This window comes from Arachis hypogaea, chromosome 7 (assembly GCF_003086295.3).
Source record: "Arachis hypogaea cultivar Tifrunner chromosome 7, arahy.Tifrunner.gnm2.J5K5, whole genome shotgun sequence".
NCBI classification, from domain to species: domain Eukaryota; kingdom Viridiplantae; phylum Streptophyta; class Magnoliopsida; order Fabales; family Fabaceae; genus Arachis; species Arachis hypogaea.
The window spans coordinates 80,507,965-80,559,037 of record NC_092042.1 but is presented as its reverse complement, the minus strand read 5'-3'; the positions used below and the strand labels follow the sequence as shown (position 1 = coordinate 80,559,037).

The 51,073-nt window shown below is 33.7% G+C and overlaps 8 protein-coding genes, 1 non-coding gene and 1 pseudogene across 12 annotated transcripts; 2 read left to right on the top strand and 8 right to left on the bottom strand.

Annotated features, from left to right (window-relative positions):
* Positions 1–2,145: 2,145 nt before the first annotated feature.
* Positions 2,146–4,790, bottom strand: LOC112701686 (uncharacterized). The gene is made up of 3 exons (XM_025752415.1): positions 4,136–4,790; positions 3,042–4,021; positions 2,146–2,172 (listed from the first exon to the last, which is right to left on the bottom strand). Exons 1-3 carry the CDS (start codon positions 4,788–4,790, stop codon positions 2,146–2,148), a joined length of 1,662 nt encoding a protein of 553 aa, XP_025608200.1.
* A 1,265-nt stretch (positions 4,791–6,055) lies between these two features.
* LOC112703663 (uncharacterized) lies at positions 6,056–8,928 on the top strand. Its single transcript, XM_072198887.1, has 4 exons — positions 6,056–6,129; positions 7,678–7,857; positions 8,336–8,472; positions 8,584–8,928. Exons 1-4 carry the CDS (start codon positions 6,056–6,058, stop codon positions 8,730–8,732), a joined length of 540 nt encoding a protein of 179 aa, XP_072054988.1. The 3' UTR covers positions 8,733–8,928.
* A 952-nt stretch (positions 8,929–9,880) lies between these two features.
* LOC112703662 (transcription factor bHLH133) lies at positions 9,881–11,381 on the bottom strand. 3 transcript variants are annotated; one of them, XM_025755215.3, is made up of 4 exons: positions 10,983–11,381; positions 10,753–10,899; positions 10,485–10,601; positions 9,881–10,260 (listed from the first exon to the last, which is right to left on the bottom strand). In XM_025755215.3, the coding sequence occupies exons 1-4, from the start codon at positions 11,154–11,156 to the stop codon at positions 10,114–10,116; spliced, it is 585 nt and encodes a 194-aa protein (XP_025611000.1). In that variant the 5' UTR covers positions 11,157–11,381; the 3' UTR covers positions 9,881–10,113. The 3 variants fall into 3 exon arrangements, with proteins under 3 accessions (XP_025611000.1, XP_025610999.1, XP_072056089.1); XM_025755214.3 differs by having other exon boundaries at positions 9,881–10,275; positions 10,983–11,304; XM_072199988.1 differs by having other exon boundaries at positions 9,881–10,268; positions 10,983–11,303.
* Positions 11,382–13,208: 1,827 nt separating this feature from the next.
* Positions 13,209–16,530, bottom strand: LOC112703661 (peroxisome biogenesis protein 2). Its single transcript, XM_025755213.3, has 8 exons — positions 15,784–16,530; positions 15,569–15,682; positions 15,299–15,452; positions 15,045–15,181; positions 14,831–14,931; positions 14,622–14,739; positions 13,735–13,901; positions 13,209–13,578 (listed from the first exon to the last, which is right to left on the bottom strand). The coding sequence occupies exons 1-8, from the start codon at positions 15,934–15,936 to the stop codon at positions 13,464–13,466; spliced, it is 1,059 nt and encodes a 352-aa protein (XP_025610998.1). The 5' UTR covers positions 15,937–16,530; the 3' UTR covers positions 13,209–13,463.
* On the bottom strand, positions 16,239–16,320 carry TRNAS-CGA (transfer RNA serine (anticodon CGA)). The gene has a single exon. It is a non-coding gene; the product is annotated as a tRNA-Ser (tRNA).
* Positions 16,531–27,858: 11,328 nt separating the features above from the next.
* Positions 27,859–30,330, top strand: LOC112703660 (auxin-responsive protein IAA17). Its single transcript, XM_025755211.3, has 5 exons — positions 27,859–28,773; positions 29,120–29,349; positions 29,443–29,584; positions 29,829–29,890; positions 29,976–30,330. Exons 1-5 carry the CDS (start codon positions 28,253–28,255, stop codon positions 30,011–30,013), a joined length of 993 nt encoding a protein of 330 aa, XP_025610996.1. The 5' UTR covers positions 27,859–28,252; the 3' UTR covers positions 30,014–30,330.
* Positions 30,331–31,791: 1,461 nt separating this feature from the next.
* LOC112703659 (uncharacterized) lies at positions 31,792–34,324 on the bottom strand. The gene is made up of 4 exons (XM_025755210.2): positions 33,855–34,324; positions 32,899–33,343; positions 32,681–32,796; positions 31,792–32,322 (listed from the first exon to the last, which is right to left on the bottom strand). Exons 1-4 carry the CDS (start codon positions 34,294–34,296, stop codon positions 31,910–31,912), a joined length of 1,416 nt encoding a protein of 471 aa, XP_025610995.1. The 5' UTR covers positions 34,297–34,324; the 3' UTR covers positions 31,792–31,909.
* Positions 34,325–35,505: 1,181 nt separating this feature from the next.
* LOC112703658 (protein JINGUBANG) lies at positions 35,506–37,303 on the bottom strand. Its single transcript, XM_025755209.3, has 2 exons — positions 36,628–37,303; positions 35,506–36,363 (listed from the first exon to the last, which is right to left on the bottom strand). The coding sequence occupies exons 1-2, from the start codon at positions 37,210–37,212 to the stop codon at positions 35,623–35,625; spliced, it is 1,326 nt and encodes a 441-aa protein (XP_025610994.2). The 5' UTR covers positions 37,213–37,303; the 3' UTR covers positions 35,506–35,622.
* A 1,194-nt stretch (positions 37,304–38,497) lies between these two features.
* Positions 38,498–40,535, bottom strand: LOC112704163 (ALA-interacting subunit 3). 2 transcript variants are annotated; one of them, XM_072199809.1, is made up of 7 exons: positions 40,433–40,535; positions 40,270–40,329; positions 40,132–40,190; positions 39,972–40,046; positions 39,172–39,660; positions 38,773–39,062; positions 38,498–38,691 (listed from the first exon to the last, which is right to left on the bottom strand). In XM_072199809.1, exons 2-7 carry the CDS (start codon positions 40,322–40,324, stop codon positions 38,634–38,636), a joined length of 1,026 nt encoding a protein of 341 aa, XP_072055910.1. In that variant the 5' UTR covers positions 40,325–40,329; positions 40,433–40,535; the 3' UTR covers positions 38,498–38,633. The 2 variants fall into 2 exon arrangements, with proteins under 2 accessions (XP_072055910.1, XP_072055911.1); XM_072199810.1 differs by lacking the exon at positions 39,972–40,046 and having other exon boundaries at positions 40,433–40,511.
* Positions 40,536–41,965: 1,430 nt separating this feature from the next.
* LOC112703657 (ABC transporter G family member 40-like) lies at positions 41,966–46,985 on the bottom strand (annotated as a pseudogene).
* Between the last annotated feature and the right edge of the window lie 4,088 nt (positions 46,986–51,073).

Here is a 51,073-nt window from a genome sequence, read left to right as displayed (position 1 = left end):
ACTGATGATAATAGTTCAGATATGATGATTAAGAATTTACTTGCAATAAAATTTGATTCCTGTAAAGAGAAGGCAGGCTTAGTAGAACAACCTATCCCCACTTGAATTGATGATAGGGAGATTTGTTGGTGGGTCCCCAACTAAGTGGGACCCACATATTAAAAAAAGAAATAAATAAAGAAAAAAAGTGGCTTTAAGCCACGGAGAGAGAAAGAGAGTTAAGCTTCTTTCATTTTGAAAGAAAGAAAGAAAAATGAAGCAGCGCCGTTCGTCGAAGGAGAAAAAGAAACTTGGGGGAAAAGAGCAAGCCATTTTTTATCCGATTGAACCGGTAAACTTGCTTCATTTTTTATGAAATTTTAGTATGTTATTCCTGGTATAGAGATGAACGTTAGGATATAACTTGCTAGTTGTATTGATTTCTCTTTTGCCTGATTTGAGATACTCACTTTGTGAAGGGTTTATGTTGATTCCATCAGTTTTGATGATGTATTTTGTTGATTGTTGAGATGTCCTAGTATCACTAAGAATACTATTTGTGTACCCATTATTCTGATAGTGGAAGATTTTACTGGACTAGGTCCCGTAGGATTTTTGTCTCTCTTTTGGGAGTTTTTTCACGTTAAAATTTTGGTGTGTGATTATTTAATTTCTGCCATTATATTTGCTGCTTGGAGTATCTTTGGTATTGCCTATTTAATCGCACAGGTTGTGAAAAAATTATTTTTAGTGCTTCCGCTGTTAGACAGGTTATTGTTTGAACCTGTGTTGAGTTTTTCCAACAGGAACAGGGGAATTTGTTAGAACTTACCAAATCATGAAGCAGCTTCTGATTGCGCAAAGGAAATTGATGTCGAGACTCGAAGCAAGAAGGCGACGAGCCCCAAAACTTGCTGCTTCTGCCACCGGCGACGAAGAGCGCAACAAAGGTGTACGACTGTTTGCAAGACAATGACAAGATAGAGAGCAACGATGATAACCAGTCTCGGAGATGAGAAGAGGGACGACGACCTTGATTACGAGATCAGAGACGAGAGAGAGTTTGAGTGTGACGCCACAATGAGACAGATGAGAGAGATCGAGTTTGAGAAAATGAAGAACGATGAAAGAACAATTTTGATTTTTTTTTTTGTTTCTTAGATATGTTTTTGTTTTGTTGGTTAAATTATTTGAAAATATAAACTTAGGGTTAGTTGAATTTTAAAATTAGATTAATTTAAAATAGTATTTTTGTCTAATCAAATAAAGTAAAGATGTTTAAGATTTTTTATAAAATTAAATAAAAATAATTTTTATTTTTATTTAATTAAAAAGGTATTTTAATAAAAATGGTGATATAATATATATTTTTTTATTTAAAAATCACAAAAATAGTTAGAATTTACACACGCTATCGTTATAATTCTTGCATTGACTGCATGCATGTTTGCTTTGTTTACAGGTTTTTCTTGCGGTTTGCTTGCTTTTTTATTGAAGCATAACAAGATAACATATATATGATGTGGCCTCTCTACAACTACTACTACAAGTCTACAACCATGCATATGTCCAAAGAAAACGATATTTTATTTGCAGCAACTGATTGCATTGCTCGTGGGAGTTATAAGATTTCTCATGTAAATGGGCTTCTTTTTATATTTATCCGCTATCTCGAATTGTGGGTTAAATTATTTAGGTCCATGGAGACATTTTTATAATATTTCTATTTTTTTTCTTTTCTTTCATATCTAAGTATCCGTTTTTTACTGTATGGTTTTTTACTATTGAGACCTGAGAAACCAATTTTCGAGTTATGCTGTATTAGCTATCAAATGAGTTTGTCTTTTACTGTATGGCTTTACTTGAATACTTAAATATTACACTCTTAATGCATCCAAAATTATCGTGTCATTGTCTTTTTCGACTTATGGCCCTTCACAAACCATCAAACTTTAAAGCCAAATAAATTTATTGTAGCTATATAAACCATGAATTGTAATAATTACGGTCACTTTTAAATTTTAATTGATAACTAAATAATAATATCGGTTGTATTATCAACGCAAGTTAGCACAGATGGATGAGGATCTGTGTCCCTTAACCATCTCTCTTGGATTTGATACTCACTGGAAGATGGGAATGAAATTTGTTTGCAGTAGGAATTAGTCATTGGACTTCCAGTCTTATGGATACCTAGTGCAAACAAAAAAAAATAATGTCAGTTCCATTTATGTTTTAAATACATGCATTTTAATTGGCAAATAAATGACAACCTCTTAGGAATTATTAACTTACTGTGTCATATTCATTTTTTTTCCTTTGGATCATAGGATTATTCAGTTTTTAGAAACATATTTTGGGTGAAAAATTATTAGTGTCTCATGTAAAAGACAATGAGAATTAGACCAAGAATTATTTCCACCATAATCCTCGCACCATTCACCAATGTATTCTTCTATGCAACAATCTCATCACAAAAGGATTAAGAGATTGATAAAAATAAGTTATTCTTATTATTGAAGATAATAAAAACTCTCTTTAAAAATATCTGTTTAGTTATTACACTTTATATATTATGTATTATTTATGTATTTCTATTAAAAAAATTATAATAAATAAATCTACATCTACTATCGATAAAAAATTAATCTACCTAACACTTCGTGTTATCGGAAGATGATTGTGGAGGTTAGAGATTGGCCGGGACGGATCCAGAAATGTTATCATGGGAGGCCAATAATATATATAATATAAAAAAATATATGCAAATAAATTATAATGTAAGATATATTATAAAAATATACAGATAGAGAATATATATTTAAAGTATAAAAAATGTGTACTTTTTACTAACGAAGTGGTACACGTCGATTCTTCATATCATAAAATTCATCGATAATAGAATCTGTGTCAAATTTTTCAGCAATCTTCTTCTCAATGTAAATCAAAAGACAATTAGCAAGCAATTCATCTTCCATTTTGTTTCTGAGTCTATTCTTCACAATATTCATAGCTGAAAAAGATCTCTCAGTTGTAGCAGTTGAAACAGGGAGAGTTAATACCAAGCGAATCAAACGATCAATCAAAGGATATGTTAAAGACTTTCCTGTCTTCGTTAATCCTTGACATAACTCCGAAATTGTACACAAGTTAGTTAATTCAACATGATTAGGAACATCAAGTTCATAATGTTGAGCTTGCATTCTAATGTGAAATTTTTCTTGGTCACTGAAGTCACCTGGATAAAACCGTTCTACTAATTCACATACTTTGTTGACACTGAAGAACTTATAATTATCTCTGGGATCTAAAGTTGAACTTAAAGTAAGCAATTCCACCATATTATCATTGAATCTTCCATTAAACTCTTGCAATTGTGTATCAATTACAGTCAGAAATAAATTAACACGGTAATGATGCTCCACTGAAATTTGATCAACAATTTTGCGAGTTCGGCCTCTTCTAGGAATATGCAATGCATTCATATCAGGAACTTCAACTTCATGTTTCTCACAAAATAATATAACTTCTTTTATGAAAGCCTCCCAACTTGATTCTCTCATTCTTTGGATTAAAGTCTTGGTAGTATAAACTAGAGTTAAAGCATTCAATATGTCTTGATTTTTTCGTTGCAAAACTTGACAAAGATCATGACTAACTTCCAAAATATTTCTCATCAAATGCAAAACAAAGACAAACTCAAAGGATGTAATAGCATCATAAGCAGCACTAGCATCACCACGAGTAGGGAAATTACCTTCTTTGGTGCTTTTTTCAAGAACTTCACAAGTAGCATCAAACATGCATAACAAGCTACGTACAGAATTCAAATGAGACCCCCATCTAGTATCTCCAGCTCTTTGCAAAGTACCAATTTGATTAAGTCCACTACCTGTCACAATTTGATCATTGGCAATTAAGTTTGCAACATTATTTGCTTGAGCAACCCTTAACTGATCATGACGTTTAGGAGAAACCGTCACAACATTCACAATTAGTGTAAGTTTTGAAAAGAATTGATGAACATAACAAACTTCTTTGGCTGCAGAAACAAGTGCTAATTATAATCGATGAGCAAGACAATGAATGTAATAAGCAAAAGGACAATCTTTCAGAAATAGAGCTTGCAATCCATTCCATTCACCGCGCATATTACTAGCTCCATCGTACCCTTGTCCCCTAAGATTTTGGACATCAAGATTATGACGAGAAAGAACTGATGAAATTTCTGTTTTCAATGTTAAAGAACATGTATCAGAAACATGTATATGATCAAAAAATCTTTCTTGAACACAACTGTGCTTGTCTACAAATCTCAAAACCACAGACATTTGTTCTCGCTCTGACTCATCTCTTGTTTCATCAATAATTATACAAAATTTAGAATCACCAATTTCTTCTCGAATTGTTGCACGCACTTCTCTAGTAAAGATATGTAATATATCTTTCTGAACACCGGGAGATATATATTGAGCATTTTCAGGAGCATTTTCAAGAACAACATTATTAACATTCTGATTACAGGAAGCTAAAAGCTTAATTAACTCAATAAAATTTCCCCTATTCAAAGATCCAGGACTTTCATCAACGCCTCTAAATGCACATGCTTGAAATGCAAGCCATCGAATAGCATTAATAGATGTCTTCAACCTTAAACGGTTATTTGCAATAGTTTCATCACTATGCCTATCAAGAACTTTGTCTATATGCTTAGATTGAGCCATTAAATCATCACAAGATTTCACAGATAAATTATGGGGAGAATTAGGAATAGAACCCTCGTGACATACAAATGCACAATTTACCCCCATTGTTTACTTTCTTCCAATTACTAAATTCTAACTTTGAAAATGCATTTTTTCCATCATTACAAGCACCATAATGTTTACCAAACAAGTAGCAAGGCAAACAATAAGCAGCATCTTTTTCTGGTGAATATTCTAACCAACTTGGAAATTTCTTAAACCAAGAAGATTAAAAATATCGACGGTGATTGTTATTACCAGAAGCTGGATAACTAATATTTGTTGGTTGGTATGGCCCAGCTATTATGTATGTTCTACGAATCTTATCACATTCATTGACATTATATTGCCAAATTGGACGTCGCTTTCCTGGATCCCTTTCTAGTAAAGAGATATCAACATCTCTTTCTAAGCTTGGTACTTTGGTTTCATGTTGATGTGTATTTTGAGTAAGATTAGAGAGCTCACTTACTTGAACTTCTTGTGAAATAAGATTAGAGGGTTGACTTGTTTGAACTCCAACATTATCAGTAGCTTTTCTCTTAAAAATTGCATCAATTTTACTTTGTTTTTTCATCATAAAATGTTCTAATTTCTTTTTACCTGAAAAAAATAAAAACTAAAAAAATTATATACTTACATAAATAAATAAAATCTAAGTATTTTTTATTAATTAAATATCAATAATAATATTTTTTTTACTAAATTACTATTAATTTTATTAAAAAATAAAATAACAGAAAATAAGAGAAAATAAATCTCAAAAATAAAATAAGTACCTTGCGAGTTGCGTCCTTGCTTTAATTGATATGATTATATGAATATATTATATATTATTGAAATTTGAAAATAACACTAGATACTTACCTAGTTACCTTGGGAATGGCAGTAGTTACCTTGGGAATGGCAGTAACTTAGTGAGCGCCGCATGATTTGTAAGTCGTGAGGAAACAGCACAGGAGAATTAGGAGATAGAATAGAAAACGAAGAATTAGTTTTAGGGATTTGAAAAATTTTAAAAGCTATTATGTTTTATTTGGGTTGGATTAAGGTTTTTACTATTTTTGTTTTTAAAGCTGCGAGGCCAGGCCTCCACTTGTCCCCACACATCCGTCCCTGCCGGATCGGAATTTTGAGGGAAAGTTGAGGTTGATGAACTTACGGAGGAGAATAAACGTTTTGTGACAATGGCAGAGAGAATTGGAGAAGTATGGTGCCAGCTGCTTTTTGATGTATGATCTTACTTTCAGCATCTAATCTACAAAATCGAAGACAACCTTCTGAGAATTGATCTTCTTTTCGAGTTCCTGCGGTGCTCCCTTTAGGATAACATGGGCTGCTTCTTGAGATATAGATACAGCGATGGTTCTTGGATTTCTGCCGCGTTTAGTCATGTTTATTTAGTGTTTGTTTTTAGAAACAAGACACAGAGACATGAACAACTAATGTTTAAAAAGTATTTGGTGACAAAAATATGGACATTAAACATTATATTCAGGACAATTTTTTATATTATTGCATCTACTCTTATAATGATGAATACAGATCTTTTTATGAAAATTTTTTTTCTTTTTATCCAAAAATATTTTTTAATTATTTTACTTTTATCCTTTCTTATTTTTCCTAATTTGAACTCCTTCTTATTTTCCCTTCTTATCTGTGCTTTTTATGTTATCTTATTACTTCAATACTATTTTTATCTTGTTGGTTTATAGATCAATTCTTCTTGTAATCTCGTGTACTCCTACGTACTCTCATTCTTTATTAAATTAGTTTATACTTGATGTTAAAAATTTGAAATCATATGGCTATTTTAGTTTTATCCATGTGTATCCAAACATAATACTAAATATTACATTAGTGTTTTATACATCGTATTTAAACACAATATACAAAGAATAATTTTTAGTGTCTCTCTTTTATTATTTTTATCTCATAGTCTTATTCTATTATGTCTTCAAAAACAAACTCAATCTTTTGTGACGGTGGCAGACAGAATCATCGAACAAGTATGATAGCACGTGATCTTTGATGCATGTGATCTTACTTTTAGTATCCAGTCTACAAGATTGGAGACGAATTTCAGTGTATATTTAAAATTAGAGTTTGCAAATTAGAATTTGTATAAAATTGATTTTACAAATTTAATTTTGACAAAAAGTGAGTTAGTGTTAATGTTTGGTAATTTTATATTAAAATGGATTATAATAAAATAAATGTTACTTAGATTACATTATTTAAAATTACGTTTATTAAAAAAAGACATAAATTTATATCATTTAAAATTATATTATTTTAACACTCTTTAATTATAATTTATTTGAAAAAGAATTTAAATTTATATATTAAAATTTAGTACTCTTTTAATTATAATTTGTTAATATTCCTCTTTAGTACTCTTCTTTATACTCTTTTGATTATATTTCCATGTTTTATGCAACTAACTGCTACCATTTGTGTATATATACTAAAAAAAACAATGAAGCATAAAGCATAGTTGTAAGAATCGGACCAGATCGGCCGATTCGACTGAAAAACTGATGAATCGGATTCAGAACTGGTCCGGTTGAGTGATATAACCAGATAAGGAATAGAACCGTTTTGAACCAGGTTGAACCGGCCGATTTTGATAAAAATCGGAAAATCGGCGGTTTCTAGTTAACTGACCGGTTCAGGAAATTTTTTTTTTTATTCTTTTTTCAAAACGACGTCGTTTTGGTTTATTTTAAAAAAAAAAAAGAAAAGCCCTACTGCCCTACGGGCTACCACCCCCACGCCCCACCCGATCCCAGTTTGCAGTTCCAATTTCCCTCCCCTTTTGGCTATTCCCCCCAACCCTAACGGCGAAACGATGAAACCCTACCAGCCCTCCGCCAGTCCGCCGCCCTCACCTCACTCACCCAGCCCCCAGCCCGTCATCCTCTTCGTCTCACCGGCGGTCTGAGCTCTGAAGAAACCAACTCAACCAACTCAGCCCGTCATCTTCTCCGAACAGCAGACCCGCCACCTGCGAACTCGCCGGTCGGCCGTTGCGCGCAGTCGAACTCGCCATTCCAGCGCCGTCGCCGTTGCCCAGTCGCCCTCTCTGTCGCCCTTCTCCTCTAGTGCTACTGCTCTGTGACTCTGTCAACAGGTAAGCTCCACTGCTCCAGTTCTGTAATCTGCTTCTGCTCTGTTCTGCACTTGAAGTTTAATGATTGTTGTGTGAAATACATTACACTCTGCTCTGTTCTGTTACTGTAAGTTCTGTTAAGCTGAATTTCCTTGTTGAATATGCTTGTTGAAATTTGAAACTGTTGAATACATTACACTTGAATATGCTTGTTGAATTTCCTTGTTGAATATGCTTGTTGAATTTCCTTGTAAATTTACTGTTGGATTAGGACATGAAATATGAAACTGTTGGCTGATGCATTTTTCATGTTATGTAAATCAAATTTTTCATGTAAATCAATTTATGTTTTGTTGATTTGTACTGGAAATATGAAACTGTTGGATTATATGCTTGATTTGAATCTATGAAATATGAATTTGCTTGTCTTGCTGAATAGGGAATTTAACTATTTAAGAATTTAAGGTTGCTGTCTTGCTGAATAGGGAATATGAACTAGGAAATTTAGGGTTGCTATTGAGGATCATTCGGAATGGATACTGGAAGATTCACCACCATTTTTAACTCTTGAAGAAATTGATGCTTTACGAAATGATCTTGCAAATATGTCTCTTCAATCACCTTTAGATGATTTAGGTATGCTTTTATTTATTTATGAATTTTGATCAACTATGATTTTCGTATGCCTTATAACATGTTTTATATTATTTTTTATCTTGATTTGTGAAACATTATCTATAATGCTAGATCAATTGGATTTGGAAGATGATCGGGAGGATGATGGAGCTAATAATTCTGTGGAAAATGCAAATCAAAATAAAACCAATCAGGATGTAGCTCCACATTTGTCAGATGAAGAGCAACTTGCCGACTTCGAAATCACTCCTTGGATTTAGTTTATGAATTGTTATCCATATTGTGTTTAATTAAGATACTAATGTACTAGTACTAAGTACTAACTACTTTCATGTTTATCTTTGTATTAGTTATATTTAGACTTTGAAACTTGGTTGTTTTTAAAATGTTGGTGAAGAACTAACGATATGTATTTTGAATTTATTAAGTTTATGACTATTTTTAGTATTTTATATTTTTTATTCATGTGAAATCGGTTTTATCGATTCAACCAACGGTTTATCGATTGAACTAATAAACCAATAAACCAATAACCTGACCGGTTCGATCACCGGTCCGATTCTTACAACTATGGCATAAAGTGTTTATTTGGGTACATTGATTTATATAAAAACAATAGAAGGTGCAAAAATAATTTCCTTGGTTAAACAACTTTTCAAACCTTTTTTTTGCTGCCCAAAAGAATCCTTCATTTTTTAACCATTCAAAGTGCTCTTGAATGAGGTATGGATGGGAGTAGTTTTATTTTTTTATTTTCCCCTTAAAAAGAATAAACATAATTGAGCTCCTTTAAAAGTATGATTTTAAATCAAATAAACTCCACACACAATTAATTAACATTGTTTCAGAGTGTGCCCATGACCATACAAATAATAAAAGGTAATTACCAGCCACCACTCCATTGGCTTTAAATTCCAAAGTGGGATTAATTAAGATTGACGATGCAAGATGCAGCGTCAGGATGATGAAAGCATAGGAGCGTGAAGAGATGGGGCATGGAAGTACTTGAGTATTTTAATTTAATCGTAAAAAGTGGTCCAAATTATACATTATTCTTATTGAGAGTGATGTTCATGGGCCATATGAATACCCGTTATATCATCTTTTAAGCTTTAATTTTTAGATGAAGATAAATAAATAGTAGATTATACATATTGGAAATGTTTGATAATCAAAGAAAATCAGCAAAAAAACAGCCATAGTTTGATTTATTTAGCATTCATTAATTGTTGCGACAATTAATTAATGCTAAATAAGACAAGTTCTAGCTGTTTTTTTTTTTGTCTCCCTAGCATTATCCTATACATAGCATGAATTTTTTGTGCTTTAATTTCTATTCTTTCATATTTTCGTCTTCATCGGTTGTTCTTGTGTTCCACTACTCTAATATATATTTGAAGATTAGAATGAAAAAGAAAAATAAAATAAAATAAAACTATCATCATTGAATAACAAATTAAAGAAATATATAGTGAACTCAATATGCAATTATTGAATTCCTAACTAGATTAGAGAGATTACTCCATTGCTAGTTTTATATACTCCGATCCCGTAACAATAATAATAATCATGAACGACATATGTGTAGCATCTTGAGCAATCAACCTTTTCTTTTCCACAAGGATTCCAAATTAAAAGAGATTAAAATCCAGTGGCAAATGGTGATGGCCAGTAATCGGCAGCATGATGATTATCTTGAGTTCCAACATGTTGGGTGCATGATATTGGAACCAAGCACAAGCCTCTACTCTTCAAGTCCTTTTCCTTATTCTTACTATCTTCTCCATCCTGTTTGACTATTATCTAATCAAACTCTTGCAAGTCATGAAATAGGTGAAAACTCAGGTGCAGTTGACTTCACGTGAAATTGATAGCTGAGAGCCGTTAAATGATTTGACTTGACTGATTTGACTAAATTTTCATCTAACGGCTCTCAGCTATCAATTTCACGTGAAGTCGACTGCACCTGAGTTTCCACCTATGAAATATATCCAAACATGATGGGTACTTACAATTACAGAGTGTGGATTATTGGTGTTGTCCAAATAAGGAGAGGTCAGTGCCTGAATTTGAGAGTGAAGGAATCCTATATATCCAATTGCTTCCAATAGAACGGAAGCTGTGTCAGTCTGCAAATTCATTATTAATACATATTGTCATGAAATCACTCGTTTCAAAAGTAAGTTTAACTTGATAGAAAGAGATAACATAAATGGTTATATCTTTAACACATATATTGACCTTGGATAGTTCTGGAATGAATGAATGTGTTATGTGTACCTTTCCAAATGGAGAAACAAGTTGATGAAGGGATGTGATTCTATCACCAAGCTTCTCCTTTCTCACCTTGATGAGATGTTGTTGGCTTGAAACCCTACCTTTCTTGTTCTTGTTCTTGTTAGTGCTAATAATTCTACTACTATTACACTACACATACATGATACATTCCATTCATTATTCATTTGCATTTGGATGATATATGTCAAAATGTAATAAATTAAATTACCAACCTTGTAGGATACTGCTGGTGGTGATGGTGGTAGCTTCTTGCTACAAGTGAAATCTAGCAAGTTCATGTTAATGTTGATGTGTGAATAGTCATCTTCCCCAGTGCTGCAAACAAGATACTGATGATGATGATGAGGGATATTCCACCAGTTAGGGTTAGGGTTCCCACCCATCATTTTTTGCTGCAATTCAATGAAATACTAGTTACTCATCATCTTGGATCACTTCAACAAACTCAATAATTACTTGCTTTCTCTTTCTTTCTTTTTTTTTTTTTTTTATTGTTCCTGCTTTTGCTTTTTCATAAAGTAGCACGCAAAAGCTGCTGCCCACTCTATGTCTTTTAATTAAATAAATATTTTTCGAGAAAATACATGTTGCTAAAAAAAACCCACATGCATGACCATGAATGTATAGTTATTTTAGTTTTATACTTTTATATATCATTCAATGAATCTGATTCTACACTCATCAAAAGTGACAAGTCATCGTGCATGATGCACATTTAATTCTAAGTATCAAGTGTAGAAATAGCTTATCCATTAATATTCATTTACAAGCGCAGTGAAAATAGAGCTGTCAAACAAGTTAGCTCCGTCTATTTAAGTTTGGTTCGTTAAGTCTATGGGTTAAATAAGTTGGTCCGTTTAAGTTCGCTTTATTTATAGGCCATAATTTTTTAGCCTGACCGTTTATAGTCAATTTGATGGATTAAACGGGTCAATCCGTTTATCTTTTTATTTTATTTTTTTAAAAATATTTTAACAAAAAATATCATTTTTAGGTAAAAAAATTTTTAAAAGTAATTTTTTTTAGTTGATGAATCGGATTTTCGAATCAAATCATGAAAAATATTAATTAAAAAGTACTTTTTTTAAATGTAAAAAAAATAAACGGACCACCCATTTAGTTTACTGTTTACCCCGGACTAAGTCTGTTTAACCCAAAATTTAAATGGATTTAATTTTAAAGACAAAGTTCTAACCATTTAAATGAATAAATAGATTGACAAATAAATTTAGCCCATTTTAACCGCTAAACGAAATATACATCTCAATAACCATCTAAGAATAAAAAGAATTTGTTGGGGCAACACTCCTAAACTATATATTCCAATTTTTTGTTCTCTTGTGTCTCATATCACATTATATACCATTGCATATCTTAATAACTAGAGATATCTAGATTATTTCTTGTTAACGTGCCACATTAATAATTTTGATAAGCATTGCAAAGTATTCCATGTGGTATGATATTAGACGCACATGACCCAGTTAGTTAGATAGTAGAGACTAGAGAGTAGCGAACAAAAATCCAAAAGAGGGAAAACAAAAATGGGTGAGATGCAACAAAAAGAAAATTACATTTCCAAACGCCAAAAAAAGAATAAGAGTAGCACATGGTTGTGTATGTTTATAAGTACTTTTTGGTTCCCACTGCATACTTTTGTCTATGTCGTCTTTATGCCTTTATTTAGACCTCACCAAATAACCTTCAAATTGATGTGTAATATAACTGAGACATACACCCAAAACCATGAATGGAAGTAAACGATTCTCTCTTTCTATAAATAATATGTTTAGTTTGAGTTCGTAAGAATCTTAATTAAACAGCAAGCAAAAGGATTAAATGTTACTAATTCAACACATAAGCCGCAAGCTATGACTTAAATATATGACTATTGGTCTTCTAATCAAGAATATTCATCAGAAAGTTTGGTCTCTCACCAACAGCCTTGAAGCTAAGTGATATCTACCAATCCCTTTTTATTTGTTTAATGCATGATGCATGGAAACAACAAAAACATAAAGAAAAAGAAAGATTAAAAAGGGTTTGGACCGAATTTGGCAGGATGAATTTTAAAGCTATCAGCATGTAGATAATAATAATTCGAAGGCAAAAGCAATCTTTTTTCATGTAGTTCAACTGTTGAGTCAAACAAGGCACTCAAATTAAGCTTGGCAGGTGGCTTATAGACATTTTACATGGAATGAAAATGACTACTTTGTCCCCTTTTTTTTTTTTCCTTACGGTTTTTTGTTTTCTTTTTATCAAGGAAGCACCATAGGCGCTTTACAATTTTTTTTCTCTTTTTATTAACGGGGCTTGGACTCAAGGGTAAAAAAAGAAAAAAACCAAAAAAAAAAAATATGTATAGCTTCCCATTGATATTGCTAATTGCTATTAAGTGATGAGTGATGCTTGTGTAAGTGATGTGAAAGCATAAATAAACTCGGAAGACCACTGGTTTATTGCACTATATGTATGATGACATTGCTGGAAGGGCTCATACACCCCATTCAACCCATGACAATATGATACTAATAAGGAATATGATTCCTTTTGCAAATAAATGTGAATTAACAATGGAGAAAACAGAAGAAGAAAAAGAAAAAAGAATACAGCCACAATTTCAGGCAGTATTTTATATTGCTAATTCTGTATGGAGATATCGGAAGCCTTCTCCTCTTCTCATAATATCATCATTCCGTTGGGGCACCACCATGCCGCTGCATTGCACTAACTGGCTCACTGCACCTCGAACACCTATATGATGGAGCAGCAGCGCATCGCGTCCGAAGACAGTAGTAACAGTATCTGCCACAAAAATAATTATGCTTAGCACTTTTCCTATGATAATAAACTGCTGAATTTGAAGGGTGTTTATAGTGATATGAAAAAGATCAACTTTCCACAACCATAAGTTTGATTAAATTAATGTCCTTAACTAAGACATTTTAGAGATTCATTCACCTATGCTGACAAGGAATTGCAACAAAAGGAATAGTTGGAGTAGCCCGGCAAATGGGACATAGTGTGTCGTCCTCAGCTGAACTTGAAGATTTGTCCTTAGAAAATGGTCGAAAGAGATTTCTAACAGATGAGGAGTTAAGAAGAGGAAGAAGCAGCAACAACATTTCCTGCCATCAGAGCATAGCATAAACACCAAAGAGTTGACATATGAGGAACAAGACAGGCTCACGAATTGATTTTTTAGCAAATCCAGAAGCATTTAAAACTAAAAATAAAAAACCCTTTGCATTATTAATTTATTATGCACGAAATATAGTATAAGTACTTTGTACACTACCAATGTAAGTTTCCATCTTATAGTCCGTAAAGACTGTGACCCTTGTGTATGTTAACTTACTATATCATGAAACCTATTCAATTGACAACTGATTTTTGCTGTGCTATAAAAAAAACCCAAAGGTATGCAGCAACAATTTTGTAAACGGGAATAATTACATGATAATTTATAAGTAAATTCATAGGATTTTCCGTATCACAAAACAATAAATACTTTGTGAGATTAATTCATTTCATAGTAGACTTGTTCGAAATCTTCGACTCAGAGTTAACATCATACCTCAAAAACAGAACAAAGACTGGGCATTTAACTTGTGAATACTTTCTAATATTTTTAAGAAAACAGTTATATCATATGAAAAATTGGAAAATAGAAATCGGCACCCTTTTGATTGATCTAGTATGGTCCAATCAGCTAGCAATCCACATCTTTCACATTAATTTGTCTCAATTCTCAAATAGAAATCAAAAGAAAAAATCACATTTATGATTTAACATGCAATATCCAACCAAAAATGGAGAATAAAATTGAAGGAAACAAGAAAAGGTACCGAGAATTCATTCCAAACTAGTTGTCGGTTCATATACTCAAAGCTAACTGCGCGATTCATATTCGGGCTCCCATATACAAGCCTTGCTCGTAAGGCTCTTTCAATAAGATTTCTATATCTGCTTCACAATAACACACAATAAGATAAGATACACATTACTCGTCATCTCATCCTATGGGACGCAATTGTCCAGTTCTTGAAATAATTACCTTCCAGTACAAAGAAAAATCAACAAGTTTCCAAATGAAGCAGCTCTATAAATCCCTTCTACGCGTTGTAGCAAGATCCATATACGCTGTGCTAATGACCTCTGAAAAAAAAAAACATAAATTAGATTCATTCCAATACACTTCCATCTGCAGGTTTACAGAACAAGATTGCAGTGAGGCCCCAAAAAGACCATAAAACACAAAAAATCTATACCTGCTCAGTATCACCCCATCTTCGAAAAGCAGAGAAAGATTGTAGACGAGCCCAAATATACTGACCACCAACAGTGGCAATACAATACCAAAGTTTCTGAGCTACAGTAAGTCCTGGTCCCTCCAAACCAGTTCTAACTGTGAACAAAGTATCATAAAATCAGCATTATAAGAAGTTTGCCAGGATGAACATCTTATCAGACCAAATTAAGCATAATATCAGGGAAAATGCACACAAATGAAAGTACATGTTACCTTTTTGTCTGGATTCGGTTGCGCGCTCATTCCTGTACCTGAGATTCATGAGAGCAATCCCAGGAGTAGGCTTATCTACCCAAATTGAGAAGCGCCAAATAAGGAACTCAAGGAAAGCATCAAGCTCGGCCTCATACTGAAATAACATTCCTGGCTAATCCCAAGCAAAGACAAAAACAACACAGGAATGAAGAAAACTCTGAAATACGTTACAAGAAGCTCGAACATTTGCAGCAAAAAATGAAGTAAAAAGGAAAGGCAAAAGCTTACCTTCATTAAAGAGAAGACTTTAACAAGCTGCTCTTTCAACATGGCGGACATCTCCACATCCAATCTTGCAGCATCAACCTGGTTAACTCTCGATATCGTAATCGGAATCGTAGACTGCAGCAAAAATCAGCGCGATTACGAATTGAAGAAGAAAAGTTGAGATTGATAAGGGCGAAAGCAAACCCTAACGAATTGAAAGGGAGCTGAGAGCTAACCTGAGGAGAGTGGGAGAGAGAGGGCCAGAGAGGGAGAAAGGAATTGTATGTATGAATCCAAGCATCTTGTGGCGGCGCTGATGATGATTCTGTTGGAGCAGTGGTTCCAGCGACGGCAGTGCCGCCACTCGAGGACGGTGGCTCTCTGTCCATTCACCGCACCGAATAGTAACAGATAGATATATGATTATGATTATGTATATCCAATCCAAGATAACAGTGTTAACAAGAAGTTGAAGATTTGAGGAATATAGGATTGCGATTCATTCTTCACCTCTCTCAACTCTACTTTCTACTTTCTACTTTCTAGCTGCTTCCGTTCCGTTGCTTCAACCAACACAGAACGGTTATCAAAACCGATTCCCCAACTTGCTACTTGCTTCAACCAAAGCAGCTCAAGAAAGGTCCTTTTGGTCTTTTTCTTCTAAAAAAGAAAAAGTATACAGAAAACAAAACGTCGACAGCAAGATTCGAACCTGCGCAGGCAAAGCCTAACAGATTTCGAGTCTGTCACCTTAACCACTCGGACATATCGACCATATATTCCTAATATTTCCTACATTGCATTTTACTGTAAATATATTAGTGTTTGCTTAAAACCCTGTGAAGCCCAATTGTAGTGTGTGTTAAAAGCCCATAGTTTTCAGTTGCTGCTGAAGATTACTGGCCTTACCATGTCCAATACAAGCTAAAATCATAGAATAAAACTTCATACAAGAAAAAACAAAAAAAAAAAAAAAGAAAAAAGCTTGAAAAATGTCTCTGCTGCTGTGCCACCTAATCAAGTAATTGATTATTTTGTTGGAACGAAATAAATCCAACTTAACTTGAAATAATTTTATTACCACCTTAGTCCATGTGATATTCTGCAGATCTATTGGTTCATTCCTCCCATTAATTGGTTGCCACCATTACCCAAAACACTAAAGGATTAAGATCATGATACTTTAATCCCATTTTCAGAAAGATCATGTTATTTTTCCATTTACTGGGCTGCTGGGGTGTGCTGAAGTTACACACATGTCAAAGTTTCCATTCTCAATTTACTATTTGCTATGATGATTAGATTAACATCATTACCTTTAAATTCAATGATTGTGTAAATGCCATAATTTTGCTACTATATAGTAAGATAAGAAATTAAAGTAAAAAAGGATGATAATAAGATAATGTAGTGTCCATAAGGCGAGGCATGTACACATAATAATTGCAACTTTTGAAAGGCTTTTGGGCATGAAAAGATTCCAAACGTACACACATAAGTTCCACTCAGAAATAGGGTTGTCGCTGTAAATATATATATATAGCACTCTACTTAGGAGGCTGCTGGCAGGGAAATTAAGAGTGTAGTGCGTTTGGTTGGTGGAGAGAAAGAAAGAGAGTGACATGAATGAATGAATGAATGATTATAGAGTTGAACTTGTTCACAAGTTATCACTGGTGGTGTGATGGCTAAAAGCGCAGTATTCGGGTCTTCCATCCATTAACCATGACTAAAGTCTATACCGCATATTCTTTAATTTCTACCAAAACACATGGATTCTACTTTGGAAAAATAAATCAAGAAAAGTAGTAAAAGGGAACACAACACATACAACACTAAGACTGTATTTGTTTATAGGAAAGGAAATTGAGACACAAAATCGTGTTTGGCAGAGGAGATATGGACAGAGACAATGTGTCGAGAGACACTGAATTAGTGTATTTTGTGTCCATCCTGACAGAAAGGACACAGAGACACTAACAAGAGATACAATTTATTTTTTATTTTTTCTTTTATTATTCTTGTTAATTTTTCATAATTATATTATTTATTATTATATTTTTCATCTCAAATTTTTTTAATAAAAAAAATGAGAATAAATTGAATTTTCATAATTTGTTCTAATTTATTACCAAACAAAATATAAAAACACAAATTTTTGTATCTCTATCCATCAGTGTCTTGTCCTCTCCTTAAAAACAAACGCACGCTAATAGTACTGAACAATTATTTATATCATTTTATTTTTTGCTTAACAAGAATATATACATGAACATCTTATATATATATGATTCATTAAGATCCTAATTAATTTGTTAGTGATTTGAAGTATCATATATAGTAGGTTTCTTAAAACTTTTAAACACGCGCGCCTACCTCGTGAGATTTCGGAAATAATGCACCACTATATACCACAAACTAATAGCATACATGATTATGGTTTATGAATCTTCTTCATCGATCATGTATAGTGCTCAAAGCTATAACTTTATGTAATATAAAAAAGCTGCTTATTATTTCACATTGTTATTCGATCGGTTAACTGAATATATATTATCAAAAGAATTCTGCTAGGGAGCCAATAGAGTATTTGTATAATGTGTACAATAGGGTATTTATTTGATTCAATATGAGTTAAAAAATAAATATTCAGGATAAAATATTACTAATTTTTTAAACACAATACACTCATATTATTCAGAATAACCATTCGAATACTAGGAATAATAAACATCTGATATCCTACTGAACCGAACATCCCTATATCCAGGGACGGACATAAGGGAGGGCGAGTGGCGGCCTCGGCCCCCCAACCTTCTTTAATAGTAATAAGTTATTATGTATAATTTATTTTTTTTTAAAAATTATTTAGTATTTAGTCTAGTATAAATAAAAGTTCAGTTTAATTTAAATATTAATAATTTTTAATATTTAAAAAGTAAGTAACAATATTAAAGAAATCTGATATTAATATTTTTTAATTAAATAAAAATGTTCAAATCTCATAAAGTGAATTCTTTTTCTTCTTGTGGCAGTTTTTTTTTATTCATTTAATATTAATTCTCTCTGTTTCAACTGCTACAATTAAGAGATCTTTTTTAACTATAAATATTGTGAAAAATAACTTAAAAACAAAATAAAAGATGAATTTTTTGCTAATTGTCTTTTAATTATATTGAAAAGAAAATTACTAAAAAATTTGACACAAATTCTATTATTGGTGAATTTTATGATACGAAAAATCGACCACTTCGTTAGTAAAAAGTATACACATATTTTTTTTATTTTAAAATATATTATCTATCGGTATATTTTTGTAATACATTTTATATTATATTATTTTTTTACATAATTTTTAATATTATATGTATTATTGGCCCCCATAATATTATTTCTAGATCCGTCCCTGTCTATATTCTTATTGTACACATATACTCTATTAGTTCTTTATACTTCCTCTTATCAAAATAATGCTTTGTGATGACTAAGCCGTGAGATATCCAAATTTCTTGGACACATATAAAAAAAAGTTTAATTAAATAATTTTAAATAACTGTAATTAATAATTAATAATTTTATATTTTTTAAATAATTATTAATTAATTATAATTAATAATATAAAATACAGTTAAAAATATTTATTGATTTATTGTTGGCTAGACTTCTATTAGTTATCTAGCCAAATTGATGATATAAAAACTGTTGAGGGTCAATTATTTGGCATGGTTTAGTCTAAATCTCTTTGGTCGCTATCACCTTACAATTATATTCTATCTACTTGTTTATTTCTGCTTCATGAATTAGCCCACAAATTAAATAACCAGACAAGGAAATATCAAGAATAATATTAATGCATGCGGGTGCGAGGTGTGATCACCAAAACTATATATAGAGCTGCATGTTAATATAGATATTAAAAATAATGATGTGCATAAATTAGCTTTTTTGACGTGTTCAACATTACATTTCTCTTAAATGCTATTTTTATAGTATAAAATATAAATTTTTATCTTTTACTTGTTTTTTTTATCAATTGTTTCTAATACAATAATTAAAAACATAGAAGTAGTGCATATGATGCTGTTTAAAAATTAAAGTTGGAGTGGGCACACAAGAATATTTGTGTTTTTATATCTACCATGAAATTCTTTTTTAATTTGTTGAATCTACTTATCCACGTATATATAAAGAGATCCATGGAAGTAAAAGTGAAGTAGCAGATAAATTTGAGAATGCATGGTGAGATAAGTAGATACGTGAACAAGCTAACTATGTAGGAGAAACAAGAAAATTCATAGGCTTACTTTGCATGTTGTATTATATTTAGGTGAAAACTCAGGTGCAGTAGTAGTTGAGAGCCGTTAGATGAAAATTTAGTTAAATAAGTTAAATCATCTAACGGCCTCAGTTATCAACTTCACGTGAAGTCGACTGCACCTGAGTTTTTACCTTATATTTAACAAGTTACTTAAGATTTTCTCGTACTATATTATTAAGTATTTAATTAATATTTAATTTAATTTGGCTGAAGTTTTAAGGAATAAATAAAGATTTTTTTTTGTGAAGATCAAAAGAATTTTCTATTTTCATAATTTGAAAATATATGAAACTACTAATTATTATAAGAGACCAAAATATTCACTGCCTTAACAATCAAAGAACATAGAGAATCCTCTTTTTGAGTGAAAGAGAGTTGCATTTGGCATTGTTTATGCACATAACATTCTCACTGTAGCAATGGTGGACGGCAAAAGGGTCCCATTACCCTTCACACTTGGCTTAAAAAAAAACATACGAAAAAAAAATAATTATATTATATATACATTAAAATTGACTATTAAAATTAATTATTGATATAAAATATATGTTAAAAATTAGAATATAAATATATATTAAAAATAATTTTAATTATATATATATTTATATATAAATACATTGATGACTAATTTTAACGATTAATTTTAATGTACAACTAATATTTTTAGAAGACCACCTTAATAAAGATACTAAAAATGTCTTTTTTAAAAGACGTTCGCACATGTCATGTTATTATTGGACATCTTTATTAAATTGGTTTATTATAACAACAATAATAAATTCAAATGTTTGTATTATAATTATTAGACCTGATTTAATCGGATCGAATTATACCATCTAAATTGAATATCTTTAATTTTTTTGATAAAAAGACAATTATATCACTGACTTTTTGCTTTTCTGACATTTAAATCTCTAAAAATTTAAAAATACAATTAAATTCCTAAAAAAATTGGATTTATTGTTAAAAAAATCGGTTTTATTCTAATTTGTTAAAAAATTAAAAAATAACTAATTTATTAATACATTCAATAATAATACTACACATAAAAATCTTTATAAAAAACGTTTTACACATCTTTACGAAATATCCCCTCATTTTAAAACGGAAAGTAATTAAATAAGTGGATTAGAGAATCACATACTATCACCAAAGGAGCAGAGGAAAAAAACATCACAATAGATAGATAATAGTGAATCTTTCACTGGAATAGCCCCACTATTTTTCTTTTCTTATTCTTGGTATACCATTGTGGATCTTATTTCTTATATATGTCAATTATAGTGCCACTTGGAATGCTCCTTACCATAGTCAATTAAAACGGCTATCTGGTTTCTTTTTCCTTCTTTATTCTTTTCTTTTTCCATATAATTTTCATCTTTAGGTTAATTATTCTAATGACGATATTATATAATCTCAAAATATTGTCATTTAATTTTGTATTGGAAGAAAAGTAAAAAGTGAAAGAAGAAAAGTGAAGAAAAGAATTGCCATGACTACTATTAATACTTTTTTCAAGGCTAATTAATTAACTTGCCGGCCACTACCACACTTTGTTCACCTTTCAAGAGTTTAGAGCACAGATTAAAGAGTAAATAGGAAAATTCATTTATGAAAAGATCACTAATATTGATCTTTAAAAGATTTTTTTTAAAATAAATTTATCTCTTAAAAATGTTAAGATAGTTATATTAATTTTTTTTTGTCATATTCACCTTTTTTTTAGTATTAATTGACTTTGATGATAAATTTATAAAATTATATCGAATTAATCTTAAATTAAAGGAGATTTTGAAACATTAAAATTCTTTAATTTAAAGTTGATTTGATTTAATTTTATAAATTTATTATATTAGAAAACTAATATAACTTTCAAGTAAGTATAGTACTGTAATGTCATTTTATTTGTCATATCAACAAATTTTGATACTATCATCAATAATAAAAGTGATGAAAAGTTTAATGCTACTAACTTAAAAATATTTGAAAGATAAATTTAAAAATAAAAAATTTTTAAAAATCAATTTAAAAAATAAATAATCTTTTAGAGATTAATTTCGTCATTTTTTAACGGATTAAACATAGTTTTTAACACATTAAAAAATTAATGTGCTTAAATAATGTAAAACAGGTCTAAATATATTAACTTTAAAATGTATAAAAAAAATCATATTAATCGATAGTTATTTTTAAAACATAAGGACTATTAGTTATTGTACTGTTACTGCGTACATATCTATCTATCATTATCCATGTCATTATTAATTAGATATTAATTTTTCTTTCTTTACTCAGAAACTTGTAATTTGCTGTTAGTTTTAGAGACTATGTGATTAAAGATGAAACAGTTTCAATAAATTGCTCAATTATCACTCAAAACTCAAAAGTAGTAGAAATTAAAAGATGTATATCGAGGCAGTTTCAGAAAACATGATGAAATTATGGTTGCCGAAAAAGCAAGGAGTACCGACACAATGAACATTATACATGCAATAATTAATGCTACTTATTAACAATGAACATTATTGAAAAATAAAATAAAATGAAGTGACGATTGCGGCCGAAATTGAATTTTGACTTTGGATAGTTAATTAGTTTATTACCAATTCTAATTGTAACAAAATTATCTCATCTAAAGTTATGGCATAAATAGAAAGTCTGATGTTTGCTTTGTTTGGCCAAATAATTTTGAATAGTTTTGTTATTAAGTATCGATAATATTAAAGAAACAAAAAAATCATCAAAATTTGTCTTATTTAATATTTATTATTTATCATAATAATTAATAAATAATATTTATTAATTAAGATAAGTTATGAATGTTTTTAATTTTTTTTATTATCAAATATTTTTAATTTAGTACAGTGTGCACATACTAAGAAGAATGTTGGAAATTTATGAAAGTAGTTTCCGCTCTCAACTATGCTGGTAACGAGTCGTTTTGTTATTTAATTTGCTAATTAAAGTCATAAGATTATGAAAGGGCTATGGTAGTTCAATGAGCAGTCTTAACTGCTTTTATTATGATAGTGATGTTACATGTACTCTTGTTTGTATCAAACTATATATATGTTGTTGACTAATGAAAAAAAATGGATAACAATATTTTCTAATTAAATTTTATGATGACTTTGAAGCTAGCTAGCTGAATTTACATGATTTAGGGCACACAGTTTTTGACGTTCAGTCATATATACATGCATATATAATAAATATATAAGTATGTAGCAGTATATATAAAGCTGGATCTATTAGTATTAATTACTTGTGTTTTGCATCAAATAACGCTAAGTATGTGTTAGGCCAAATGTTATATATAGTGATTGGTAAATGTTTGTAAATTTATTTTTATTATAGTTACATTTATTATATTTTTTATTTTTGTGAAAACTCAGATGAAGTCCACTTCACGTGAAGTTGATACCTCAGAATCGTTAGATAAAAATTTAGTCAATTCATCTTACAGCTCTCAGATATCAACTTCACGTAAAGTTGACTGCACCTGAGTTTCCACTTTTTTTTTTACGGTATCATTCTGTTTGAAAGAGATTAATAAGTTACTATATGTGTAGATAAGACGAAATTTGAATTCTTAATACTTGTTTAAACAAACAATTAAACTAACAACTCGATCAATGCAAATCAGTTATTTTTACTGTATAATCCGAAAAACGAAGAATGCATATTAATTATTCTGATGTAATTAATTGTAAAGTGATAATAATAATAAGAAGCTAGAAGTGGCAAGGTTTGGGAAAATTAAGTGTGAATTAGTAATTACATTAACGAGGAACGTAGTGATGAATGAATGAATGAACTTAACATATAGCCTTTTTGATTAGTTATTAGGTCATGACATACATTATGATGATGCATGTATATATAGATGAGAGATATAAATTAAAGGGGGGAGAGGATTTAGTTGTATTTGATGAATAAAATTAAAGTGTGCCAGCGAAGTTCTAAGAACACTTTAGAGAAGGCGTGGGGAGCAATAAGGGACAGGATGGTCCATGCATGTTAAAGTCACTAAGTTGTTATTGTCATCATAATCTATCCTCAAAATCCATCATTCCACCTAAAAACAAAACCTCATTAAAGATTTCTCTGATTGCAACCCAGCAACCATGACCCACCCTTTCTTTTTTATCATATCACCACCCTCATTACATATTTTTATATATATCATTTATCATCCTCCAAGCTAATAATAATATATAAAACTTATTTTCTTCGCTAACATATTCATCTAACGTTTAACTAAGTATGTGGAAGGGAAGGGGGGAGATCAGAGCTAGCAATATATAATTTTTTACAAATTTTTCTTCATTGTTTTTAAAGAAATTAAAGAAATTAAATCACAACATATATATTTCAAATTGTTGTGCATGCTTAGCTTATATATCACACATTTTTTCCTACGTTAAACTTGAAGAAATTAAAGAAGGACGGCCAACAATATAACTTAAATTGATTATGTGATTAATTTATTTATTCAGTTAAATAAATATATTGAAAATTTTAATATTAATTTATGTATGTAAGAATTTATTCATTGAGAATAAATTTTTAAATAGAATTTAGATGTACTTAAATACCAATTCACCAGGTTAAAAATAACTACTATCTATGAAGTACGGACATTTTATTAAGTTGCCATGTCCGCGTAGCGGACACATTTTGGACACGACACTCATCGACGATACTTGTCTGACATGTGTGTCTGTTGTGTCCAATCGTGTCTTAATAAAAAATAAAATTTTTTTTCGGATACGTCTGAACACATATAAATACTATCACATATCAGCGTGTGCAATCTTATTCTTAACATATATTTTTAAAATAAATTTAGATATAGTATATATTATTATTTATTAAAACAAAAATATTTTAAATACTTAATATAATTAAAATTAGATATTAAAAATAATTAAAAAATTTAATTTATATTTTAATATCAATAAAATATTAAAATATTATTAAAATTTATCTAAAAAATATTTTATATTTTATATGTATGCGTATAAAGTACCATGAATCGATGAGATACATGTTATGACATATTATACAACTAGTTAATAATTACTCCGTCTTATATGTATATGAAGGTAAAATGGTGGAACTAACTACCATATATATGCATGGATACATAGGTGGGGACAGAAGTGATTGCAATGCATTGTACCAAGGCCGTTAATGAATTAATGTAAGGAAAATAACATTAAAAAAGAGTTATGAAAAATAATAATTGATGGGTAAGGAAATAAATGGTGTGATAATAATGTAACAGTAAGATACAGCTGCCTGTGTCTGTGTTTCTCCGCCGTCGCGTACCTAAAATTGCACAAACAAGTTAGGTTTGGAATACAGTATGAACCACACTAGCTACTATCTAATCTACTACACTATGTGCTATGTTTTGTGTCTGCATGTATGTCAGTATCAGCATCAATTTTGGACAAGATCATTAATCCCATACTTCTTGCTTTTTCAACTACCAACGATTTTCCAATCATGCCTTAGCTTGCTTCCTTATTTTCCCTTAAATATATGCAAATACCCACATACACTAACTTTTACACTATCTTAGCTTAGCTTCTTCTTTAAAGTTATATATATATATTTAACGAAACTATTTCTCATGACAGTTTTAATGATTAAATAAAAATATATAGAAGTGTTTTTTGAATTCAAAACGTTAATAATGTATCGCACTACTAGCTACCGGTCTATTTTATTATCTTGTGTTGAAATTAAAATTTACTTTTACTTTTAAAATATACGTGAATAATAATAATAATAATAATTGTCAATGCAAACTCAGCTCGTTCCTTGAGGTAGCTAGTAGGATTTTTCTAATAACTAAAATTACGTACAATTTTAACAAATTTGTTAATTCAAGCAAAATATCTTGTCAGCTATAGCCTATAAATCTTAACGGAAAATGAGAATGAAAAAGAAAAGCAAATCTCTATTGACTTAACTATCTGATAGATAATAATTAAAACAAGGAGTATGAGTGAATTGAAACCAAGACTATGAATAATATTAACCGTAATGCTAATAAGAATAAAAAAAACAACCCGTCTAAACAGTAAACAAGATAAAGTGTTTGTTTGGTCGCTATTAAATCGATAAAAAAATATATTTTTCAATAAAGAGAATTTTTTTATTTTTTAGTGTGTTTGACAAATTTCTAATATTAAAAGTAAAAGCATCAGAAAAATAAAAAAAATATCTTTTATGAAAAGTTACAATTTATATCTTTTTTTAAAAGATTTTTTTAAAAAAATATTTTTCACATCATGAATAAATAAAAAATGCTTTTATCTTATTTTACTCAAATATAATTGATAAATAAAAATTTTTTTTATATAAAATATTCAAACATTTAATCACTTTTATTATTTTTGTAAAAATTTTTATAAAAAATATTATTTAATTTTTTTTTTAGAATGACAGCCAAACAAATAAAAAAATATGGACAAAAAAGATAGACAAGATGGAGATGATAGATATATAATTTATGAAAAATGAAATATGTGCAATGATGAGATATTTGTTTGCATAAATTAAATGAGTAATTAAATTTGAAATAACACAATGCAAGTCCGTGAGAGTGAGAGGAACACCGTTTTGTCCCCTAACGAAGAGAAAGAGTGTCCTACACACCGTTGGATGAGAGTGTTTTCTTTTCCAACTTTTGGAGGCTTCACAATATTAATTATTATGATTCGATACGTTTTGATACGGGCGTGCCATTCAAATGGATTCACTGCACCGTCACTCACAGTTATTATTCCTTGACTTTTCATTTTTTGCATTTTGGAACTTTGTCTTCTTACTTTACTACTAAATACACTCATGTTAGGACATGTTAATCTTAAAGTGGAACACTGCTTAAAAGGTTGCCGGGGAACCTCTTATGCTGCTATTCCCTCGTACTAAGTTCCTGCATATATATTATTATATTAATATTAATGTAATGTAATGTATCTTAGTACCTTTAATGATACAACTGTTCACTACCTATACTAAAATTATAATACTTACCTATATATATATATATATATATATATATATATATATATATATATATATATATACACTACCCAATCATGATTCATATAACAAGCTAAGCTTGTTTCCAGCAAAAAACACTTGTGAATTCATACAATAATATACATACATGATACATCATATATCATATGTTTTTCATCTCAATAAAATTATTTTACTTAATGGTTAATCAATTTTAATTTGTGTGATTAATATATAATTGCGCGTATTTTTTGATTTATTAAGTATTTATATAAATACTTCAAATTACATGGACAACAATGTATATAATTTAAAATAATAAAGATGGGAATGTGCATGATTGTTTTATATGATTGAACATGTATGGGAACACTTTAATTTGCTTTTCATAAACAATTTCGCTACGTTATCAACAGTATTTCTGTTAATTTTTGTTAACTCTTATTTATAATTATGTTTAATAAAAATATTTTTGTGAATGTGTCTAATAAAAATATCTTTTTTTATAACTATGTTTAATAAAAGTATCTTTATAAATATATTTTCTAAACGTATTTTTTTATATATGTGTTTAAAATATAATAATTAATTATTATTGACAATAAATTGACAGAGATAATATGTTAGTATCTTATACTTTTCCTTCCATCAAAATAATATATGTGATTTTATTTTTAAGATAATAATATTTTGAATACTAAAAAGTGGCAGTTATTAAATGGTTTTTTTCTATTTAAATAAATATTTTTTTACGTTTCTAGAAAATTCAACTTAGATTTCTCTGTTTTAATTTTGCAGTCTATACCTACAAAATTGTTCTATATGCTAATTAATAATACATAAAATCATAAATATTTTGCTATATATGTATACAAAATAAAAAAATTAATACGTATTTTTATTTAAATAAAAAAGCTTTTACTAAAGTTAGTTTTCTATAGTGCCTACTTTCAATTAGTGTAGAATCTATATCATAATTTTAGACTGTGGTGTATATGATATATATATACTTTCATTAGGATGTAGACAAATATTGATTTTCATACATGCATATCAAAGTTAGTTTTCTTTTCTTTGTTAAAAAATTGAATTAGTGATTTAATTAATATCACCAAAATTATAATTAACAAAGGCAAGGCTCAAGAAGGTTCTTTTTTCCACATTAACAAAGCCACAGTTCTTCATTCATATCAATATCACACCATAATAATAACTTCTGTTCAAGCACACTTCAACTCTCTCTCTCTCTCTCTCTCTCTGGTGTATATTATTGAGTGACACAAAACATATACTAAGTTTTCACCCTTGTTGCATAGGTTTGAATCTTTGAGTGTTGCCATATTTTGATGTCTACACCTTTGGAACATGATTACATAGGCTTAACAGAGAAGAAGAAGATACCTTCATCATCATCTTCTTCTTCTTCTGAAGATGGAAAGACCTTCAAGGAGACTGAGTTAAGGCTTGGCCTACCAGGTTCTGAGTCTCCAGAGAGAAAACCACTTTCTGGGGTCTCTCTCTCTCTATTTGGGAACCTCAATAACAACAACAATGTCATGAACCACCATGTCCATGTGGCTGGTGCTAAGAGAGGCTTTTCTGATGCCATTGATGCTAAATGGGCTTTCTCTGATGCTCATGGATCTGACTCTGACTTGGGAAAACCTTCTGCTTTGTTTTCACCAAGAGGAGCAGGGAATGTTGTTGGAAAGCCTCCATTGGACCCCAAAACCATTAGCACCCAGCAAGGAAATTCCATTAACACCCCTGCTTCTGCTTCACAAGCCATCAAAGAGTCCAAGCCTCTTCAGGAAAAGAACCCTCAACTTCCTGCTACTAATGAACATGCTAGTGCTCCTGCTTCTAAGTAAGTCAACTTGGTGCAGATTTCATGTTTTGGTTGCTTGATTAAACTGAAAGATGTATGATTCATGAAAACTAGTCTGATTGGCTGTTACAATGTTGTTTTCTTCTCAAACAATTTAAAATTATAATGCCAAATTAAAATGCTACTATGATATTATGTTTTATGCACTATGTTGAATGTATTTCTGATAATCTTAGTATGATTGAAAAAGAATTGTTCATAGTTAGTGTGATTGTTAGTTAAATTTTTGTGTTTCAGTGTGATATAGTTTGTGTATGTTCTTCTCTGCATGGAAATTCAAATCTGGAGGCTATTGATATATCAAAATTTCCATTTTTTTCAACAGGGCACAGGTTGTGGGGTGGCCACCAATTCGATCGTTTCGAAAGAACACCATGGCCTCTAATTTGACAAAGAACAATGATGAAGCTGAAGGGAAACCGGGATTTGGTTGTTTGTATGTGAAGGTAAGCATGGATGGTGCTCCTTATCTAAGAAAGGTTGATCTCAAAACCTACAGCAACTATAAGGAACTTTCTTCAGCTCTTGAGAAGATGTTTAGCTGCTTCACCATTGGTATTTTCTTTAACTACTTTTTTTTTGTTCCTTTTCTTTATAAGCAATTTTTTTCTTTAGTTTTGAGTTGCAACTTCTTTAATGGAAAATTAGGTCAGTGCAACTCTCCTGGGCTGCCTGGAAAAGATGGATTAAGTGAGAGCTCTTTGAGGGATCTTCTCCATGGCTCTGAATATGTTCTTACTTATGAAGACAAGGATGGAGATTGGATGCTTGTGGGAGATGTTCCTTGGGAGTATGTTATTTCTATTTTTGTTACAAATTTTATATAAATTTTTTAATCATATTACTGTAAACAAGTTTAATTATTCTACTATAGCATGTTTGATTATTCTGATAATCAATTATTTAGTTGGGGAAAAAGTGTGAATTTGTATGTATAAATATACATTTTGGTTTGTATGTGACATTTTTGCTTTACATGTTATTCCTTTAAAGATCATATCCAATTTTAATAAACAAATTCTTTGTTGATGCAGGATGTTCACTGACTCATGCAGGAGACTGAGGATCATGAAAGGGTCTGAGGCAATTGGACTAGGTAAATCTTACACTAAACATGTTGGATTATTAGATTAAGATTCAAGATTGCTTAAAGATTCTGTTGTGATTTGTATTGGTTGCAGCTCCAAGAGCAGTGGAAAAGTCAAAGAGCCAAAACTAGTGCAGAAATTGTTGAACCATACTGAAGTATTTGTTTAAAAAAATTTATAGTTATAGTAAAATGTTTACAAAGGAGTTTGAATTTATGATGGTTCTGTTGCTGATAAGAAACACTGCTGCTACTATATGTAATTCAGTGTCTCAGTTTTTGTGCATTTATTATAGCCTGACAAGTTTTCTTCCACCACCAGTAGAATTCAACTGGAGACTTCCAGATCATATATAAACAAATATTTATATATATATTTTGTTTGTTCTCTATATTTTGTGTAACTTTGGATTCCTGTTGCTGTATAAAAAGAATTGCTTGTTGTGCTATTTCTTTCTTTTATTTATTTGCTTATGCTGGCATATTGTATTAGATACTCAATACACTCTTACATCTTTGCTTTGGAATGTTGTTAGCTTTGCAAAATTATCCCATTATTTTAGATTTCAAGAACACACTCTGTTTATCCACATAGTTGTTTACTTCACTCTCATGATGAATACTGAACAAACCCAATCTTTAGGTGTTTTTTAAAAGCAAAGTAATCAATATTTCACAAAAATAAATTACCCATCGTTTAACAGAACATAAGAAAAGCTCCTCTTAAGAAACTAGAAAGTGAAATTTGTTATCAAAGATTTTTTTAACTCTTAAGGAAAAAAAAATATTAAGGTTATTATTAATGGGAGTACTTTTTCTTAAATAAAACTGAAGTTTTTATTTAATAAATGCATTGAAAATTAAACTCTTTTTATATTAACTTTTTCGGTTGATAACCTTAACATGTGTCCATACATGTTAAAGTGTTAAACTACCTAAATAAAATGGCTTGTGATTTTATTTATTAATTAATTTAAAATTGTTACTGATTGAGTTCGTCACTTTAGAATCTAATTTAGTTTGGTTGTGATATTTTTTCCAAAGTAAATCTTCCCGAAGATTTGTTACATCTAGGTAAAAGTAACTTCTCAAAATTGGTTATCAATTTTCAACTATTTAAGTAGATTCTAACGAAAATAATGGACTAAATTCCCAAAGTGGTCTTTTAGATTTACAACTTTTACCATTTTAGTTCCTCAATTCTAAAATGACCTATACTGGTTCTTGAGATTCAGTTGTGGGCACCATATTAGTCCTGGATCCTTTCTAGTATTAAATTAAAGAACTAAATATTGAATTGGCTCAGACTTACCATACTTGACATATGGCTAAACAGTGTTATTTTGTTTTGACATTTAAACAAGACAAAAATAAAAAGAGGAAGAAGAGTTTATATGATGTACATATATCTCCCTTTATTCTTCAAAACAATTTCGTTTTTGCCTTGTTTAAGAGCTAAAACCAAAAGATACTATTTAACCATGTGTCTAACGTTATAAGTCAAAACTAACTTAATATTTCGTTCATTGACTCGACGCTGGAAAGGATCCAGGAACTAATATAGTGCCTGGAGCCGGATCTCGTGAACCAGTATAGTGAATCTTAAAATTTGAGAGACTAAAATAGTAAAAATCATAAATCTTAAGGTCGACCGTGGAAATTTAGTCTCCATGCTAGTCGTTAATGTTATATCTTTGACTCGAGAAAATAAGAAATGAACGGCACATATGTACAAAAATTTGCATTAGCTACTAGCTAGACCATTTCGATTAGCAAACAGAACTCGTGGTCGTGAGTCTATAAAATACCAAGACAAAGTTACATTAACAAGAACAAGTAAATAAACCAAATTAGGAAGAATTGAGCAGTGAGCAAAGGTGACTAGCTTGAATTTCAAAAAAAGAGGAAAATAAGAATAAAAGAACACTACATTTTAAGCCAAATCAGGCTGAAGCAACAATTCGTACATAATACAGGTACAAAACTCATCTACTACATCCATACCCCCGTCTAAGCAAATCTAAATGACTATTTAGATATCTGTAGATAAACCATTTGAGTGTATCCATTAAATACAGAGTTGTCAAATTTGGACAAACCAAGCCTTTGGAACAAGCCATATCGGCCATCTTCAACGATAGGACTAGACACACGAGCAGGATCATACCTTGTTTGATGGGTTAGGGAAGGGCCGGCAACAGGAGGGAGTTCCCAGTAAACATCGAGAATAGATTCAATATACCGGCTGTTCTGGAAATGTTGTTCATATGATATTGGCTTGTTGCTGTGATTGAAGTTATCACGCATGTAGCCTCTAACTCCCCACCATGCTTCATCTGGCCCACACAGTTCTTCGATATCAACTGCTTTCTCCCAGAATTTCTTCCTTCTCGATCTGACCCTAGCTTCGTCACTGTCTTTAAAGCAGCTGTGTCCACCGCCTGACATAAACAAAGGAACAAGTTCAGTAAGTTTTCTAGTATTGAGATAACCACTTCTGATTTTGAATAGAGAATGATTCAATAATGAAATTTATGCAACTTTCCACAATTTTCTCTCCAGCTTCAAATCCCTCAATTCGTACAGTAACCAATGCCATAACACAGTCCTCAAGTCAGGCAAATATTTTTTTAAGTTTGGTCAAAGGGTATTATGGATCTATAATTGAGATCTAATACCAACCACGCTTGTGCCAGTATACGTATATTGTAATGTAATTAAATTCACTAGAATATACTGACAGGAAAAGAAATTTCATTAGAATATCATAATACACTAGGAAGGCGAGATATTACACACCACTTATATAAGCTTGATCACATATCTGCCTCAATGAATAATGGTCACCAGTTCCAGTGTCATAATTGTCCTCAAACACAAGATGTCGGAATCCAGCTTTCAAGGCTTGCTCAACTCTGCTCATTAACATATATAAAATAACAATAATAATAAGCAACAGAAGTTTCATCAAAACAATCAACTATTGAACCAAGAATGTCAAAGATTTTGGAAGTAACCTTTTCAATTCATTCTGATGGTCATCGAAAAATATAAGCACGCGACTAAGGTCAGTAATCCCATGTTTCTTCATCACTTTGGGCCAGTCAACACTTCCAAAATCAACAAAGTCCTTTCCAGCATAATATGTGCAGTTTCCATCAACATAGGCAGGTCCCTTTTTCAGATACTTTTCTGGATGCCTAGGTGAAAGAGAAATAATTGGTCTGTCTGGCATAGCCTGCCGCAAAACCCAAGTTGAATGTCCCTTGAAAGCACCACTCTCAATCATCAGTTCTGGTTGCAACCATCGGGTCATAAACCAAAGCCCAAAGCTGTGGTCAAAACCCATCCCATACATGTTGTTTTTGATTGGCCGAGTTTCATATATAGGCACAAATTCTTCTAAAGCTCTAAGCAGATCTTTCGATGTCCATTCTACTGTTTTACCAAGTTTCGATCTGCCTTTACCAAGGATGAGACTATAAGCATCCAGCAAAAACAAAGTGTACGACTAAATGATTTCAAAGTGTATATTCAAACTTCAACAATGTTTTCCTTCTGACTTAAGGCAAAAAGAGGGACATAAAATGTCATAAAATCAACATCTAATTCTCAGCTCCAAAATCTCATGAACGGTTGCTTTATTGAGCTCATTTATAGCATATCAAAATAATAATACTAATTAGAATTGCCGCTATCTTTGAACTGTGAGCTTGTCTAATATAAAGAATTTAATGAAGTGAATAATGCGAAATCCATAAACAACTAATTAAGGAATGTAGCTCAAATCAGGATCAGGATCCGGAAATAATTAAATGAATCACATTTTAACAGTTCAGTTTGATCTTCCAGAAACAATCTAGCTAGCATTTTAAATTTCGCACTCTCGATCCAAACGAAAACCGAATCAAGACAAAATTACAAACCCTAAGATAAAAAAGAAGTGAGATCAGATCAGACGGTAGAAACTTACACCAGGGCACGCCGAGGGTTCCAAAATCGGAAGCGAGGCCGTCGAGGCCGAAGAATCCGGCGCGAGAGACGGGGTTGTAGGACGAGATGCAGACGAAGCCGCGCGAATTGAAGAGCAACGAGGACGCAGCGAAGACCACGAGCAGCAGGAACACGGCGGCGCAAAGCCAGTAGGAGGTGGAGGAGGAGGAGGAGGCGGATGCGGTGGTTCCGAGGAGGCGGGAGATGTAATTGGAAGCCCTGTTGGTGGCGCGGAAGAGGATATTGTTGTTCTTCTTGGTCTTGGATTCGTCAGCGTTGGCAGCGGAGGCGGAAGATTCGTCGTCGTCGGCGAAGAGAGTGCCGCGGCGGGAGGAGAGTGCCCTCTCCAACATGTTTGTACCGAAATGGTGATGGCGGTGTGTCGGAGTTGTGCTCTGTGGCGATGACGATGCTGATGACATTCTTTATTTCTTGTATTTATATTTATTTCTTTTTTTTTCCTTCTAATTTCTATTTTATTTATTATTATTATTATTATTATTATTATTATTATTATTATTATTATTATTATTATTATTATTATCTTTGTTTTTGTTGTTCTTCACATGATTCCCATCACATCACATCACGTACCATGCTCTCTTTTAGTCTTTTCAGTTACTAACTAGATGAACTTCTTAATCTCCTAACTCATAAAGTTTTACTAGTAGTATATATTTGTATTTAATGTTTCTACCAAAATATCAAAATACTTCATCCTGGATACTAATAAATGTTTTATTTAAAGTAAATCTAATAAATTAGTCACGAATGGAACAATATAATTGTTTTGTATCTTTAAATGATAAAATGAGAAGTAGAGGAAATTAAAAGAAAAAAAGAAAGCATAATATTAAGTGGAATACAACTTAGAAAAGAATATAAGAATGCTGAATTCATGGCTAGGGAGGTCCTTGGAAATTGAATAGAAGAAAAAAATGGTTAATATGAGATCATGAGTACTTATTCCTTATTTGACAAGAAAGGGACTATAGCGGTTCTCATGAAGGCAAGCATATACTATTCCACACACTTTCCAATTTCCTCATATTTGCATATTCTTTAAACGCGTTTAATAATATAATAATAATATAACTTAAATGTGCATCGATTAAATTTGAAGGATGCCAATTACAGAATCACTACTCTGCAATGGTGTGTCTTGGAGCTGTGTTTGGGTGCAAGCGCTCCAACTCAATTGTAGGGTATCTTCTATCAGCCTTGGTTTCCATATCAATTCTTTGTGTTTTGCGTTTGCTATGTTATGGCCTTTACCGCTTTCTAAAGAGGAGAGAAACAAATACTCATCATCATGTTGCTGCACATCCAAACGATGCCTTACATATGCAGTCACAGAACACAAGGCTTGGCCAAATAGAATAGTGTAGTGTGTTGTATGTGTTTGCATTATGATTCAATCTATTTCACTTTCATTTTTATGTTTGTATTATGGTGAAAACTCAGGTCCAGTCGACTTCACGTGAAGTTGATAACTGAGAGCCATCTAACTTTATATGAAGTCGACTGCACCTGAGTTTTCACCGTATTATTGTTGGCCTGTTTTGATGTCAAGTGTTCAAACTTGAAAGCTCATTCAATAATAGATCATTCCTTCTCATTTACACTGCCTATTCCATTAAACTTGATCACTTTCTATTTAGTTTAACAAAGATACAAATGTCAATAAAACTACCATAACTCCAAGGAAACAAGTGATTACAATAGATTAGTGGTGGTTGAAGTCCCTGTTAGAGTTCAAAATACTTAGCAGCAGAATGTGAAGAGGAGTGATTATGATTGTTAGTATCGAGATTCTTGGAATGAGTGACACGCCAAAGCTTCAAGACACCATCAAGGCTACCAGTGCAAACAGTGCAAGTATCTTCAATGTTATCATCAGCCAACCTTCCTCCAATGAAAGCAGTTACACACCTAATTGGGCCTCTATGTCCAACAAGAACGGCTAAACAAGTGTGTTGGCCATCTTGCTCCCTAGCCCAAACCCTGCTTGTTGAATCAGCTGAACCACTAACCATGAACTTAGCCACACTAGCCAAGCACATAACTGCATGTGTGTGGCCTTGGATTGAACCACCATATTGCAATTGCCCTGCAAACCAACCCTTTAGCCAGTAGTGGATGTAGCCGTCCGTGCAGCCGCCGTACAAGATGGCGCCGTCCGGGGTAAGCGTCAAGGCTTTTACAGGAGAATGCTTGGCGTGCAAGGTAACTGTCAGGGAATGGGGCTGGTCGTGGCTGCAGAAGTTGCGCCGCCAAACTCGGACCGTGGCGTCGTCGGAGGCAGTGTAGAGAACTCCATCATCAGCTACAATGATGGCATTGATTGGCTCCGGGTGAGCTTTGATTGTCTCTATGCACTTCAGGTCAGAGATTCGCCATACTTTGACTGTTTTGTCTAGGGAAGCAGTGTATAGAATGTCCTCTGCTGTGTTAATCGCCATTGATGTGATTAGCCCCTTATGCTTCATCTGATAATTGCATTTAATTAGTGTTTAGTCGTTAATATAAGGGTCGAAACTCAGGTGTAGTTGACTTTATGTGAAGTTGATAGTTGAGAGTTGATAGATGATTTGACTAATTTGACTAAATTTTCATCTACCTATTAACTTCGAAGTCGACTGCACTTGAGTTTTCACCTAATATAAGACATAAATATAGAAGCTCTGATACTATGATATGAAATTATTTCATATCTGATAGAAGGAGACACATGAATGATTATATATACTTACTGTCTTGTCTTTGCCGGCGATGTAGCTGCGGACATAGCCAACAGTCTTAGGTATGGAAGCCAAACGAACATGCTTCAAAACCTTATCCCATGTTCTTCTCCATACTCTAATCTTGCCATCAGCATAAGCTGCATAAACCGTGTCGTTGGACACCTCAAGAGCCACCACCCTGCAAGCCTTGGTCCTCAGTTGGCCGTACTCGGTGAACTCAGGGAGCTTCCACAACCTGACAAGGTTGGATTCGGAGCCGGTGTAGACCAGGCCGTTGGAGGAGAGGGCGATGGAGAGGATCTGTCCATCGTTTCTGAGGACAGAGGAGGCGCAGTGGTATGTGGTTTGAGGGTCACAATGGTGAGAGAGCTTTGTAGGGGAAGAAGAAGGAGTATAGTTCTGATGGAGAGGAGAGGAAACCGGAGAGGTTTGGAGGCTGCGCGAAAGCGTAGGACATGAGAGGCGAGGAGGGGATTGAAGTAGCTTTGTGAGAGGGTTTTCTTTTGTGGAGAGGCTTCTCAAGAAGTTGCTGTTCTGAGTTGTGGATCTAAAGTCAAAAGATGGTGTGGGATCAGGTGAGTTGGAAGAGTCCATTGATTCATTGATCTTTCTTTGTGTTCCTTCAGTGATGTGTAGAGTAGTGATGGCAGCTATGAATATTATGGTTTTATGGTTTATGAATGAAGTAGGTGGAATGAAATAGGAGTGGTGGTGGTAGATGTAGACATAGACACTGAGACATAGACACAGTGGTACACGGTGACACATGTCTGTTGTTTGGTTTGGTGAGATACAGATTTTCGAAGGACACGGGAGGACACGGATGGACACGGAGACACTAAATTTGTGTACCTCCAATTTGGTGAGACACTGAGACACAACTTGTGAGACACTAATTTTTTACTCTTTTACCCTTATTGAGTTTTTAAAATTTGTCTTCTTATCTTCCCAAATCTTTTTTTTTTCTTTCTCTTTTAGATTCTACAACTAAATTTACTTTTTTATTTTTTTCAAAAAAAAAATTGTACATTTAATTTTTTTTATTTATTTAAATTTTGATTAATCTTTGATAAATTCTGAACTTTAATTTTTTATTTTTTTTCAAGAATAATTATATATTTAATATTTAAATGATAATTTAAGATGGTATTAGAAGAAATAAAAAATTATTAGAAGAAATAAAAATTTAATGGTGATGGCATACATTGTTTGGGATAATAGGTGTATTGTAATGGTGGTAAAACTTGTGGTTGAATGAAGGGTAATTCAGTCTTTTTTAAATATATGTGTCTTGTTTCTTATTTTTGCCAAACACAATACATAGACACAAATATTTTATGTCCATGTCTTTAATGTCTGTGTCTCTGTATCTATGTTTCATCAAATACATCAACCAAACGTTAGTGTTTATTGCAGAGTTTGATGGACGTTTTGAGTATTAAAGGAGAAAAGAACAAGCTAAGGAGTATTGTTATATTTATATCAGTTACTATTGCTTATGTACAAATAACATTCAATTTTTTTGGAGCTATCAAATTGATAATTGTTTAAGGGCAAGGTTAGATAATTGTAGACGAAATTGATCTCAACTGTTTCCTGAATTTGCCCAACAGGCATTAATGTATAAGTTCCATTGGAGGAATGACTTAAAGTATGAATCAGTAAATGGCTCACCAAATTGTTTGGAATTAAAGATGGTGGCAGGTGCATAAACTGATGCTAATAATAAATGGCAGTAGATTTTAGGAACCAATAACTTGGGACTTTTATTTTTCTTCTATTCATTGTTCCTGTTACTAAATGTAGGCACAATTGTAATATATTTTAGTCATTTTAGGCATTCATACACATTTATTTGGTTTACTTGTCTCTGTCATTATTAATTAAATTTCATTTCAGTCCTATTAAATTTCATTTCAATAGGAGAATCGGAACACATACAGCATGGTTACTTTCACTCACATCACAATGTTTATATACACCTAATGAACTTAAAAAAAAAATGATAGCAATAATCATTTTAGAATCCCTGGATTTTTGTTCCAAGACAAGTAGGAGGGATCCCCAAGAGGCCTGCACATAAGTTTGGAATGGAAAATAAGTTTGAAATTCAGAAGTTAAGTAAATAAAATAAAATTATAGCATTTTGTTTACCTTGGCTTGATGACATAGAGTAGTATGAATACTATAGCGCAGAGCAAGGATACCCCACCAACAAAAAGGTATGCCATGCCTAAGAAGGGATTCTTTCCACCAATCCAAGTTGCAGTTGATAGAATGAGCCTCTTATTCCCACCAAACTCATATGTGTTATAATTGTTCTCTATCACTATTTCTACACTATCATTCACTTCCAGGTTAGTCTCAATCTTCCCATACAGTTTTCTGAAAGATGGCAGTGCTGCCGTTCTCATCCAAACAATCAGATCCTCTTGTTGATTCAACTGGTACATATTAATTCATGCATAAAACCAAACAGTTTAAAAAGTTTAAAACGACTATTTTACACTGTCAGTGTATCAAAAGAAAAAGATCAAGTAGATATAACAGTACAGGTATGTTTTCATCGAGTTTCGCGCCTCCAACTAGACCTCCTAGTTGAAAATTCTTGGGATAAACCTTGGAGCCAAATTTGTGGGATCTATCACTCCCCCATGATATGTCTTTCTTGTTGACGGTCAAACTCTTGGTGTTGACCCAAAACTTGTAAGTGTCATTGAAGAGAGACCAAGCAATGAGGCCGCATGGAACAATTGGCATGCTACCATTGGTTTTGTCTTGTGGATAACAATTTGTTGTGTCTCCTTCAGATGCTGGATTCACTAGCTGCTTGTCATTTCTACTCTTCACATACCTTCGATGATTCTGGTAGTAATTATCAAGCTGGTAATAGATGAAGATAGGGCCTTGCATTTTGCGTTCGACGGTCCATGATGTCGTGCATGTCTTGTTTGTCATGTCGCTTTTGATAAATGCCACCGCGTTTTGAGCATGGATCTCGTTAAGGCATTTATCGTCGTATCTGATTGCAGCCTCTTCCACCTGGATGCATTCGTACACCAAAATCAACCATTAAAATTAGCAATCAATGTATCTGTGTATAAGTATATGTGTGATTCTTTTATAGAGGAGCGCTAGGAGCCAGCAACTTTTGTGATTTGTAACTATCAAATAGCCATTAACGATGTTTTTAATGGCGTGAAATTTCATCCAATAATGTAGAATTACTCACTTTTCTTTTACCGGCCAGAATTTAATAAATTTGGTAGTTCCTGAACTTTTTTTATTTTATATTGATGGCTGATTTTGGTGAACATAGCGGTGAATTAAAGAGAGATATATGTATATATTACGCTTTCTGATGAAAACAATGAAGCAAGACCGACGGGGATGAAAACGATTCCTACGACAGTGAATGTGGAAATGACCTGGGAATTGAAAGAGAATAAAGATGATGATTGATTGCATTATTGTTGGTAGAATTATAATATAATATATAATATATATACCTACCCAACCAGGTGTTAGGATTGGTTTCCATGCAGGAAGTTCTTGCTGTGAGAACTTTGAATCTAGCAATTAAAAAGTAATTAATAAGAGAGAAATAAAAGAGTGTGGAAAGAAAGGAGAAGAAGGAAGAAAGAAACTGACATTTGGGTTTCTTAGAATACTTCTTGGGCGTGGGAGCAGAGTGTGGTTCCATCATTGTTGCTGCAGAATAATAAGTTTGTTAATGGAGGAGACTTGTGTTGTCTGCCTACGTAAAAGAAGTTATCAAGTTCGGAGAACCGCAGAATGATTCCAACCATCTTACCACCGCAACTGCCGCTCCTCCCTCCCTATATCTCCCTTAGCTCCACTTTATAAATAATAAGATAAATTCAATGATTTTTTTGGTGACGATAAATTCAATGATTGAGAATGAATTAACTTGTACTTATTTTTTGTAGGTAATCTTCTGTTTGGATTTTTTAAAAATATTTCACAAAAAATAACTGATATTTATATTATATTTATAGAATTATTTAAGATAATTAATGAAATATAGCTCAAATGCTATTTGTTCTCCTTTCCTCTGTAAAGGTCTCTATTTTTAGCCTCTCTTGATGTACGAAAAAGAAAAAAAAATTATCCATTTATTATTTTGAATAATCCTACATTTGTTATAGTTTTATATATTTACTAATTCAAGAGATGGATTAATACAATAATAATGCTTAATGCTTTAGCCTCTCTTGATTGTGTTCATTATTTTTTTGATTCGATTTACTCATGTACAGTTAATAATGGCTGGATGTTTAATTCACTAAGTATGCAAATGATTATCCTAATGTTAAAGTTTAGGAGAGGAATGTTTTTTTACTTTATTGGGTCAATTTTAGAACTTATTGTTCACATTGTTTACAAAAATCATTATCTACTTAACAAAACTGAATTTAAAAACATACTAAGGTCAAACCTTTGTACCACATTTAAGTAACTATATTCAAGCAAAATTAGACCAACTCTAAACTAATTAGTTAGAACATCTCCAATGCCAGTTTTAATTTCAATTTCATTTTGAACATTTGTATGACTATTTGTCATAAATAATGATTTAAAATTAGAAATGAAACTTGTCCCTTTAATGCTTAGTTTCAATTCAAGTAGAATTTTATATTTTTTTAATTATTTTTAACATAATTATATGAATAGCAAAATTTTATTAGTTCTCTATTAAGGTAATACTGCATTTCATCAATCAACTCCAATAAAAATTTCAATTCTAAATCAATTTTTTTGAAAATATAAAAAATGATACTCTAAAAACACCCCATTGGAGATGCTCTTCCAAAAGCATTTCTTTCACTCAACGGAAATATACCATTTCCTTGTTAGAAGACACTAACTTCATGACATGCAAGCCCGCATTTGTTCCTATAGATGCCAACATCAAACTGAGTGCCAGAGAAGGAGATCCAATTCCAGATGTTTCAGCATATAGAAGATTGATAGGAAGATTATTACGAATAAAAGATTAAAAATTAATTTGATGACTAAAATTTGTTAAGAATTATAACATACAACTAAATATTTGTAAATAACAAATTTCTTTTCAGTCTTTCCAAATTAAAGTACAGAGGGAGAGTACTAAAACTGTACCTCCTTGGATTTGGATATAAAACTAAACAACGAACTCTTTTTATTTATACAATGTTGGACTTGAAACTTGAAAGCATGTATTCTAATTTCTATTCTATCTCTTTCGGAAATTGAAGAGTTTCACAGAAACTTGAGCACAGCAAAAGCAACAACCAGAGTTGCAGCAACTCCAACAAAATCATCTCTCTATAACCAAAGTATCTCCTCAGAAACTCTTCCACTCATTTGACTCAATTCTACTTGTTATGTCTCCAAATTGAGATGCAACCAATCCATATAAGGTCCAAGCCACTGGACATGCCCAATAGTACCATCTCCACCACACAGCACTGCTCTGACATAAAAAAAGAACACCATTAGTATGTACATAATTTCCTAACATGGAATTATTCATTGCATTTTGTACTTGTCTAGGGACAACAAATCCCGAGAAGAGATTCCAAATTGCATAGAATGCACTAGCCACAATTGAAGCAACATGTTGGTTATGGCCACAGCCATCATGCCATAGAAGGTGAAGTACATGAAGAAGATATACCAAAAGAATTTGCAATCAAATCCAATCATTGCATAAACTATGAGGCCATATGTTACAGCTTGTGCAAGAATATATGGTAGCTCTATTAGAACCTAGAGTGAAACAAAATGGATCAGGTTACATTAATTAGTACTCTTAACTCTGAAACTATAACTTCCCAAAAGATTAATCAAATTACCTGTGAAAATACATGGGAAGGCCGAATACATTCCGGCCGCCCTTTCTCTATAAAAGACGGTTCCTTCCATGGCAACCACTGGCTGAACAGAAGAATCATTCTGGACCCCAAGTTGAAGAGAACAGCATTGTACATTGAACCTATAGCATTAAACAGATCCTGTTTTCTTGTCCTACAAGTTAACTCAAAGGGGATCAGATTTCTTGTCCTACAAATTTCTTGACCTTAATTCAGAATATTTAATCAAGATAGTAACTCACGTTTTGGATCCAAGATCCCAGAACATGGTTCCAAACATCAAAGCTACAAATTTAGTGAACAAATATCTCAGCAGTATATGGAGGATTGCGCCAGTATGACCAATGTTGTTTCCACAAACAAGCCATACATTGGATGAAAAATGGTTGTGCATATTGAGTAGGAAAGCTAAGTTCCTTGGAACCAGGAGCAGGCTTGCTCAATTCTGCTACAAGATCTTTATTTCTCCTAAGGTGTAGGCAAACATTTTTTCAGCATAAGAACACAGCTTTTATAATAACTAAGAAATATCAAAGTTGTTTAGTAGAAAAATGAGTAAGATTACAAAGAAGATTACCTATAAAGTTCTGAATTTTTATATATATCAGAAAAGTCAACATTTAAATCCATTTCTCGTGCTGGAGTTGTGATTTCCAACATCCAAGTTGCAGGGTTACATCCATCTCTGATTTTATTGACCCCTTTAACAGACTAATTAAAAGTAGAAACTATAAGCAGTTATATAATTGTCTTTTTCTTTATGATCTTTGAGCTTTTTGAGACACATTATACCTCAAAGTAGTTGATGAGTTGGTAAGAATGACGGCCTAATGGGTCGACATAAATTTCTTGCCCTCCACGCTTTAATAGGAAAAGCTGCAAGAAAAATTGAAAAATGTAGCATCTTGTTTTAATGAAAAAAGCTCATATGTCTCTGGCTCTGGTTGCAATAAGGCTATAAATGCAGTTCACTTTAGAATATGAACAATTTGTCTAAGGCATTTCATGATTTGAACAGTTGTGGAGCTGTCTAGCCCAGTAGATATGCCATCCATGAACAAAGCTTTCGCCGGACCAATCAACATCTTCCCTGCAAATAATACACACAAAATTGATGGACTAAGAGTTTGATCACTACCTGTGGTAACACGCTTTCTTTGTCTTCCGGATATACCGCGCAACATTTCATCCCCTACTAGAGTATCAGCACATATTTCTAAATCCAAGATCTGTAAATCACAAATTAGATAAATAGTAGAAACCATAAAGACAGTATTTGCGTTTGTGATGATGCAATATTGTGAGAAATCAGAACTCAGAACTACTTGAAGTTGAAGATGTCACCTTTAGTATATATTCTGTTATCATCTGGTTTGCTTCCTGGCCTTCAGATGCTGTTGCCTAGTATTATTAGAAAGCCAATAAGATCAAAAGGTTGTGTATCAATCAAAATTAACAGTTTAACTGAACTTAGGAGGAAAGAGTATGGCTAAGGTGGTAATGTATAATAGAATCAATTGCTGAAGTTCATTTCTATAGAAATAGTAATGCTTGATAATTTGCTATGCAGATTTTCCAGTGGAGCATGGAGATAGTTCCTTTCACCTTCATGTATATATCGATATCTTGGTCGGGTTTAATTTTTGCTGCTATCTCTCGTCTTGTTAGTTCAGAAAGCAAGTCTGCACATAGCAAAAAGTAATTATAAGTCATGCTTAGACTACAGGTTACAGATATGGAAGCTATCTTCTTCAACAAGAACAATTTAGGGTGAAATTCGACTAACCGAATCTTGAACCAACCCCTTGACACCTTGCTGAGAAAGCCAAGGTTTCCCTCACAGTCATTTCTCCAATATGAACATCATTCTGGCTAATGTATGCTGCAGTTCTTTGAGGTACAAACTCATTCATTTCATGGCCATTATAGGTAACTCTGCCACTAACCTGCAGCATATTTATCAGCAAAAATTGGATATAAGTGGTTTGATTAGGTTATATGATTGATGCATACATGAAAGAAGCACTTTAACCTTAAGATCTTGACCAAGCTTTCCTGCCAGAGCCAAAAGGAGTGTGGTTTTTCCAGAACTTGGAGGACCTTAAAGCAATGTATTAGGGATTTGGGTATTATGGGGTGCTCAAAGTCGCACATCGGGTAGTATGGGATGCTTGATGTTGTATATAATATAAGGAGAGTGGTTCTTTTCCCTTATAGGCTAGCTTTTATTCCAACTTTAGAAAATATTCAAAGGAAAAGGAAAGTTTTGCAATTTAAAACTGTTCAAAAAAATAATTAAACTCTTTAACAATGGATACATATACCTCTCTATTCTTTCCCTCAGCTTCAACAGAAACTTCTCATTATCCTCTTCAGTAGCACCTACCAACCTTTGCAACACAGAACTGTGAAACCAAAGAATGGTATTATCACTTAAAAACCTAAATTTATAGAATAAATGGAGGGTGATTCCTGTAGCATGATAGTGTTAAAAGTGTTTACTTGCAGTATCTAATATCTACAAGTAGTTGACTTTAAGTTCATCACAATCACAGTATTTAATTTACTTGGATGAAGCACTGTTTTCTTTTTGTTTTAGTGAAAGCAATATTAGAAGATTAGTGAATACAAAATGCTTCTTTGTCAGCATGTTATAGATTTATATGGGAGTCTATGTCTTGCAAGTCAAGTTATTACAACTTTGTTTCAATGTTTCATATTTCATATTACTTGTTCTTACACTTAGATATTGATACATTGTGTTGTGTCACCTGTTTTATTCGCTATAAGGAAAACCACAAGATGACAAGAGTTAATGAACTTGAAAATTCTGATAATCAACGATAATAAGAAAAGATTTGGTAGGTAAAATAATCCTTGTTTGGCTATTTTGGTTTTCTGAAAGGTTGCTTTTTTTTTTTTGGACGGGGAAAGGTTGCTTTGTTTACTATTTGACAAAATTTAGTCAGGGTCAGTTGGGGCCTCTGGTTTGGGTCAGGGCTTTTTTTTGTCTTGCTAGTTTGTGAGGTATTTTGAAATGGGCTTTGCTGGTTTGGTCCTATTTTGTTACTGGGTCCACAATTTTTTTGCCTAAATCTTGGCTTGTTTCTCCATAAAGAGGGTAATATTCTTACCTTCCACTATCTATCTTTCCTCACTCCTCTCCTTCCCCATGCTGTTGTTCCATTATGTTAACGGTTCTCTCCCTCTTGCTTATAACAAATACTTTGGGTTTCGCTGTAAAAGTGTGTTTATAAAATGCTAAGAAATAAAAATTTAATACTGGAAGAGTCATTTAAAAAAAAAAAAATAGATAAAAACCAAGATGATTTATATTATATATGAGTACAAAAAATTATTTTTTTTGTTGTCTTAAAAAATTTATTGAAGTCGTTTAACATTTTTTGTAGTCCTTATAATATTTTAAGAATTTTTTTCTCCTTAAAACATTAACAAACCAGAACTTTATCTATGACCATCGTCACCTAACTCAATTATTTTATATATTTTTATCTTGTGTATATATTATGCTAAAAAAATTAAATGTATATTAAAATTAGTTATTAATATATTTATATATAAATATATATAATTAAATTTATTTTTAATATATATTATATATTTTATTATATATTATATATTTTAATATATTTCTAGTATGGTTGTATTTTAAATTATATAATATCTTTAATTTTGACGAGAACCCATCTGTTCATACCCTGACCCAATAGTAAAGACCCAGGTTCAAAGCGAAAGGCCTAATCCAAGAGATTGGACCTCCCCTAGCATCAATCTTCGTATACGAAGTCGGTGCTCGACACGACCTGTTCAAAGGAAGTCGGGAACGAGGATTAGTTGGCAGATAAGCACTCATTCAAATGAGTAACTGCCCCAAGAATCTCTCTACCCACTTCCATAGGCCATATCTTAACTTCCCTAAAATAAAGGGACAGTTAACACCCTAGAAAAGTGGCATTACTCCAACGATGGTTATTGGCTCACCACTATAAATACCCTGACACCCCTCAGGTATCTCTAAGTCCCAATACTCTCTAGACCTGCTCACACTCTTGCTAACTTAGGCATCGGAGTGTCTTTGCAGGTACCACCCCCCATTCCTTCACGCTCACAAGTCGGACGGAGGCCCTCAAGGTGCAAACCCACTCGAAGACCTCCTCTTACGAACGATTGGGCCAACCCACGCCATCCAGTCCATTAATCTCCGGTTACCTAACGTAACATTGGCGCCGTTGCCGGGGACCCGAGAGATCAACCAGTGATGGCGGATAGATCCCCTGAAGAAGGACATGTGGAGACAGATTCTGAACAAGAGAATCTGGACACTGGAAACAATAACGCAGACATGGCCTTCCACCAGGGAACCAGCGACCCTCATAGGGAAGGTACCTCCGGAGTAAAAAATCCGAAGGTAAATTCCTCAGAAGGGCGCGAATCCGAGAAGGATGGACCATCCCATGCAACTGAGCTCATGGGATTAGTCCACGTCCACCAAAGTCGCCTGGAGCAGTTAGAGTAGGAACGGGAGCGACAAAGGGAGACTGAAAAGAACCTAAAAGAGGAGATGGAATGACGGAAAGAGTTAGAAAGAAAACTCTTGAAGTTAGAATCCTCCCTCAAAGGTTGGAACTCCTGCGACGACCGAGAAGAAACGCCCCTAAGAGGGGAGGATCCCTTTAGTGAGGACATAATGAGGGCCAAAGTTCCGAGGAACTTCAAGAGCCCAGATATGGACCCTTATGACGGAACCACAGATCCAAAGCATCACCTAAGCAATTTCAAAAGCCGGATGTATCTGGCTGATGCTTCTGATACGACACGCTGCAAGGCTTTTCCGACAACTCTGTCGAAAGCAGCGATGAAATGGTTCGAGGGCCTCCCTCCGAGGTCAATAACCAGTTTTGAAGACCTCTCGAGGAAGTTCTTGATGAGGTTCTCTATCCAGAAAGACAAAGTGAAACATGCACCAAGCCTCCTAGGAATAAAACAGGAGGTCGGAGAATCCCTACGAGCCTATATGGAAAGGTTCAACAAAGCATGTTTGGAGATTCAAGACCTGCCCACCGAGGCAGTAATAATGGGGTTAGTCAATGGGCTTAGAGAAGGTTCCTTCTCACAGTCCATATCCAAAAGACACCCCATCTCCTTGAGTGATGTGTAGGAAAGAGCTGAAAAGTACATCAACATGGAGGAAAATGCTAAGCTGAGAGACCTGAGTTGGCGATCTGGGCACCCTCCCTCAACAAAAGAGAGGGAGAGGGAGACCAAGAAGAAGGAAGAACTCGGTCTCGACAGACCAAGAAAGTATCACTCTTATACTCCTCTAAAAGTTTCAATAGTGGATGTATACAGAGAAATTTGCAACACTGAAAGGCTGCCACCCCCCAGACCCATCAAAAATAAAAAGGGGGGAAGCCGCAGCGACTACTGTGAGTACCATAAAATATATGGTCACTCCACGAACGATTGTTACGACCTTAAAAATGTGATAGAAAAGCTGGCTAGAGAAGGTCGGCTTGACAGATATCTCATAGAAAGGTCAGACAGTCATGGAAAGAGGAAGCGAGATGATATAGACAGAAGAGACCCACCACCGCCGACTCCAGAGAGACATATCCATATGATCTCAGGGGGGTTCGCCGGAGGGGGACTCACAAAATCCTCTCGCAAAAGGCACCTCAAGAGAGTCTATCAGGTCGGAGGAGAGTCATCCGACCTCCCCACCATCTCATTCACCAAAGAAGATGGGCAAGGAATAATCCCTGGACACGATGATCCAGTGGTGATAACTATGATCCTGGCAAATGCCCATCTCCACAGAACCTTAGTAGACCAGGGGAGCTCAGCAGACATCCTCTTTAAGCCCGCTTTTGACAAGCTAGGGTTGGATGAGAAAGAGTTAAGAGCTTACCCCGACACCTTGTATGGACTAGGTGACACACCAATAAAGCCACTGGGATTTTTGCCCCTCCACACCACTTTTGGAAAAGGGGAAAAATCCAAGACTCTGAGCGTAGACTTCCAGGTAGTTCATCCGGAGGTCTTGGAGCCTAGGCATACGATGTTATGGCGGTGTGTGACGTCCCTGATATATTTTGCGGTGGTTGAGTGGCATCAGGCTGATAGAGTGTTACCACAGTTTGGCGGCGTACAGCCCCCACCGCATCCCGCCCTGAACATCGACTTCTTGATGTCGAAGGACGGGAGAGGAGGTGACCGATGGTTCCCATCCCACTTAGAGTACTGGCATCTTCACTGGGAGACTCGAGCGGAGCACATTTTACAGTTCGACATCGTGGCCGACCCGGGTCCGTCGCATGAGTTCTTGGGATGGTGGCATCAGCACGGAAAGAGATTCTTGTCACCAGAGATGTACTTGGGGGATCCGAGAGGTATTCCTATTCCGGACGAGGCGACGCAGAGGGGTGCCGGCTGAGTTCCTGATATGGATCGAGTCGACGACGTTCCTGACAGGCGTCGAGTTGATAGGAGAGCTCGAGTCGGGACACGTCGTAGCCAGCGTGAGTGGCGGTGGCTGGATCATGCTATGGAGGAGGGTGATAAGGCTGGTAGGGGGCGGGAGACGACGTGGGCGTGGAGGCAGGAGGAGGGGGGCTGCTGCTAGAGACGATGTCCCTAATCATGGTCGGGGTGCAGCTGGAGGAGGTGCTGCTATGGGGGATGCTAGGCCCGTTCACGGGGGGCATGATGGTGAGTGGTGTGGATCTGGTGTGGGAGGTCCCTCGAGTCAGACTGCCACGGGGCTTGGCATAGGTCCGCTCGGAGATTACTTTGTCGGTGTTCCCGGTGACGACCAGACACTTCAGGAGAGTACACCATGGGTGAGTCCCGGGTCCATGTTTCCAGACTTCCTTGCTGGTGATGGGATTGTTGCCGAGTTCGGTGGACCACATTTCCTTGATGATATCCAGACCATCATGCAGGAGGATGAGGCTGCCCGAGGACGGGATTAGACGACAGGGACACAGGCTCCGCTAGATGTAGATTTGAACGAGCCTCCCACGGCGGCTCCTGTGCAGGCTTTTGCCCTCGGTGGGACGCCAGCATCCGCACATACTGTTGGGTCACATTCAGTTGCTGGGCCGTCATCATCCAGACCCGTACATGTCCCGCCCGGGACGCCCACACAGCCTGCTCCGGATGACGATGGCGACGATATTGAGGATGAGGAGCCGTTTATACGGAGAGGTCAGAGGACACGGGTTCCACGCAGTTGTGGCACGGGGTCGCACCTGTTTAGATGATTGGGGGATGATGGTTTATGATGGCTCTTTATGTTTGTCTTATGTATTTTATTTTGGTTATCGGTGTTATGTCTGAGTGCCCTAGGTCATTAGTTCATGCAACAGTTACTTTGATGTTATTGTATTTTGTATTAGTCAATTCCACATAATGTGTACTTTGCTTATGTAACTTAATTTCATAATTAGAAAGACATTCAACATACATATGTCGGTCGAAATACAAAGTTCATCACTAAAAAAATTATAAATGACCATACCTAGAACATCGCTTTCTAACGAAAATAAAATACAACTGACGACCTAAAGACAAACAAAAACACACAACAGCACGCTCCTACTCATTCTCCCCTGTGTGGGTGGCTCCTCCGGCCTGCGGACAACTCCGACGAGTATGTCCTGCTTGCCTGCAGAGGCCACATCTCTTTATCCTGAAATTGTTGACCAACCTGGAACTCTGTAATACTGGCAGACCCTTCCGTATCTCTAGCGCCGAATCCAGTAAGCTGCCCAGCATGTCCATCCTGCCTCATGGCATCCAGGTCCAACGATGAAAAATGGGGTGGGTACTGCTGTGTACCGGAACTAGATCCACCTGTCGCCCCTCTCGGATCACTCGCTCCGAGATCATCGCCACTGTCATCAGCGATCATATCTGGCTCCACATCATCGTCATCTGGATCACCAAACAATCCTTCACCAACACCATCTGGTGTTGGACAATGTACTTCGATCGGAAGATGTTCCCCATATCGAACCTCGTCGCCAACGTTGCCGCTGAGATCAACAGCGAACGAAGGGGAGGCGACAGGCTGGATCTGTGGCTCATACACCGGTACGGAGGATGAAGCAACCGCAGGTCTCGAGCTTGAACCGGCCACCGTGACTATAGTGTTGGTATTCCGGTTCGAACCACCCGAGCTGGATACCACGTCAACCAACTTTGCCAACAGCTCTGGTGTCCTCACTTCAGGAAACTGCCTGCGACAAATAAACATGACCTGCAAGTCCTCATCACTCCCGATCGTAAAACAATCATACTTCACCGTATCATGGAGCACAGTGGTTGGAATGCGATAGAAAAACTTCTTAACCCTTTTCACTCCTTCCAGATCAAGCTTCACCAGCACAGAGCTAACGAGGACATCGTAGCTCGTCGTAGGGCTCACAATAATACAGATCCTTATCGGTGAACTTCACACCGGACCTGGTTTTTCTCTTAATCCCTCCTATGTGGTGTACCAAGACTAGAAAACTATCCTCACTAGCCATCTCACCTCTCTATTGAGAGAAACTCAC

Bases quoted from the DNA above. Each gene is read 5' to 3' on its own strand.
- LOC112703660 (XM_025755211.3), top strand. From the start codon at position 28,253: ATGTCTACACCTTTGGAACATGATTACATAGGCTTAACAGAGAAGAAG. The intron at 28,774-29,119 runs GTAAGTCAACTT...TTTTTTCAACAG, and splicing joins GCTAGTGCTCCTGCTTCTAA to GGCACAGGTTGTGGGGTGGC. The intron at 29,350-29,442 runs GTATTTTCTTTA...ATGGAAAATTAG, and splicing joins GTTTAGCTGCTTCACCATTG to GTCAGTGCAACTCTCCTGGG.
- LOC112703663 (XM_072198887.1), top strand. From the start codon at position 6,056: ATGGGCTGCTTCTTGAGATATAGATACAGCGATGGTTCTTGGATTTCT. The intron at 6,130-7,677 runs GTTTGTTTTTAG...TGAGCTCTGAAG, and splicing joins TTTAGTCATGTTTATTTAGT to AAACCAACTCAACCAACTCA. The intron at 7,858-8,335 runs GTAAGCTCCACT...AATATGAACTAG, and splicing joins CTCTGTGACTCTGTCAACAG to GAAATTTAGGGTTGCTATTG.
- LOC112703659 (XM_025755210.2), bottom strand. From the start codon at position 34,296: ATGTCATCAGCATCGTCATCGCCACAGAGCACAACTCCGACACACCGC. The intron at 32,797-32,898 runs GTTACTTCCAAA...GTTAATGAGCAG, and splicing joins CATCAGAATGAATTGAAAAG to AGTTGAGCAAGCCTTGAAAG. The intron at 32,323-32,680 runs GTGTGTAATATC...TGTTTATGTCAG, and splicing joins TGATCAAGCTTATATAAGTG to GCGGTGGACACAGCTGCTTT.
- LOC112701686 (XM_025752415.1), bottom strand. From the start codon at position 4,790: ATGGGGGTAAATTGTGCATTTGTATGTCACGAGGGTTCTATTCCTAAT. The intron at 4,022-4,135 runs GTAATATGCGCG...TTGTTTCTGCAG, and splicing joins ACAAGGGTACGATGGAGCTA to CCAAAGAAGTTTGTTATGTT. The intron at 2,173-3,041 runs GTATTAACTCTC...TGTTTGCACTAG, and splicing joins TTGATCGTTTGATTCGCTTG to GTATCCATAAGACTGGAAGT.
- LOC112703662 (XM_025755214.3), bottom strand. From the start codon at position 11,156: ATGATGGGTGGGAACCCTAACCCTAACTGGTGGAATATCCCTCATCAT. The intron at 10,602-10,752 runs GTACACATAACA...ATGAATTTGCAG, and splicing joins TTGTTTCTCCATTTGGAAAG to ACTGACACAGCTTCCGTTCT. The intron at 10,276-10,484 runs GTAAGTACCCAT...GAGTTTGATTAG, and splicing joins ATAATCCACACTCTGTAATT to ATAATAGTCAAACAGGATGG.
- LOC112704163 (XM_072199809.1), bottom strand. From the start codon at position 40,324: ATGATGGAACCACACTCTGCTCCCACGCCCAAGAAGTATTCTAAGAAA. The intron at 40,047-40,131 runs GTAGGTATATAT...TTCAATTCCCAG, and splicing joins CAATCCTAACACCTGGTTGG to GTCATTTCCACATTCACTGT. The intron at 38,692-38,772 runs GTAAACAAAATG...ACTTATGTGCAG, and splicing joins CTCTATGTCATCAAGCCAAG to GCCTCTTGGGGATCCCTCCT.
- LOC112703661 (XM_025755213.3), bottom strand. From the start codon at position 15,936: ATGGACAGAGAGCCACCGTCCTCGAGTGGCGGCACTGCCGTCGCTGGA. The intron at 15,182-15,298 runs GTAACATGTACT...CTTTGTTCACAG, and splicing joins AACCGAATCCAGACAAAAAG to TTAGAACTGGTTTGGAGGGA. The intron at 14,740-14,830 runs GTAATTATTTCA...ATTGTGAAGCAG, and splicing joins ATTTTTCTTTGTACTGGAAG to ATATAGAAATCTTATTGAAA.
- LOC112703658 (XM_025755209.3), bottom strand. From the start codon at position 37,212: ATGGACTCTTCCAACTCACCTGATCCCACACCATCTTTTGACTTTAGA. The intron at 36,364-36,627 runs GTAAGTATATAT...TGCAATTATCAG, and splicing joins TCGCCGGCAAAGACAAGACA to ATGAAGCATAAGGGGCTAAT.